The following is a 72,089-nucleotide window of genomic DNA, read 5'->3' as shown; positions in this document are numbered from 1 at the left end:
AAAAAGTTCGGCTCAATGTAGTCTATTTATGTGTGTCTTGTTGCACGAATTTGATGTACTAGTAGGTTTTGATTACTATGATGTGAGTTATCTTGTGAATGAATATTAATACTTGTCATGCTTGTATAGGTGAAGTGTGCCAATACAAATGATGTTAACTGATGTGCACATCTATGCTTTATACAATTTACTGCAATAACATTGTCTTTACATAGATCGGGATTGTTTTTCCTTTTGTAGGAAATACATGCAACATGTGGTGAAACCGGTGGTTCACGTCAATGATATTTCTGTAATGGGAGAGTCGTTGGATACATCCTTTACCCATTGTTTTGTAAACCTATACCGAGTATTGGCACTGAACAATACTTTTTCCTATATGCCTTTGGTTTATGAGAAAATGGATGGTGATTATGTTGATAAGAGATGAACTATTTGTATGTGAGAATTAATTGTTTTGTTTTGGCATTGGGTTTAATATTTTTGGAGGGCATGCACGTTACTCTTATGAAATATGTATTTGTCTTGGATATTGCTGAGTACTAAATTTGGGACCTGATTGATATTGCATTGATAAAGCACAATGCCAAATATGCGAGTGTATTAAATGTTGGTCGGCAAAACCACTGCTATCAGATTGTTGGTCGGGGAAGTTGAATGGCAGGGGCAACAGAATGTCGGTCGGCAAGAAATAGACCAACCAACTGTTGGTCGGTAAAGAAATGTTGGTCGGGATAGAATTGTCGGTTGGCAAAGAGTACGTCGGTCGGCAAAATACCACATAGCTGACTAACTGTTGGTCGGCAATGGAATGTTGGTCGGGAAAGGTCTTTGCCGACCGGACTTACAGTGACCGACATTTTCGGTCGGTAAAACCCTTTCCCGACCGACTTTCTGACGGTGAAAGCTGCTTTCCCGACCAACTTGTTTGTTGGGGATCAAATGCTGTGGTATAGTCTCCCCTGTATACATCACGGTCTCTCTAGAGATCACAAAGGTTACCGGTGCTTTGATCCATCCTATGGTCGTGTTCTCACCTCCCATCACGTCATCTTCGATGAAAATACTTTTCCTTATACCATTGCTAATGCTGCCAAACAAAACCCTACACCATCTCCTAACCCAGCACCGCGCCCTACCCATCACATCATCGTTGCCGCGCGTTCTGCCGCGACAGAGAATGCAGCGTCTTCTCCTGCCGCAGCAGAGTTCCAGCACGTTTCTCCTGCCGCGGCAGCGGTTTCTCCTGCCACGGCAGGGATTCTGCCTGTTTTTCCTGCCGCGACAGCGGTCTCTCCTGCCTCGACCGACCCTTCTCCCGCTCCCTCTGCCACGACAGCCAGCCCCATCCACGCTTCTTCCACGTCATCTCCATCACCTACACCCCCCACAATTCCTTCCAATGCCGTTGCAACTTCTATTCCTGTAAATGATCATGTCATGTGTACTAGGGGCAAACGTGGGTTTTCATATCCCACATCGTCTACTAAATCTCTCTGTCACTCCAAATATTTCACCCATTCCAATTTCTTACAAACGTGCTCTTCTAGATCCTCTCTAACACTCAGCTATGCGTGACGAATTTGATGCTCTTCTCCACAACAACACATGGACTCTTGTTCCTAAACTATCTGATGCCAACGTAATCTGTGGCAAATGGGTCTTTCATCATAAATATAACTCCGATGGTACTCTCACTCGTAATAAAGCTTGTTGGGTGTGTTGAGGTTTTTCCCTACAACATGGGATTGATTTCGATGAGACTTTTTCCCCTGTTGTCAAACCCAGCACCATTCGTATTGTCCTTAGTCTCGTTGTTTCATCTTCCTGGCCAATTCACCAACTTGATGTCAAAAGTGCTTTCCTTCATGGCAGCCTCAATGAAACCGTCTACTGTCAACAACCTTCAGGCTTCGAAAACTCCTCTTCCCCTGATTTTGTATGTCTCCTCCATAAATCTCTCTGCGGTCTCAAACAAGCTCCTCCTGGTTTCATCGTTTTGCCACTTTTATTCAACCATTGGTTTTACTCCATCCAAATCCGACTCCTCTCTTTTTATTTTTCACACCACTGAACACACGGCCTATCTTCTTCTCTATGTTGATGACATCATTCTCACCACCTCCTCCAATTCCTTCTTACAACATATCATCTTGCCTCTCAACAATGAATTTTCTATGACAGATCTAGGACCTCTCCATCATTTTCTTGGTGGCACTGCCTCTAGCATGTCCACCACATTATTTCTCTCTCACCGTCAGTACATTCTTGATTTACTCTCTCATGTTGGGATGACCGATTGCCAGCCCGTACCCCAGTTGATGTTGGCACTAAGCTTTCTGTTGACGGTGGTCCTGTCTCCGATCCTACCTTTTATCGTAGTCTCACAGGTGCTCTTCAATACGCTACATTAAACGTCCAGAAATCTCGTACTCCGTCCAACACGCATGTCTATACATGCATGATCCTCGTGTTCCCCATCTTTCTCATGTCAAACGCATTCTTCGTTACCTTAAAGGGACTCTTGACCACGGTCTTCTTGTCAATAATTCCTCTCCCACAAGTCTGACAGTTTATTACGATGCAGACTGAGCAGGTTGTCCAGATACTCGACAATCCACATCCGGCTTTTGTGTTTATTTGGGGATAATCTTGTTTCTTGGTCACCTAAAAGGCATGTCACTGTCTCCAGGTCTTCTACAGAAGCCGAGTAGTTGCCCACTCCGTCGCCGAAGCTGTATGGATACGTCAACTTCTCGCTGAGCTCCATCGACCGCTCGCACGCGCCACCATTATCTATTGTGACAATATATTGAGATCGATATTGGTACATGGCCAGCAACCCCCGTTTAGCATCGTCGCACCAAGCATATTGAGATTGATATTCATTTTGTTCATGAAAAGGTGGCTCTCGGCGAGGTTCGAGTTCTCCATGTTCCGACCAGTGCACAGTTTGCTGACATCTTCACCAAGGGTCTCCCTACTGCCTCCTTCTCCGACATACGCTCCAGTCTCAACGTCGCCGAGCCTGACGTTGCCACTGTGGGGGTATTAGAGTTATATTCGGTTTGCACTTGTATAGGTCGGTTGGCCTAAACCCTAGATTGGTTTTGGCTCATATATAAACTCTGTAATCCCTCACATATCAATACAAGTTATTATTCTCTCCAAATATCAGTGCAGACACATCTATCAGTGTAAAATGAAGCTGAGCAGCTCTGTTCTGCAGCTGAAGCTTCGCTCGTTGTTTTGCCAAATAGTTAAATCAATCACTTGAGAACATATAGCTAGATAAAGTGAGTATAGATCACATTGTGATGGAGTCATCTCCTTAATGTACAGCTTCTCCAAGGATGGAAAGAAGGTCAGCAACTCAATAACTGTATCCAGACAGAGTTTTCATTCAGAGAGCTAGAATCTTGACGGTGTGCACCACCATTGCCAGACTATCGATGTGCAGTCCCTTTGTGAAGCATGAAAGACGACAATAGACCATGTACAAGTTTTTTTTTAACAGGACCTGGAGCATGCATTATATCGTCGGTGGGATTACAAGTACATGGAGGACCCCAAAGAAAAGGGAAATTACAACCAAGTGCCTATATTTTGTAACAAGCACCCCACAAAGATGCGCAGAAACGCGATCGAGTCCAAGGCCGTCGTCGACGATTGTTGACTTGCCGGCGCAACCACCGCTTCCTCCACCGGGGACAAAACCACTTGGGGAAGAAGCAGCGCTCACCGCCACGCTGGAGTCGGAGAAGAACCTCCATCGAAGGAGGAGAAAGCTCGAATAAACGAGCGCAGCAGGACCACCCCTGTGGCCGAAGATAGCGGTGGCCGGAGATAGCCGTCGCTTGGAGACCGCTGCCGAGGTTGCACGCTCCAGAAACCTCGAGAACCAGCTCTGCAGGGTCGTCGCAGCCGCACAGATCCACCCCTCTCCCTCGCCACCGAGGCCGGCCAAGAGGGGAAGAAGACGAACTAGGCCACCGAAGCAGTGATGCCTAGGACGCTTATTGAAGCAGGAGCTCGCCGAGGAAGCAGATCTCACTGTCTCCCACCTCGGAAGCACGGTGAAGTCGCTCACCGGCGAAAGCCTGACGCGGCGTCGGCACACCAGGCTAGATGAAGACCCCCGCCTACCTCGAGATTCGCAGGTGCTGGCTCCATCCTTCCTCTTTTCCTCGCCTCCATGGCCAGCCAGAGGAGGAAGAGATAGCCGCACAGCATCCAAGATCCAGGGGTAGCAGAGCCGGATCTTATACACGGAGATCCCTGGGGTGACGAATCTTGCCGTCTCCGACTACCGGAGCTCGAGAAGACGCCGCCACGAGCACAGGATGCTCAAGATCTGATCCAGACGACCTTGAGCCCTACTTCAAACTACCGGCATATAGCCGAAACCTAGCAAACTAACCCTAGCATCTACTCCGGCACCCCTCCTTCGCCATCTCCGGCCGGCAGAGCCGCCGGAGAAGGCTCGGGAGCGGCCCGGCCTCTCTCTAGAGACTTTCAAGGGGAGGGGAGGAGAGAGAGAGGAAGGGGGAAAGTGAGCGGCTCTTCCATGTACAAGTTCTCGGTGTTCTGCATTTTTTTCTACACAGAGAAATTAAATGCAATCAAGAAGCCTGACGGATTGATATTGTACCTGAATGGCCGTGGATCCAAACACGAGTCAGAGGTGATCGTTGCACTCCTAACACCCATCAGAAAGGAAGCCTATGGTCTCCAAGCCGCAGCAACGCATACATGGAGACAGATTTCCAAATCAAGGATGATTAACCTTTCAAGACAAGGGGCATTGTCAATGATGAGTTCAGGTGTCCAGGTTGCGTTTCTCCGAACATCATACGGAGTAGCTATCAACAGTCCGCAATGCTCCTAATGGCGAGGGAGACAATGCGGACGCGACGGAAGCCGAAGCATTGATGGATTAGCAAGGACTCTATGGCGCCCGTCAATGAGGCTCTGCAGCGAGCACTCGGAGATCCCGACTTCTTCGAGCCCGAGCTGCTTAAGCAGGGGAAAGTGGAGCCCACGAAGGGCTTGTTTGGCTGTTGGAACAAAAATTCCCCGGGAAAGTATTCCCGGCCGGGAATAGACTGAAACAGGAGCAAAACTCCGGGATTATATTCCCAACCTCCGGACTAGGGGAAAAATCTCCCCGGGAAAAGGCCGGGAACCCGCCGGTATTCGAGTAACCAAACGAGCCCGAAGAGTGCCGTCCGGGACCTGCGGTTTCCGAGCGTGACAGCAATGGAAGTTCTTGTGTCGATTGGAAGTGCTACATTTGTGGGGTTGATCAGTGTGTGAACCTGTATTCCCATCCTCCTCTTCTTACGACCTCCATAACATACTCATATCCGAATGAAACAGGGAACACTCTGTTTACGCAAAACAACACAATTTATTGAACGGCCAGTAGCAAAGTGTAAGTTTAATTAAGCTAAAAGAATGGAGAATTACTGCAAAATAGTATGCCATGTCAAATACATATGTTCCGACCAAAAAGAAAGAGCACAGAAACCTGTACAATTTAAATTCTCGGTCAGGCAGATAGCTGTAGTCCACGGCAATATCCGGCATTGCTCGGCAGGAGGAGCAGCCAGCAGGCAACACGAACACAAAACCTCAGGCCTCAGGGGCGCAGGCAGCCAGCAGGCTTGATTCTTCAGCAGGCCATTTGCACCCGGAATTCATTGATTCCTATGAACACCTACACTGAAGGGAACTGATCCATCCACAGTCTATACAGTTCATGTACATTCTACCAAAATCTGAACCAGGAAAAGGGCACCGCCTTCTCTCCAAATTCCCATAGATTTCTGACCCATTCTCGAAACATGTTGCCACCCGGATCTCTTTACAACCTGGGGAATTTTATGGCTAAAGCAGATCCTGTAGCTAAACATCATCCCAAAATCTCAACTACAAAATGAACTGGAAAATAGAAGATACTGTAGGATTTAAATGGATTGAACACTTGCACCGAAAATTATTTTACAACAACGGGTATGCTCATTGACATAGATGACGACATGTGTAAGAATATCCAGTTACGATGCTCAACCTGATAAGGCAGTCAATATCAAAGTTGGTGGAACCATTTCAGATCCAAATTTGCAGTCTAACATGCATCTGCTACTGGATTATTTCCATCCACCACTTGTTGCAATTTGAAATAACTTGTCAGTTTGGTTTAAAGCACGACAAACTTGAACCATAATATAAATTTTTTTAGCCCCAATGATGTTACACCGGAAATCAAGATGAGCACCTCAAGAAAAAAATTTATTGTTTTACCTACCATTGTTAATTAGTCAAAAAAATGGAGTGAGGTTGCTCTACGCATTATACATTCTAGGTTGCCACATGGTAGTACAGTATATCATAAGATCGATAACACAAATAGCTTGTTTAAATATCATGGATCCAGATAATAAATTTTAAAAAACTGCAAACACATACAATAATCAAGTTTGGACAGAATACCAACTGAGTTTGGTAAATAGGGAAGAATAATTCCAAAAACAACTAATGCCGGTTTCAAAACCAACATACAAATGAATTGATTAAATCCAAATCACAGACATGACGCATATCACTAACAATATGGACACATAGACCAGTTGTAAAATGAAACTAAGCGTCTTTCGAAGCCCGCCCTCTTCTCTAGCAGAAGCTTCGTACTCCCTCCGTTGTCTTTTAGTCTACAGCTTAGATTTAAATTTTGTTCCATATTACTCTAAATTATAGCTTTGTAATCAACCCAACACAGATGACGAAGGAATCCTACTTTCTCTATTGGATATCATTAATTTTAATGTAGCTTGGATTGGATATTCACGTATCAAAGTAATAGTATCAAATGACTTACTAATTAGTCTTAAAGTTTGTAGAATGTAGACTAAATGAGAATGGAGGGAGTACGTAGCTTTGCCAAGAACTTGTCATTGTAATACCTTGGTTCAAGCTGAAAGGCCATTAACTCTAGCACTCTAGCTTTCAGTACAAAGAATGAGGCAGTTAATATCAGACTTGACTTAGAGCATGTCTAACAGACCCCTTAAAAGGGGCAAACCCGTATAATAACCGCCAGAATACGGGTTTCGGCTCTACCCGGCCGTCTAGCACGCCCCGTAAAAATGGCCCCCGCTCCGATTTTTCCTGTTTTCGATTACGGGGCAGGTCTTCGCCCCCTACTTGTGCGGGGTGGGAGCGGGGATAGTGGGCGAAACCGGTATCGTCCACTCCACTGCGCGCGAAGGGTTTCGCTGAAGCCAACCGCCGCCGCCGCCGCCCGATCTCCTCCGCCCCGCCCTTCCCGGCCGGATCCCGCCGCCATGGACCGTCCGCAAGAGCCGCCGGCGGTACACCTCCTTCGGCCGCGGTGGTTGATGTCCCCGTCGGAGGTCCGCCGAACACCGGCGTCGTCTCGGCCATGATCTCCGCCACCAACCCGTCGAAGAGGAAGAGGATTCCGAAGCAATTCTTCGAAGCACCTGCGGCGGCCGCAGCTTCGCCGGCTGCCAAGAAGGGGGGCAGGATGAAGACCAAGGCGGTCGGGCCGAGGGGCGCCGCGCCGGCCAAGGTGCGGACAAAGGCAATCAGCCGCATCGGCCTCGCGCCTCCACCGCCCTCCAAGGTCACGACCCCTCCTCCCTCCGTTCCGGCCGATGCGCCGCCCGCGCCGCCGCCACCCACCATCGACATAGACAAGGTGTTCGATGTTGAGTCCACAACATCCTACATGGACATGCTCAACGAATCCGCGGTGAATTTGGACACCGGTATCGATGCATTCGATGGGGAGTGCAACGTTGAAGACCTTGATGACGAGGAGGAGGATGAGGGTGACGAGGAGGAGGTGGTTGAGGTTGATCCGGCTGCCGCCGGTTCTTCGTCGACGCCGAAGCCATGCACGGCGAACTACAGCGAGATCGAAGACGCCATCTTGGTTCGTACTTGGAGCAAGGTGGGGATGGATGCGTGCACCGGAGTGGACCAAGGCGGCAAGCGCTATTGGCAGCGCATTGAGGATTTGTACCACCAGCTGAAGCCTCGCACCAAGAGCATGGCCGACAGATCCTACCGCTCCCTTGAAGGCCGATGGAACATAATCAAACCAGCTTGTTCTCGTTGGAGTGCTGCCATGGATCAAGTGGCCGACAACCCCCCTAGTGGATGTGTGTCGGAGGACTATGTGAGTTTTCCTTGTTTGTTGCTCTCAATATTATGTTTTGATGATGTGAAAACATCACATACTATTGTTGTGCAGCCCAAGTATGCTCAAGCACGGTACAAGGACATGGCCGGCTCCAAGAACAAGGAATTTCAATTTCATCATTGCTTTTCCATTCTTCAACATCTTCCTAAGTGGAAGTTGAGGGACAACGAGCCAAAGTGCAAGAAGGAGGCACTGCTCACCATGGATGATGAAGCGGAGGACATGAGTGGGAGAAACGCCGGCAAACCCGAGGGCAACAAGAAGGCCAAGGAGAGGGTCAAGGTAGAAGGCGAAGAAGCTAGCTTCCGGGAGAAGTTGGATCAACTCATGAAGTCCAAGGAGGCATTGACGATGAAGACATTGGAGACCAAGCTCATCATCACCGAGAAGAAGGAGGTGAAGCTTGCCAAGGTGCAAGCAAGGCGGGAAGATGCCAAGCTGAAGGCCGAGCTTGACATGAAGATGATCGCACTCAAAGAAGCCAAGACCATGAAGGAGCTCTTGGCCGAGGAGAGGGATATCATGATGATGTGCACCGACGGCATGGACGAGGATCACCTGGCGTGGTGGAACGAGACGAAGGCGGACATCATGGCAAGGAAGAAGGCTGCGCGTGAAGCTCGTGAGGCAAGTGCTCGAGGTGAGTCTCCGGCGAGTGGTGGCGCCGCTCGTTGATGGTTGATCACATTTGGGAAATTCCGTGGCTTGAACATTGCCTATGATCTCGTTGTGATGTTAAAAACTATGAATTATGCATCATATATTTTGGATGTGCTATGTTTGATCTAAAATTGTTGTGCAAATTGCTGTCTAAAACCCTGTTTCGAGGGGCCGAAAACTCGGACGAGCTAGCAGAACCCGTATCGCCACCCCGTAAAGCAGAATATTCTGCTTTACGGGGTGGCGATACGGGTTCTGCTAGCTCGTCCGAGTTTTCCGCCGGCGAAAAGTGAATACAGGGCCCTCTACTCGCGTTTTAAGGGGCGAAAAAATACGGGGCCTGTTAGACATGCTCTTAGTGCCTAGGTACGGATCAAGCACTATTGTCTTGGTGTTCCTGACAAAGACTAATCAAGTTTGAACAGAATACCAACTGAGTTAGGTCAATAGGGAAGAATAAACCAATGCCGGTTTCAACATCAACAACATACAAATGGATCAATTAAATCTAAATCACGGACATGATGCATATCGCTAACACGACGGACAGATCTATCAGTTGTAAAGTGAAACTGGGCACCTCGTGAAGCCCTCTTCTCTAACTGAAGCTTCCTACGTTGTTCCGCCAAGAACTTGCCATTGTAATCCCTGGGTTCAAGCATAAAGGTCATTAACTCTAGCACTCTAGCTTTCATTACAAATAACGAGGCGAAGTTAATGTTAGACTTGGTGCCTAGATATGGATCAAGTACTATTTCCTTCAGGCGGATGTCAAGACATGTGATGAGACTCCAGTGTTTCCGACGCCACTCATTATTCTCCTTTCTTGTGTATGGCTGAAAAAGAATGGAAAACCAACCACTTCAGGCTACTACCTCCATACCGGATTAATGGGCAATTACGCATTTCGAGAAACAAGTTTAACTATAAATTTGGTCAACAAAATATGAGATATATGCCACAAAAATTATACCGTTGGATTCGTATTCAAAAAATGTTTTCAATAATATAATTTTTGTGATATATATCTTATATTTTATTGACCAAATTAGTAGTCAAACTTGTTTCTCGAAGTGCGTAATTGCCCATTAATCCGGTATGGAGTAGTAGTAATAAGTAGTAGATCAAATGAGCAGTTGTAGACAATGAATTAACAATGAAATCGTCACCTCAATGTACACCTTCTCCAAGGACGGAAAGCATCTCATCAACCCAATAACTGAATCCAGACTAAGTGTCTTCATAGTAACAAATAATATCTTGACAGTGTGCACCACCGTTGTCAGTTTATCAACACGCAATCCCTGTGTCAAGCATGATAGACAAGATTTAGGCCAACGCAAGTGCATATGATATTTATATAATTTCTACATACAGAGATGCAACTGAGAAGCCTCCTAAAGGAAAGTAGGCAACAAGTAGGAAGGCCAAAGGTACCTGAATAACAGTGGAGCCAAACACAATTCTGGAGAGGTCATCCTGTCCGGAGATGTAAAACCCATCAGAGAGGCAGCCTAAGGTCTCCAGTTTAGGCGCGGAGACTACCGATACATGCAGACCATAGTCGAAATCATCATGGAGCAGCCTCTGAAGACAAGGGGCATTCTCGACAATGAGTTCCTGCAACTGGTCATTGCACAACCGATAGTTTTTGACACAGACGCTTCTGAGGGTAAGGGAGTTGATCTTGAGGCAGCGAAAGCCGAATCCGTGGCTAATCAGCAAGCACTCCAGAGCGGGGCAAGCGTTGATCAGGCCATGCAGCGTGCACTCTGAGATGCTGACAAGCTCAAGCCCGAGATGCTTAAGCAGGGGGAACTGAAGCTCTTGCACGGTGCTGCCCGGGAGGTTGCAATTTCCGACGGTGAGAACACGGAGAGTGGCTGGGAAGCGGAACGTGGACGACGGCGGCGGCTGCTGCAGCGGCTGCGGCCTGTAGTACGACTTGAACCAGAACTCAAGCTCCTGGAGGCTGTCCAGGGCGGGGGACCGGAGCCAGGCGTCGACCGCGGCCGCTCGGTCGCGGAGGAAGCAGGAGGGAACGCAGAAGCGGCGGCCGGGGCCCGGGTGGACGGAAACGATGTTGGAAACAAGGCCGGCGAGGACGTCCTCGTCGGCGTCGGCGGGGAGGAGACCCTCGCAGTCGAGGTTGAGAGGCGCGGAGCTCCAGATGTGGCGCCACCGCGGTGAGAGGATCTGGGTGCGCACGGCTTGCTTGGTGGGGAGGAGCGAGACGATCTCGCCGAGTATCGCGTCGGCGAGGTCGCTGATGCGGTCGGCGGCGTCTCCGGGCGGCGGTTGCTGATCGTGGGCGGGGGGATGCGGCTCGGAACCGGGCGCCCCCGTAGCCTCCGGTGCCGGCGGCACTCCGTGGCTCTTGGGCGCCGCTAGCTTCCTCTTCTTGAGACTCGGACAGCGCGCCTCAGTCTCCATCGCCGGCGGCTTGCCTGGGCGCCGCCGCACTCGTGGTCTGGGGGGAGGCTTTGGGGAAGGAGGCGATGGCCGGGCCTTCTTCTGCTACTGCTTTCAGCCGGCTGTACTGCGTTGATAATTTTGCTTTACAAAAACAAATCTAGACAACATTTTCTATTACGAAGAAAACGTAGTACAGTACAGTACAAAACATTTTCATCTCGTCACCAATAAAAGATAAGAAAACTTTTTTATTTTTTGTTGCTAGTTCCTATATTTTCCTCATTTCTTTATATTTTTATAATAGTTTCTCTTAATATGTTGTACTACTACATATTTAGTATTTTTTCATGGGTTAAAAGAAATACAATTATCCATCCCAAAATTTGAAAAGTGCAGTTGTGCTCGTCCAGCGAGTCGTCTGCACCCTTCTCTGAGCCGAGCGATCCAACACAAATAGCTCGAATGCGTCGATGAGTGATCATCTTCAACCTCCAGCAGGTTAAGAACCCATCAGACTCGTTAGAGGCAGCAACGTCGCAACCCACCACGACAGAGGCGGAGGTGGTGAGCACTAATCTTAGGGTTAGGGTTGGGGTTCAAGTCTTAGGGTTGGAGTGTGGTTTCCTGACATTGAGAAAGAAAGGGTTGTGGACTTGTGGTGAGGATATTAAGAGCGATGTCGGGGTGGCAGCGAAGGCGGCCATTTGAGCAGGTGGTGCAGTAAGGCAGGATAGGAGCGCCAACGCCTTATCAAAGTTTTAAAAATTATCTGAAGAGGCACAATTCATGCACCAACTATTTTATTAGGTAAAGACGGTTGATATCCGCCATCCAAATAGATAGAAAGGAGTGACCTAGTTTGTAAGGAAAAATGGGGTCTAAAACCATACAAACTATACATTGTCCGGTTTATGAGGAAAAATGGGATGAAAAAACACACATGTGAGGAGAATCATCGTCCACACAAGCACACTACGAAAAAATCGTTATCTACCACGGCACCAAAAAAGCGTTGGCATATGGATATTTTTCGTGGTTAATGAGTCATACGGGACGAAATGGCCTATGTGGTGCATATCGTATCGGCAAAAGATTTACCAGAGATTTTTCGGTCTGTGATGGATGAGGGATGTTTAACCATGAAAAATCGTACCGTGCAAGATGAGTTTGAGAAGGTCGTTGAATGTTGACGCCATGCCAACTGGCATATAACAAACATCGTTAACTGGCCACTAAGAGCATCTCCCGCAGTAGCCGTAAACTGGAGCGCCGTATTTCACATTTAGGGTGCGCACTATCACCGTTTATGACGTGGATGCACCTGTTGCCGATCAATGCCCAAAAAAGCTTCTGCCATAAGTCATGAATTCACGACACCCGTAGACGCTGGTATTGCTACTGCTGTATTTGTAACGAATCCATGCTAGCTTCTGTGTTGTAATACAAAGGACGATTGCAAAGGAAATTGTAAAACAACATTTTATTCAGGGCCTGCAGACGGTCCTCCTTTTGCCTCCCGTGAGATCTAATTATATTATATCCATTTAAAATACTGTACTATATAGATATGTTATTAGAATTGAGAAAAGTCTAAATGATGCACGGGTAAACAATCAATGTTGAATAAGAGGCACTATTATAGTTATTGCAGTATATAAGCAACAATTATTAACTTACTCTCTCTGTTTATTAATATAAGATCTTTTAACTTTGTGCAGATTTATTTAGACTTTTAGTATGTATCTAGTCTACTTTTAGTGTGTAGATTCACTCATTATGGTGTGTATCTACTTTTAGGGAGTCATGGAGTATTATTTTTCGAAATGGGGGAGCCCCTGCCTCTGCATCAAAGCGATGCATGCGACTTTTATTTATATCTTATTCAACAAAAAAATCAAGATCATACGTCACAAAACCCGAAGCCACCGTTCAACACCTAAAAACCCGACAATGGGTGAAGTAACATGTCGTCAGGGTCTATGCCTAAAAACAGAAACAAACGCCCCACCAGCTAAAAACCAAGGGCATCCCTGAGTCGCCCTATGGCAAAAAATAGGAGCACACAACCGGCATAGCAGACCCTTGGTGAGCACCTTTGATCTCGCTTCAGAAGTCATCACCACCATCGAACCGCATGTCCATCTTCAGGGTGTAGAGATCCGCATAGCCCTTGCCAGTCCTGTTGACGACGCCACCATGGAAGATCTGTCGTGCGTACCTGCCGAACATGCATGACTCAACGTAGCACCTATCAGCTAGCTAGGCATGACTTGACATCTCCTCCTCCAGCCTCAGTCCACCGGCACTGCTCCACAAACGATGCTCTCAAGAGAGAAAATGACACCACAGTGCCGCCATCGTCCCGTCTGGTTGACCAGACTAGGGTATGACCCGGAGCAATGTTGACACTGATTTTGGCTTACAGTTATAGAATAATCCAATAATTGTAAGTATGATAAAATAGATAAATGTGTCCTTATAAAATCTGAGTTCTAATAATCTAAAAGCAATTATAGTCTACATGGCATTTCGTGTGCATGCATTGTCGCTGGCAATGGCGCTCTAATATTGACCAAAATCATCACCGTCACCGGTAACACTAAATTTCCAAAGTATTTGACCGCCAGATAAATGTTGGCTTCGTCCCGACAACCCTATAAAATACAGTCATCTTGTATTAAAATAAGAAGCAAAATATGTACGAATATACCATAAGAAAAATAGAAATTAATAATGTCTTATATTGAGGTGCATGCATACGGTGCATATGGCTATAGGCTGAAGGCTTGCACACTAGATTGGACCCCACATCTTAATTAGCATATAAGTGGATCAGTGACCAAATCCATACAATCGTTTAATTTACAACCAGAGCTAATTAGCCCAAGCCTAAAACGAGACATGCATGATCGGCCTGCATGCATTAGCTAACCTTGAATAATCAGCCATACTCGGTGATTAAAATGGTTGGAGTTGGCCACACGGAAAACTTGCCCGGTCAGATATCTTCAGCATACCCACGATGGCACGACGCCCACGTATCAGCCGATTACTCCCACGATATGCAGAACGTGCGCGATATGCACGTCTCTGAAAACTTCCCTCGTCAGCTGCCTATAAAACGACCAGCAAATAACGTTCCCGGGCGGCGCACGCCCCTCTCCCGTCCATCGCTAGAGCCCACAGCGCGCTCCATCGCAGTCCATCGCTGCCGCCATACGTACACATTGCTAATCACCATTCACCAATCGCACCGACGGAGAGACTGCCGCTCTAGTTCCAACCATAGCTGCCCAGATCATCACCTCGCTAGCAATTAGCCAAGCCAAACGCTGCTAAAAATCAGCTTGCCCAAGCTCATCCTGCTGCCGATATACGCCTACATACGCGTTGCCGGCCGATCGTCGCCGACGCTGCCGTACGGACACGCCGGCGCTTCTACATCTCCACGCAAAGGTAATAAAAAAGAGAAGGATCATACTCTCCTGCTCCTATGGTGCTCCCATGGTGATTGTTGCTCCATACAACACATATATTTTCTAGATTCAAATCCCTACACAATTCAAAGTTCATATCTTGTTTGGTCTCATGATGATCTTTGATCTCATGTGATACACTTCAAGAATAGAACCAAGTTCATATCTTGTTTGGTCTCATGATGATCTTTGATCTCATGTGATACACTTCAAGAATAGAACCAAGTTCATATCTTGTTTGGTCTCATGATGATCTTTGGTCTCATGTGATACAATTCAAGAATAGAACTAAAATAGATATTGATTAGATTGCACATATTGCTCTAACTTGCCCAAATTAATATATCCCTTGTTTTGGTCTCATGGTGAAATCCCATGAAGATACAAATCGGGATAATCAACCAAATCCTACTTTGGTCTCATAGTGGCCATTGGTCCTATGAGGATACAAATTAGGTGCACATGATAAAATTATGTTTGATGGCAGTTCCGATCCCATGATGATACTTACTGTGCTGTAAAAATCCTAGATTATTCTCCATATAAGATGATAGTCTAGTGTCATAAATATATACATGAGTTGTTGCTTTTTGATGCTGGCCCATCGGCATATATTAACTAAAATAAATTATGTATTCCCTCATATGGATGTAAGTATGAATTCCGATAAATTGTTTGATGGGTAAATTCACTCATATTGGTTTTGCACTAGATACGGAGTAGTGTATGTGAAATATTTTGTATTCCATTCCACGTTAGGAGTTACAAAGAAAACTAGTACACCATGTGGTTAGTACTAGAACTAAATATAATGATTAAAGTGCTTGTTCATGATATTTACTCCATGCATAGTTTAGTCCCATATAGCTAAACTGAACCAAGAAGTTGCCATAGGTTTTATCATGCTCCATCAAATATAAAATCAATATATACTTCGAGTTTGGTTACACTACGTGCATACGTGCTATGCTATGTTGGTGATAATACAAATGAGAAGAAATCACAAAACTCCACTTGGTTATGCTACACGTGGGCGTATTGTCACACGGCGCTAGTAATAATACAAGTGAAGTGAAACTTAATGAAATATGTTCATATAGAAACACTAGTCTCTCATACAAAACTAGTGCATTAACATAGGTGTTGAAACCATATTGCACCACCAAGTTGCATGCATATATTCAATGGAAAGTCCTCATACTCACAAATCAACATATACTCTTACTTGGTCACACTACATGCTATGCTATGCTATGCTATGCTATGCTAGTGATGATACAACTAAGAAGAAATAATCATACTTCTCTCGGTTATGCTACACGTGGGCATATTGCTACACGGCGCTAGTTATAACACAAGTGAAGCCAAATTTAATCAAATTCTCATGTGGCATACCTATCCAAGAAATATAGGGTAAAGTCATACCTAGCCAAATCAACTTGCATTTTATACTATCCATCATGCTAGTAATATAGATGAAGCTGAGTAGAAACCAAGTTGGCCGTGCATTGAAAATATAGCATGAGCCGAATGTCGTCAAATAGTGGGTTGGTGGAAATATTAAACTACTATTATCAAAGATTAGTACAATTAAATATGTACGCCAAAGTCTAGCTAGACGAGTCTCCAAAATAGACAGATCTAGTCTCCGATGCGATATAAAATAAACTAGCAAGCGAAGGCGCGGCGGCACGCCGCGCCGGATTGTATTAATTATCTAGTTAATCTTGTTGTTTAGTAAGGTTTGCCTTTTTTTTTTCTTTCTTTGTGTGGAGGTAGCATTTGAGGTGTTGGCTTTAGCGCCGCTGTTGGGTCATCTTGGCTTTCTGCGATTGTTGTCACGTGCATGCGATTTGGGATGCTCTGTCTGTTTGAGGGGTGGTGTTAAAGCGGTGGTTAGTAGTGCATGTGTGGATAGAACTGGGTCAATGACTGCTGAAGTATTGATGTGTCTCAGGCTTAGTGGTATGCGCTTGGTTTTTGGCTGTGGTTGGTTCAGCAGAGGGAGAGGCAGTCTCTTCTTTTCATGGATTGGCGGCAACGCCGGGCGCCCTTGAGACCCTTGAGATGATTCTAACCTTCGTAAGAATGTGATACGTAGTAAGCTGACTAATTGACAGATTGAGTTCTCTTAAACCTTTGAATTAAGCGTGCCAACCGTAATATTACAAACATGATTGAATGGAAAGAAACATATAAGCAGGAACGGGCAGAGTGCATTATGAGTACACAAGCTGAATTTTATTCCACAGCTGAGTTTGCACGTACACAAACTGAAAACCAAAACCAAATACTCAACCTAGCTCAATGTTGGTACTATGTACAATGCCACAGGAATACTTCAGGACCACCGGGTAAGAGAGATAGCAAGATTGCAAGAGTAGAGTGGTGAAAGAAATGTGACCGAAAATAGAAGCGCATATTCCAATTCGGCGTAAAGCTCGGATTTGTTGCACCTTTGAACTTGCCGTATAGCCTGAAGAATATAATGGTATACTGTTATAGCATGGCATACTAAAACTGCAACGAACCTCAGGTTCAGTTCTCTTAAAACATAAATATCAGATAATTGGTGGCATGGAAATGACATGATCTTACAAACCTCTAGTTCACCACTCTTATGTACACGTGTAAATATCTGGAAGTATTAATAGAAGATACTGATGGTGTGCGCCAAACGAAACCAAAATCTTTGCTAAACCAGTAGGTTGGGTTATCTTTGCAGTGGGGGATTTTTTTCTGTAATACAAATCGACTGATAGTGTATAGCTTTCAAAGGTAAGGAAAACAGTGATATTTTAAATCTACACGTTCACTCAATAGAAGAGTACTACAAGTTGAGCTCATCCATATCCCTCATGTGTGTATAACCACTCTACTCTTTTAACAGGTTCAGCATTGTAAACCTGGACAGTGAATTCTTTGTTGCATTAATTCACAATTTATTACCAGTGTGACGTCCTATTTTCCATTTAAAATCATTTGACTATAGGAGCTCACAATCGGAGTGAGACACAGTACAGAATTTAAAAAAAAACAGACCTACTACTAACCTCTCCAATGTCGCAGGTAGCTGTTTAGCTGATTCTTTAGCTCTGATGCTACACTCACAAGTAAAGAACCTCAAAATATCGCTCATTTTATATGTCAAGGGCTAAGTGATTGGAACCTGTTAGAAGAGTAACAACATTATTGAATAAATCAAACTTCTGGATTCTGGATGAAATTTAAATTTGAGACCTACCAAAGCTCACAATCGGAGGACATACTACAGAAACATGTTTGAGAGGACCTACTACTGACCTCTTCTATGTCTCTGGCAGCTGTTCGGCAGTTAGGCAACCAACTTTGCTGATCCTTTGGCTGACTTTAGTTTCCTTACTGATGTTGGCACTCACAAGTAAAGAAGCCCAAAATACCGCTCATTCGACATGTCACGGGCCAAGTGATTGGCAAGTTGAACCTGTTAGAAGAGTAACAAACATGATTGAATAAATCATGTATCTGAATTTCATAGCAGATTTAAATCTGAGACCCAATGAATAACAAATAAATTGCCTAATTTTTGTAATCATACAAATGAAGTTCAAATGCGAACACCAGCTGACTTTTTTTATCTTCTGAAGCCATGCACTAAAGGAAGTGATGAAGAACAGCTTATTTCACCATATATTTAATATATAGCTAGAAAATAAGAGGTTTTGGAATATGACCTCCACTCAGCTTTTCGACAGCTGACATGAATCATTGATACATATCATTAGTCGTAATACATGAGATAATATTTATGTTTCCCATGCCTGAATCTTCAAATAGACAGTAGAAACTTTCCTTCATTGGTACATATCATTAGTCGTAATACATGAGATAATATTTATGTTCCCCATGTCTGAATCTTCAAACAGACAGTAGAAACTTTCCTTCATCTATTTGGATTGCCAGAGCAATCAAAATACAAATAACTACAGATATAGGAAGCAGTTTTTTGATCTATCTAAGCATCATGGTAGAAAGTGTACAAAACAGTAGAGGATCACATTACAACTTTAAGTACTGCAAGCTATAAAGAAAGGCGTGAGATTGTCGGTCAAGGGAACAACAATCACAACATATGTGCAGTTTGGTCTCTTGATCTAGTATTTTTCTGAAATAAAATCATAGCATCAGAAAATGCTCATAGTGCTAAAAAGAACCGCGCTATATTAAGTAAAATGATTAGTAACTTTCTCAAATCATGTGGAAACACAAAAGAGTATGGAATTCATGTGATTGTACATACTAAGGGCCAAGACATATCTCATGATAAATAAATTAGACTTTTTCAAAATTATAATGACACAAAACGAAGTGTGCAAAGAACCCAACAGCCATTAATTTCTGAACATCAAAGGAGAATACGTATTATGTGCCTGCAAGTCTGAAGCATATAACAAAACCTGGAGCAAACAATCATCATAATTCTACTGTTGTGCACTAAAAGTATGAGTCTTTATAAATATATTATCTAGCATACAAAATATTCATAGCACACATCGATGTGGGAAGAAGAGAGATTACAAACGTGTGTGTTAGATCCATTATTCCAAATGAAAAAAAATCTGCTCTCGAGAATGAAAAGTCATGACTGAACACATCCCTGAAATAATTAAACTGGTAGATGCAAATCAAAAGTATAACGAAACTACTCTGCAGTAGACACTTCGTGTCCGATGGCTGTCCGGGAAAAAATGCATCCGTTTGCTTGACTTCTGTCGCATGTATGTTTGGATGGTTCACATAGTACGCAAATCGGACAAAGAGCATCGTGCGCATAGCAGCTCAAAATGGCAGTATTATTTATATATATAGCTATTCAGATGCTTGCTTTTTGAAATTTAAATAACCCATTAAGCCTAATTTAATAATTTAATTTAATGGATGGACCCCTATTAATAATAAGACATTAAAAATTACCTCCTTAGATAAAACTGTGTTTGCTAATGTATTTTCTAATCGAAAGCTAAGCAATCAGACAAAAACCTCTATGCTTAACCGGCGAATGAAAAAATAAAGCGATTAGTATGCTGCTTACATTCATCTTAATTAGGACGTGAAACAAAGGGCACATGTGGGGCAGGAGTATAGCTTCTAGATTCACCGTGGGGATACGAATATACTTGCCTGGTGAATGAGCGTATGAAGCTGGACGACATCCAGGAACTGAAGAGCTACATCGCGCGTCCGACGCAGATTTTAGGCGCACACCTAATCTCCTTCAGATAGCAGATGAGCGAGAGCCGGACACCGTGTATCCCTCGGGAAGCTCGAACACAAACCCCAGATCAATTCAACCGCATAGCTCTTGGCGTATGATGAGGGGAAGGTACAGAGGGACCCGAGGACGGGTGTAGGCGTCCTCCTCTGGTGGCCCGTGCTCTCTTGCTGAGCTCAAGGAGAGGGTCTTCGCTGACGTCTCATCCCGCTCGACGGAGCCGGAGCCGGAGGGGATCTGTAGGCCAAACCGCCATTGCTACAAAAAAAAAAAAAGGGAATAAATTAGGCAGCAAGAAAGGGGGAATTACGACGCTGGACGGGAGATAACCTCACCTGGTGCACATGACCATTGGCTATGAAATATGAATCCTCCACGATGGAGTTCGGCAGCTAGCTCGGGATCGCCCCTTTCTCGGAAGCACAGCATCGTTGACCACGATAATGATGCTCAGCGCATGTTGCATAAGCGGAGTTCGCGGCCGCCACACCGATATCCTCGAAGATTAAGGACAAGGGACAAACACACTGCAAAGGGAGACATCGGATTGAGAAACAAATTTCGAGCCCACAAAATTGCAACACACAGGCTGCGAGCATTGACATCGAACCATCTTTCTTCTCCGCCCGCTCGATTCAGTCCGCAAGCCCTGCCAAGACCCATGAACGCAAGTGACCCATGTCGCTCCTGTGTCAACCGCCCCGCCATGCCAAGGGCCCAACGGTCGGCAGCGCGTGGCGCCGCCCACCTAGTTCTTCTCGCCGGAGCCGGAGAGCTGCCACATCAATTCTCGGATCCACATCTTGGAAGAGAGTGAAGAACGGGGAGAGGCAGCACACTGGCTCGATGACGGAAGGGGAGGGGGTGGACTGCCCACTGGATTTAGCTGGCGCCTTCGCCGTGGAGCACGCGCGGTGGCCACCAGGGAAAGCAACAGCTGGGCGGCGGCCGTGCGTCTCCGGCGACCCCAAACCATAGCCGCGCGGGTGGCGGCGAGCAGGTACAACATGATGGAGCCGCTGCGCAAGGGAGCTCGTCGGGTGGCGGCGAGCAGGTACAACATGATGCAGCCGCTGCGCAAGGGAGCTCGTCAACCCGCAGAAAAAAAAAGCATGGGAAATTGGTGGAGAAGATGATGGACGGGAAGAGAGGAGAGGGGTGAAATCAAAAGGCTGCTCTATCGAGACATGAGACAGATAGTCAAAGCGGTTCTATCAGAACCACGTGTAAGATATGTAGGATCGAAGCAATCTCACACATAACAACGCAGCTAACGCGTGGCGGCACATCGAAACCAAGAACATGAGCCCACCTCACGTCACAGCTAAAGCCACGCGATCGATGCACCTACATAATCCACCAGCTCAGCACTAAGAAGGAGAAAAGAAACATGTTACCGTCGCACGAATATTGAGACTCATAGAAACTGCTACAAAGCACCGATATTGTACTGAGGGAAAACATAACGGGAATGAAACATCTAAACTGCAAACGTGTCTGCTTCAGATTAACACAAAAAATAATTCAAAACTCTAACAAAAAAGATGTTGGTTCCCAAATAATATAGTAGTTATTTCCCATATGAGCTTCCATGCTCTAAAATTCAAATATAAAAGCCGGCATCTGTATGCTAATATAAATGCTTCCGAACATGAATTAGCACCGCATCGCAGTATCTACTTGTCGTATGCATCAGTATGTATGCAAGACCTAGATTAAGGAAAAAGTGCATTGCTGATACTGGAAGATGTTAGGAACCAAACTAGGCATACCCCTAACTTGTAAAATGAGTTGGTATTATATCCCTAGTACTAAAAGAAACGTGAAAGGCTAATTGTTTTGAGCCATCGCTTCATGCATATAGAAGTGCCATACATGTTCTAGTCCAAAACTGCATGCATTATTGTTGGATGCTACTCTGGTCGGCTAATAAAATGACTTCACAAAAAATGCTTGACCAATGTGCCGATTAGAAAATGTTATATCCAATGCATGCATTCTGCTTGTACTAGTGCAGGTAAAAATATGACGTTTTATACTAATACAAATGACGTCAAAAATATGATAACTTAAAGAAGATTAAATGCTCCCGAAAGCACGACGGCGTCGACGACAGCGAGGAGGACTTTAGCTTCTACAATTTGTAGTCTTCTTTATTTCTACAATTTGTAGTACTCATATGTTGTAGTGCCATGTAATAGCTAGTGTTGGAATTCTTAATCAGGGGTGTTCTCTCCAGAGATGTAATTAACAGTTCTTTTATGTAAATGTAAGAGTTCTGGAAATAAAGTACCTGCAATGTTTGATATCTTTTATCTATCTTATGCACTGCGCATCTAAAATTACTATCTGTCTCTATGACGTGGACGCGTACATTAGCCATTTTTGTCGCTGCCATTTTCCCGTCATCAGATTCTGGCACGCTCGGTGGGACATATTTCTCCCCTCATCTTTGAAATTCCAACACAACAACATATTGATCATGAAAATATATGTTCTAAATATATCAAATTTGAAGGGACTCATATATGTTTCCTTCATTTTCAAAGCATGGAGGGACAAGTGCACAAGTTTGTGACTCTCCATACTGGATCGCTTTGGTTTTATGTACCAATCGGTTCTCTCATGAAATTAATAGGCCAAAGTTATATTTGGAGAACTAGGGCATCCAACTAAACAATACCAAGAAAAAGTGATCAATTTGCATCGTTGGAAGTATTCACCCATGTGGCCATGTCTTTCCAAAGTTAGCCATGCAGAATATGAGGTTGGCTAAAAAAGTATCTGCTCGCGGTGTTCTGACTCCAACTACAGGGCCATATATGAAAGGAAAGAAGTGAAAGTGGGGCAATCATCCTACCAACAGTACAAAAATGAGGGAAAAGTAGCGGCATTCAACAAATATGAATTTCCACCGCTTCCCTGCAAAGGAAAAGAAATGAAGGTGCATAAACAACTAATTCAATAGACCTAGTAAGATAGATGATGGTGTGGCCATATTGTCTCATGTATTGTCTTTGATAGGAAAACCCATCCTACCCGGTTGTAGTGGCCGCAAAGGAAATATCAGTGCCACATCTTGGTCTGACCATGAAAGGTCGTGACATGCCGAATTCAGTCTGTCCCCCCTACTCTGATATGTTGGCGTCAAAGCTATATATTACACTGACAAAAAAATTGTAGCCAAGAAGCAGATGCAATCTTCCAAACAAGCTGCTTCTCTTGTAGAAAGGATGCAACCATCCTACAACCAGTCAAAGAACAAAGCCAATGTGCAGGCATTTAACAAAACTAAATTGCAGCCGCTTATTTGCAAAGGAAAACAAAATCTGGTGCATAAACACCACTGCAAGAAAAATGCGAAAAGAGGTGATACCATGGCCACACGGCCATGCGTATCACCTTCAATAATAAGAACCACCGATAATTAGAATAAATTGGTACACGATACTTTGGAGTTTTTTACTTCTATGGCACGTAAAACTAGTGAAAAATGTTTGGAGGGGACTTGATATCCGCGTCACCATCATATATGGTGCAAGAATCCTTTGAGGGTTCGTACAATCGAGGGCCACCCATCGACAGAGAAACACCGCTCCAGTACATCGCTGCTTCCCAAAGCCAAAATAATTGATCACCAAATCAATCGCTAATCAAGTCCATCGCTCATCACATACTCCTGCTGCTAGCGTTAATCACAGCTGCACGCCGGCCACCTAGCTGCTCGCCATACACGAGCTACCGCTCGCTGCTGCCTCTGCAAACGAGACGACAAGAAGACCCGGGGGACATCTGCAAAAGGTGAGAATATATTCTTCCCTTGCTCGTTGGTTTGGTCATATTGACACATACCAAGGAGCTCCTCCTCTCCATCCACTAGCTTGGTCACATTGACACAAGCTAGGGGAATTTCTGTCCCAAATAGATAGATGTGTATTTGTTCTTGGTTTCATCATGTTGATATATGCTTAATTGTCTTCACCTCATGATCATGATAAATTTGGTCACATTGACACAAGACAAGTTGTTTCAAACCCATATAGTCACCAAAATCATGCTCTTGTCTTGGTCATATTGACACAAGCCAAGTTGCTTCAAATATGTATATTTAGGAAAAGATTAGCTTTTGCCTTGGTCATATGGACACAAGCCAAGTTGCCTCAAGTACACACATATTCATTGACTCCATATAACACATGTTACATGTAGACGTGTGTGAGTCATAAACCACCAACAAACTTTATGCATATAGACAAGATTGCAATACCATGCGATGAGCATGTGAACAATAAGTTAAGTACTACATCAGTAGGTGACGCCTCTAAATAATACTTGGCCTTTTCCTTCATCTAACAATGAAATCATGTATCTCCTTCATAATGTGTACATGGCGAGAACTAAATTACCCATGTTGCATATAGAAACGGTGGAGTAAAATAGACAGAAATATCATACTTGGTTCATGAAATCAAAGATCCTGGTCTATCTTCAAAAGCAATTGCATTAGGAATAATATAAGACACATGTATGTTCTAATGACATCCTTGATTAAACCATGCATCGCCCGCGCGTCCGGATGGGTCCAGCCGGACAAAAACCCGGCCCAGCGCGCGGACCCATCCCTAAAACGGATGCCCGCGGCGTCCGGAACGACGCAAACCCGGCCCAAATCTTGGCCGGGTTTGCGTGGCCGCGGACGCGAAAGGCTGGTCGCTCGCGTCCGCCCGCTGTCCGCCCCTGGCCCGCGTGTCATAGGCATAAATAATATGTTTCATTAAATAGAACTCATTACAATTTTTTTTAGCTACTACTTCTATCCTATACGTACGGGGCCGGCGGCCTCGCCGGCGACTCCTCGCCGGCTCGCCGTCGGGGCCGTGGATTTCACTCGACGCGGGCGGCCTGTACGCGTGAGGATTCCACTCCAGCTTCCTACGGGCTGGGTGGCGCGTCGGCGGCGGCGCGGGCGTCGGCGGCGGCGCGGGCGGCTTCGCGGGCCTCGGCAGCTTGGACGGAGGGCATCATCCTCCTCCTTTCCGCCGGCGCAGCTCGGGCGCGCTCGCGCTCCGCCTCCCGAGGCGGAACCATCCGCTTCCCGCATAGCTCAAGCTCCTGCAGGCGGCGCGTTCCACAGCGGTGCGCGCCTCCAGGCGGACGCGGCCGGCTTTCTGGGCCTCGTGGTTGCCCTGCCGCCGGCGCATGCGCTCTTGCCGGCCGCGCTCCGCCGACGCAGCTTCCTCCCGGGCGCGCCGCTCGGGCGACGGCATCTGGATGAGGTCACGGGCTGCTCGCATAGCGAGCAGCTCGTTCTTCTGGCCGAGGAGGTCGCCTAGCGGCGGCGGCCGGCCCGCCGGATGCCCTCGTGCTCCTTCGTCACGCGCGTGAGGTCGGCGAGACGCTCCTCGATGGCGGCGTTGATGTTCGCCGGCGCGAGGTCCTCCGCGGCGACGGGCTCCTCCGCGGCGTCCGCCCCCTCCTCCACGGCCGCGTACCGGCCGTCCGGGGTCTCGTGCCAGCCCTCCGCGGCCGCTTCCCCCATCTCCGCGTCACCGGCCTTCTTTGCCGCCGCCTCGGCAGCGACGCGGAGCGCCTCGTCGTCGGCGACCCACCGCGAGTCCGCGCGCTCCTCCTCGTCCGTCCGCGGGAACCCGGCCCGGGCGGCGAGGGAGAGCTTGGCCCATGTGGACCGAAGGGTGCGCGGCATGGCGCCGGAGAAGGTGGAGGGGAAGAGAACGGTGATGCGGTCCGGGTGAGACCGCCGCCGTCTTTATAGCCGGCGGTCCGGCGGGAAACTTGGGCGCGAGCGCGCGCCAATGGCGTTGCGCGCGCGGGAACCTTGTTGCGCGCGGGATCTTTCCCGCGCGTTCCACCGCCCACCATGGCTGTCCCGTCGAGGCCTGCCATGGCGCAGCGCCGCGCAGCGAAGACGAACCACGTGGCGTCTCTTTGGGTCGCCGCGTTGGGCGCCGCGTGCGACCCAAACGGACACGCGGACGCGGGGCGCTGTCCGCGTGTCCGGGCGGGCACGCAAACGGCCCAAAACGGACGGCCCAGCGCGTCCGTTTGGGTCGCCCGGTTGGAGATGCCCTAACACGGCCACATGCATCGGGCAGTAATTAACCATGCAAAAGGCCAAACTTCATATAGTGTGTATTAGCTAGGATGCCCTTAGTCGGCCAGTGATCAATATATTTGCCGATTAAATAAATTAGTATCCATCGCAGGCACACTCCTTGTACTGATTTATAAAGCTAGTACAAATGCAGACTTCAACATATGTGCATATATATTCCTACACTAAGAAACGTAGGGTAAAATCATGCCTAGTCAAGTCAACTTGAATTTTGTACTACCATCATGGGAGTATAGATTAAGTTGAGTAGAAATTAAATTTGTTGCATGTTCAAAATACAACATGCGCCCCCATAATGTCAAATAGTTGGTAGGCCTAAATATTAAACTACCAAATATTAAATCATAGTACAATATAAAATGTACAACAAAGTCTAGCTAGGAAAGTCTCCGAAATAGATGGAGCTAGTCTAAAATATAAAATGAAGTAAACTCCTTATATGAGTTGTCATACTCTAAAAACTCAAATTTGGAAATTCATGCGCTGCTATCAACTGTCTGAAAGCAGATTAGTGGCACATAATGGACATCTCCTTCTGGATGTCTCAACATGTACGTAGGGCAACGTCAACATCGCCAAACAGATCTCGCAAAATCATCTGTCGCCGTGTTATAGTCGGCAAAGTTATGTGTCCAGTTCTCCAAGAGTATGGAAAACGATCTCTTGGACTGCCATCTCAATATCAGGAAGGGTGGCCCGAGGATCTGGATAATGTTAGAAACCCTTCAACGGTTGCTGCCTTTATTAGGTCCATTTGAAAAGAAAGAAAAAATCTAAAACACTCCAAGGATCCGTGTCATGGGTTTCCACAATGAGTATACTTCATATATCCACATACAAAAAAAAGAGTAGTGAAAACTTAGCAGGGTATCAAAGGAAACAAATGTATTTTGATATCTCCACTGGGCCATCATAATGAGATGGAAGTGGATGTGCATATAAAAAATGTGTTGATATAATGATATTTTCGTGAACTTAAAGCATCCAGGATCATGAAAATAAACTTAGTACGAATGCCATGGGCAAAATGACTTTAAATATGGTTTCAATAAAATGTGCAGTTTGGGTTTCTTGTGACAACGAAAGAGTTTAGTGTCATAATTACAAGACATGACATCTATATTGAGCCAAAAAGTTTAGCAGCAATTACTAACGTCGTGACATGTGGAACCTTGAATGTATAAAGAGGTTCTAGTGTCACTCGGCACATATGAGAACATTCATCCAAATTTTTTTTAAGATATGTAACTTTCTCATGTGTTATAAAAGGTACCCTGAATTGATGAAATCAGTCCAATGTCACATGACTATAAACTGTTGACATCAGACAACCTATATTGTACGAAATAAATACTCCAGGGTTGAGCGAGTATAAACCACCGCATGTAAACAAAAAATATATGAGATAAAATTACTCCATATCCTTATGAGTATAAACTATGGTACCAAATATACTAAATTCTCATAATTTATTTTGAAAAGCAACAAGGATGCCAACTTAATCTTGCATGCATAAGATCCACTAACACTCCAAGGCTATAAGACTGTAAACTGCGAGCCTCATGTATAAGAAATAAATGTGTGAAATTACTCCAATGCCACATGAGTATAAACTGTTGGCAGCATGTTAACACATTCTCTAAAACCTACTCCAAAGTCACATGAGTATAAACTGTTGGCCGCGTGTAAATGTATCATATAAAATCTTCTCCAATGTTGTAGAAGTATGATTGGCTCACCACATAAAATAAAAAATATATGATTCAACAACGTCATAAAAAATGGTGGTTGTAATACCACCAAATTAAAGGGCTATAGGAGTATAAACTATAGGCCTCAATGTAATGAAAATAATTAATTACTCCAACATCTTACGAGTATAAACTGTGACAATATTGCTACTACAAATCCTTATGAGTATAAACTGTGTCAAATTTAAAAAAAAATTACTCCAAATCTTTATGAGTATAAACTGTGCCATATTAAAAAAAACTCCAAATCCTTATGAGTATAAACTATACCATATTACAAAATACTCTATAATCTTAATTATGAGGGTAAACTGTGTGATATAATAAAAAAAACTCCAACCTTTTGTGAGTATAAACTGCGATGATATTAAAAGTACTCCAACAACTTATATAAACTATGATGATATTAATTAAACAATACTCCAAAACCTTACGAGTATAAAATGTGGTGTTATGGAAAATACTCCAACATCTTATGAGTATAAATTGTGATGATATTAAAGATTACTCCAACATCTTACGAGTATAAACTGTGACAATATTGCTACTACAAATCCTTATGAGTATAAACTGTGTCAAATTTATAAAAATTACTCCAAATCTTTATGAGTATTAACTGTGCCATATTAAAAAAACTCCAAATCCTTATGAGTATAAACTATACCATATTACAAAATACTCTATAATCTTAATTATGAGGGTAAACTGTGTGATATAACAAAAAAAAAACTCCAACCTTTTATGAGTATAAACTGCGATGATATTAAAAGTACTCCAACAACTTATATAAACTATGATGATATTAATTAAACAATACTCCAAAACCTTACGAGTATAAAATGTGGTGTTATGGAAAATACTCCAACATCTTATGAGTATAAATTGTGATGATATTAAAGATTACTCGAACATCCTACGAGTATAAACTGTGACAATATTAAAAAGTACTTCAAATCTTATGAGTATATACTGATATGATATGAAAATTACTCCAAAATCTGATGAGTATGAACTGCGACGATATGAAAATTACTCAACAATCCTATGAGTATAAATCGTGATCATATTTAAACAACCGCAAAATCTTATATGTATAAACTCTGAGATGATATTAAAAGTACACAGTCACAAAATCACTCCTAGCGTTCACGAGTCTAAACTGATTGCAAATTTTTTTTAAAAAAAAATAAACGAAAATTACTCCACGCCATCACGAGTATAAACTGGGGCGAATATAAAATAGAATTACTCCACGCCATCACGAGTATAAACTGCGGCGAATATAAAATAGAATTACCCTACATCATCACTAGTATAAACTGGGGTGAATATAAAATAGAATTACTCCACGCCATCACGAGTATAAACTGGGGCAAATATAACTGAAAATTACTCCACGCCATCACGAGTATAAACTGGGGCAAATATAAGGAAAATTACTCCACGCCATCACGAGTATAAACTGGGGCAAATATATATAAAAAAAAAACCACTCCACGTCATCACGAGTATAAACTGGGGCAAATATAAAGGAAAAAAAAACTCCAAACCATTGTGAGTATAAACTGGGGCAAATATATATAAAAAAAAACCACTCCACGCCAACACGAGTATAAACTGGGGCAAATATAAAGGAAAATTACTCCACGCCATCACGAGTATAAACTTAGGCAAATATAAAGGAAAAAAAATATACTCCAAACCATCGTGAGTATAAACTGGAGCAAATATATATTAAAAAAAAACCACTCCACACCATTATGAGTATAAACTAGGGCAAATGTAAAAGAAAAATCGCTCCACACTATCACGAGTATGAACTAAGTAATAAAAGAATGGATAAAAAATTGTCAAAATGCCCCACGTAAAATATGAAAGCGAACATGCGTGTGTTGCCATTTCTAAAAGGAAAGGTAGCCGATGACTTGACTCATGTCTCTCGCCATGGCATAAACATGCAAGAATTATGTTTGGAAGGCTCAATTGTTCTGGTCGTCATGAGCATATACTCTAGTACAACATGTCAAGATATTTCACACAAAAGGAGCCTTACTATATATTAAGCCAATTGATTTAGACTCTACCAGATCATGCACTCGCATGGTATGGCAAATATCCACTCTGTTCGATCAGGACATGGGAAGGAATGGAAGAGATGCCTCTCTCCTAAACAGTTCCAAGGAACTCGGAGGATTATAGGTATCACCCAGTCAGCTCAAATAGAACAATAAACAAAGGAAATGGTTGCAAAATTTATATCAAGGTGGATAAGCCTCCCGTTTTCCCTTGACAAAAATTAGAAGCCTTCCGTTACCCACACCTTTCCACATGAGTTGAAATTGTAGGGATGGATCTGAAATATCTTTCTGGTACATAACTAAAAAAAAAAAAAAAACTGAAGTTTCCGTGGCTGCAAGTAGTCGAAGTGTCACCTGAGCAATGTGAAAATAATATCCAAATTAAATGACTCCATTGTTATATGAAGTATAGGCTGCTAGGTCTATGGTCAAATTTACATATGAAATAAATTGGTCCAAAATCATTAGCCTATAAACTAGGTACCACATCCAAGCCAGCATGTGTAAAATAATTAGCCTCGTGTAAAAAAAAAAGTGAGACTCCAACATACACCTTATGAACAGAAAATAATGATAAATGCAGTACAAAACATATCGGAATTCCACGGATATAGGAGCATAAACTATTAGCCTCATGTGAAGAAACACACATTATGTACCAAATGTTGTACGAACATATGAGCTTTTTTCCTCATGCAAAAAACATGCATCGTTCCAAAATCTCTGGAGTATATATAAGCTGCGAGCCTGCAATGAAGGAAAATATGGGAAGTAAACTAAACTACTCCTGTGTCACACAAGTATAGCTTATACACAATTGACATTGTAAAAAAAATGTTTACACCATGTAAAAGAAAATTCTTCTAAAATACTCCAAACTCTTGCTTATGCAAAGGTACGATGCCTGCATATGCCTCTAGTGCCCCATGTGTAAATGTTGACACCACGTAAATCATGTTCAAAATGAATTCTAGAGCTGCTGGAGTATAAATTATCAGCACCATACCAAATAAATATGTGAACAAGACGGCCGATAATTCATCTCGCCCAGATCTCCTGCAGGTTCTCAAAAAAAAATGTGAACCAAAATAACTCAAAATATTTGTAGAGCAAGGGTTGCCATACCATACTGCAAAGAAAAAAATCATTTATTTATGCACCAATATTTGAAATTATAACATGCTATGTAACTGACCATCTTCAGCAAGAAGAGTAAAATATATGTTTGATGAAAAGTTAAAATATGCTCCAATGCCATACGAGCCTAAACTATTGGCACTGAAATTCAATACATGCTCCAATGCTTTATGAGCCTAAACTATAAGCATAAAAAAATCTAAATTGCTCCAATGCCATAAGAGCCTAAACTATTGGCATTAAAATACGAAAATTGCTCCAATTCTATATGAGCCAAAACTATTGGCATAAAACAAATCAAATATGCTCCAGTGCTATAAGAGCCTAAAGTATAAGAATCATACGAAGATTGCTCCAATACTATATGAGCCAAAGCTATTAGCATAAAACAAATCAAATATGCTCCAATGCTATAAGAGCCTAAACTATAAGCATCATACGAAACTAGCTCCAATACTATATGAGCCAAAACTATTGGGGTACAAGAAATCAAATATACTCCAATGCTATACGAGCCTAAATATGCAAAGTCAAATTACTCCAATGCTATATGAGCCTAAACCATAAGCATCATATGCAAATTTAAATGCTCCAATGCTATATGAGCCTAAACTATAATACGCAAATTTAAGATGCTCCAATGCTATACGAGCCTAAATTATAAGCGTCATATGAAAATTTAAATTTCTCCAATTCTATAAGAGCCAAAACTATAAGAGTCATATGCAAAAAAAAAAAAAATTGATCCAATGCTATATGATCCTAAACTATTAGCATAGAAAATCAAAGTATGCTCCCATGCTATACGAGCCTAAACTATAAGCATAAAAATATGCAATCTTATACAAAGATTTAAACAAAGCGTCTTGTGCAAATTTAAAATGCTCCAATGCTATATGAGCCTAAACTATTAGTATTAAAAATAAAAATATGTCCCACTTCAATATTAACCAAACTGTAAGCGTCATATGAAAATCAAGACTTCTCCAATAATGCTATGCTAGCCCAAACTATAAGGCTCATATGCAAAATTAAATTTCCCCAAAGCTTCATGTGCCCAAGATGTAGGCAAAAATCTTTTCGGCTTCCCCTCTCAAAATGAGATGAAAGATCGGAGATTAAGCTTCACAAGTCAAAATGTGATGCACGTATACGAAAAAGACAAAGATAAGATGTGCATGTTGGGCCAAACCTATCAACGACAATATCAGCTTGATAGCTAGGAAATTCTCCAGTCGTACATAAAAAGATATCTAGTCCGTATCAAAACATTCTAGACATCTACAAAAATCATCCAAATAAATATAAAAAAATGCACTGATATATTTTCGAGCTCCGGATCCGACATGAAAATATAATTCGCATCCAGACCTCGAGGGGCATCTGTTGACACTGATTTTGGCTTACAGTTATAGAATAATCCAATAATTGTAAGTATGATAAAATAGATAAATGTGTCCTTATAAAATCTGAGTTCTAATAATCTAAAAGCAATTATAGTCTACATGGCATTTCGTGTGCATGCATTGTCGCTGGCAATGGCGCTCTAATATTGACCAAAATCATCACCGTCACCGGTAACACTAAATTTCCAAAGTATTTGACCGCCAGATAAATGTTGGCTTCGTCCCGACAACCCTATAAAATACAGTCATCTTGTATTAAAATAAGAAGCAAAATATGTACGAATATACCATAAGAAAAATAGAAATTAATAATGTCTTATATTGAGGTGCATGCATACGGTGCATATGGCTATAGGCTGAAGGCTTGCACACTAGATTGGACCCCACATCTTAATTAGCATATAAGTGGATCAGTGACCAAATCCATACAATCGTTTAATTTACAACCAGAGCTAATTAGCCCAAGCCTAAAACGAGACATGCATGATCGGCCTGCATGCATTAGCTAACCTTGAATAATCAGCCATACTCGGTGATTAAAATGGTTGGAGTTGGCCACACGGAAAACTTGCCCGGTCAGATATCTTCAGCATACCCACGATGGCACGACGCCCACGTATCAGCCGATTACTCCCACGATATGCAGAACGTGCGCGATATGCACGTCTCTGAAAACTTCCCTCGTCAGCTGCCTATAAAACGACCAGCAAATAACGTTCCCGGGCGGCGCACGCTCCTCTCCCGTCCATCGCTAGAGCCCACAGCGCGCTCCATCGCAGTCCATCGCTGCCGCCATACGTACACATTGCTAATCACCATTCACCAATCGCACCGACGGAGAGACTGCCGCTCTAGTTCCAACCATAGCTGCCCAGATCATCACCTCGCTAGCAATTAGCCAAGCCAAACGCTGCTAAAAATCAGCTTGCCCAAGCTCATCCTGCTGCCGATATACGCCTACATACGCGTTGCCGGCCGATCGTCGCCGACGCTGCCGTACGGACACGCCGGCGCTTCTACATCTCCACGCAAAGGTAATAAAAAGAGAAGGATCATACTCTCCTGCTCCTATGGTGCTCCCATGGTGATTGTTGCTCCATACAACACATATATTTTCTAGATTCAAATCCCTACACAATTCAAAGTTCATATCTTGTTTGGTCTCATGATGATCTTTGATCTCATGTGATACACTTCAAGAATAGAACCAAGTTCATATCTTGTTTGGTCTCATGATGATCTTTGATCTCATGTGATACACTTCAAGAATAGAACCAAGTTCATATCTTGTTTGGTCTCATGATGATCTTTGGTCTCATGTGATACAATTCAAGAATAGAACTAAAATAGATATTGATTAGATTGCACATATTGCTCTAACTTGCCCAAATTAATATATCCCTTGTTTTGGTCTCATGGTGAAATCCCATGAAGATACAAATCGGGATAATCAACCAAATCCTACTTTGGTCTCATAGTGGCCATTGGTCCTATGAGGATACAAATTAGGTGCACATGATAAAATTATGTTTGATGGCAGTTCCGATCCCATGATGATACTTACTGTGCTGTAAAAATCCTAGATTATTCTCCATATAAGATGATAGTCTAGTGTCATAAATATATACATGAGTTGTTGCTTTTTGATGCTGGCCCATCGGCATATATTAACTAAAATAAATTATGTATTCCCTCATATGGATGTAAGTATGAATTCCGATAAATTGTTTGATGGGTAAATTCACTCATATTGGTTTTGCACTAGATACGGAGTAGTGTATGTGAAATATTCTGTATTCCATTCCACGTTAGGAGTTACAAAGAAAACTAGTACACCATGTGGTTAGTACTAGAACTAAATATAATGATTAAAGTGCTTGTTCATGATATTTACTCCATGCATAGTTTAGTCTCATATAGCTAAACTGAACCAAGAAGTTGCCATAGGTTTTATCATGCTCCATCAAATATAAAATCAATATATACTTCGAGTTTGGTTACACTACGTGCATACGTGCTATGCTATGTTGGTGATAATACAAATGGGAAGAAATCACAAAACTCCACTTGGTTATGCTACACGTGGGCGTATTGTCACACGGCGCTAGTAATAATACAAGTGAAGTGAAACTTAATGAAATATGTTCATATAGAAACACTAGTCTCTCATACAAAACTAGTGCATTAACATAGGTGTTGAAACCATATTGCACCACCAAGTTGCATGCATATATTCAATGGAAAGTCCTCATACTCACAAATCAACATATACTCTTACTTGGTCACACTACATGCTATGCTATGCTATGCTATGCTAGTGATGATACAACTAAGAAGAAATAATCATACTTCTCTCGGTTATGCTACACGTGGGCATATTGCTACACGGCGCTAGTTATAACACAAGTGAAGCTAAATTTAATCAAATTCTCATGTGGCATACCTATCCAAGAAATATAGGGTAAAGTCATACCTAGCCAAATCAACTTGCATTTTATACTATCCATCATGCTAGTAATATAGATGAAGCTGAGTAGAAACCAAGTTGGCCGTGCATTGAAAATATAGCATGAGCCGAATGTCGTCAAATAGTGGGTTGGTGGAAATATTAAACTACTATTATCAAAGATTAGTACAATTAAATATGTACGCCAAAGTCTAGCTAGACGAGTCTCCAAAATAGACAGATCTAGTCTCTGATGCGATATAAAATAAATTTCCCATATGAGCTTCCATGCTCTAAAATTCAAATATAAAAGCCGGCATCTGTATGCTAATATAAATGCTTCCGAACATGAATTAGCACCGCATCGCAATATCTACTTGTCGTATGCATCAGTATGTATGCAAGACCTAGATTAAGGAAAAAGTGCATTGCTGATACTGGAAGATGTTAGGAACCAAACTAGGCATACCCCTAACTTGTAAAATGAGTTGGTATTATATCCCTAGTACTAAAAGAAACGTGAAAGGCTAATTGTTTTGAGCCATCGCTTCATGCATATAGAAGTGCCATACATGTTCTAGTCCAAAACTGCATGCATTATTGTTGGATGCTACTCTGGTCGGCTAATAAAATGACTTCACAAAAAATGCTTGACCAATGTGCCGATTAGAAAATGTTATATCCAATGCATGCATTCTGCTTGTACTAGTGCAGGTAAAAATATGACGTTTTATACTAATACAAATGACGTCAAAAATATGATAACTTAAAGAAGATTAAATGCTCCCGAAAGCACGACGGCGTCGACGACAGCGAGGAGGACTTTAGCTTCTACAATTTGTAGTCTTCTTTATTTCTACAATTTGTAGTACTCATATGTTGTAGTGCCATGTAATAGCTAGTGTTGGAATTCTTAATCAGGGGTGTTCTCTCCAGAGATGTAATTAACAGTTCTTTTATGTAAATGTAAGAGTTCGGAAATAAAGTACCTGCAATGTTTGATATCTTTTATCTATCTTATGCACTGCGCATCTAAAATTACTATCTGTCTCTATGACGTGGACGCGTACATTAGCCATTTTTGTCGCTGCCATTTTCCCGTCATCAAGCAACACAAGTAGTTCGACAGTAGTTACTTGGTGATGCCTACATCAAGGTAACGACGCAGAACGCCGCTATCGCCCGCCGATCGGCTCGGTTTTCACCGACAACAATGTTGTGGTGACCCAACATACCACTGCATGGTGTAGTATGCAAGTCGTTGACATAACACCAGTGAAACATTGTTCCACTAGTATTACATCCCTCAGAGTGGTACAACAGAAACATTTACGGCTCCAAGGCATGTCTATAGAATTACACACAACCTCTTTACCGAAGATAGCACAGCCTCCTACTTTACAGTGACGTAAAACTGCAAATAAATTCCAGAAAAATAACTCGTAGTCTAACTTACCACTAACTCTATCTATAGAGGTACTTGACTGGCTAGAGAGACTAGATTGGATTCTACCTACTTAGGTGCTAGGATTAGGGAGCTAGCTTTCTTCTACTCCTAGTTAATTTGTTCTACTCCTAGTTAATTTGTATGACTATCTCATATTGACGATAATATTTTGTATTCACACAAAATACTATATAATATGGTCCTGTAGATCCATTTACTATGTGTCACATGCTAAAAATTTGTCTTAAGATTCCAACTTGGCACACTATGTCCACTTTCTAGTTCACCCTTCTTTGTCGGTGCTTATACAAACATCGTCTAGAAAAATAGTGCCAGCTCGTTGATGCGTGTAGTTGACACGTCCGTTGGGAACCCCAAGAGGAAGGTGTGATGCGCACAGTAGCAAGTTTCCCTCAGTAAGAAACCAAGGTTTAATCGAACCAGTAGGAGTCAAGAAGCACGTTGAAGGTTGATGGCGGCGAGATGTAGTGCGGCGCAACACCAGGGATTCCGACGCCAACGTGGAACTTGCACAACACAACCAAAGTACTTTGCCCCAACGAAACAGTGAGGTTGTCAATCTCACCGGCTTGCTGTAACAAAGGATTAGATGTATAGTGTGGATGATGATTGTTTGCGAGAAAACAGTAGAACAAGTATTGCAGCAGATTGTATTCGATGTAAAAGAATGGACCGGGGTCCACAATTCACTAGAGGTGTCTCTCCCATAAGATAAATAGCATGTTGGGTGAACAAATTACAGTCGAGCAATTGACAAATAGAGAGGGCATGACCATGCACATACATGATATGATGAGTATTGTGAGATTTAATTGGGCATTACGACAAAGTACATAGACCGCTATCCAGCATGCATCTATGCCTAAAAAGTCCACCTTTAGGTTATCATCCGAACCCCTTCCAGTATTAAGTTGTAAACAACAGACAATTGCATTAAGTATGGTGCGTAATGTAATCAATAACTACATCCTTAGACATAGCATCAATGTTTTATCCCTAGTGGCAACGAGCACATCCACAACCTTAGAACTTTCTCGTCACTGTCCCAGATTTAATGGAGGCATGAACCCACTATCGAGCATAAATACTCCCTCTTGGAGTTAAGAGCAAAAACTTGGCCAGAGCCTCTACTAATAACGGAGAGCATGCAAGATCATAAACAACACATAGGTAATAGATTGACAATCAACATAACATAGTATTCTCTATCCATCGGATCCCGACAAACACAACATATAGCATTACAGATAGATGATCTTGATCATGTTAGGCAGCTCACAAGATCCGACAATGAAGCACAATGAGGAGAAGACAACCATCTAGCTACTGCTATGGACCCATAGTCCAGGGGTGAACTACTCACTCATCACTCCGGAGGCGACCATGGCGGTGAAGAGTCCTCCGGGAGATGATTCCCCTCTCCGGCAGGGTGCCGGAGGCGATCTCCTGAATCCCCCGAGATGGGATTGGCGGCGGCGGCGTCTCTGGAAGGTTTTCCGTATCGTGGCTCTCGGTACTAGGGGTTTCGCGACGAAGGCTTTAAGTAGGCGGAAGGGCAACGCGGGGGGCCACACGAGGGCCCCACACACCAGGGCCGCGTGGCCAAGGGCCATGCCGCGCCGCCCTGTTGTGTCGGCGCCTCGTGGCCCCACTTCCTTTCCCCCTCGGTCTTTTGGAAGCTTCGTGCAAAAATAGGACCCTGGGCGTTGATTTCGTCCAATTCCGAGAATATTTCCTTACTAGGATTTCTGAAACCAAAAACAGCTAGAACAACAGAATCGGCTCTTCGGCATCTCGTTAATAGGTTAGTGCCGGAAAATGCATAAATACGACATATAATGTGTATAAAACATGTAGATATCATCAATAATGTGGCATGGAACATAAGAAATTATCGATACGTCGGAGACGTATCAGCATCCCCAAGCTTAGTTCTCGCTCGTCCCGAGCAGGTAAACGATAACAAAGATAATTTCTGGAGTGACATGCCATCATAACCTTGATCATACTATTGTAAGCATATGTAATGAATGCAGCGATCAAAACAATGGTAATGACATGAGTAAACAAATGAATCATAAAGCAAAGACTTTTCATGAATAGTACTTCAAGACAAGCATCAATAAGTCTTGCATAAGAGTTAACTCATAAAGCAATAAATCAAAGTAAAGGTATTGAAGCAACACAAAGGAAGATTAAGTTTCAGCGGTTGCTTTTAACTTATAACATGTATATCTCATGGATATTGTCAATGTAAAGTAATATAACAAGTGCAATATGCAAGTATGTAGGAATCAATGCACAGTTCACACAAGTGTTTGCTTCTTGAGGTGGAGAGAAATAGGTGAACTGACTCAACATAAAAGTAAAAGAATGGTCCTTCAAAGAGGAAATCATCGATTGCTATATTTGTGCTAGAGCTTTGGTTTTGAAAACATGAAACAATTTTGTCAACGGTAGTAATAAAGCATATGTGTTATGTAAATTATATCTTACAAGTTGCAAGCCTCATGCATAGTATACTAATAGTGCCCGCACCTTGTCCTAATTAGCTCGGATTACCGGGATTATCATTGCAATACACATGTTTTAACCAAGTGTCACAAAGGGGTACCTCTATGCCGCCTTGTACAAAGGTCTAAGGAGAAAGCTCGCATTTGGATTTCTCGCTTTTGATTATTCTCAACTTAGACATCCATACCGGGACAACATAGACAACAGATAATGGACTCCTCTTTAATGCATAAGCATGTAGCAACAATTAATGTTCTCATATGAGATTGAGGATGTATGTCCAAAATTGAAACTTCCACCATGATTCATGGCTTTAGTTAGCGGCCCAATGTTCTTCTCTAACAATATGCATGCTCTAACCATTAAATGAGTGGTAAATCTCCCTTACTTCAGACAAGACGGACATGCATAGCAACTCACATGATATTCAACAAAGAGTAGTTGATGGCGTCCCCAGGAACATGGTTATCGCACAGCAAGCAACTTAATAAGAGATAAAGTGCATAAGTACATATTCAATACCACAATAGTTTGTAAGGCTATTTTGTCCCATGAGCTATATATTGCAAAGGCGAATGATGGAAATTTTAAAGATAGCACTCAAGCAATTTACTTTGGAATGGCGGAGAAATACCATGTAGTGGGTAGGTATGGTGGACACAAATGGCATAGTGGTTGGCTCAAGGATTTTGGATGCATGAGAAGTATTCCCTCTCGATACAAGGTTTAGGCTAGCAAGGTTATTTGAAACAAACACAAGGATGAACCGGTGCAGAAAAACTCACATAAAAGACATATTGTAAACATTATAAGACTCTACACCGTCTTCCTTGTTGTTCAAAACTCAATACTAGAAATTATCTAGACTTTAGAGAGACCAAATATGCAAACCAAATTTTAGCAAGCTCTATGTATTTCTTCATTAATAGGTGCAAAGTATATGATGCAAGAGCTTAAACATGAGCACAACAATTGCCAAGTATCAAATTATTCAAGACATTTTAGAATTACTAAATGTAGCATTTCCCGATTCCAACCATATAACAATTTAACGAAGAAGATTCAACCTTCGCCATGAATACTATGAGTAAAGCCTAAGGACATATTTGTCCATATGCAACAGCGGAGCGTGTCTCTCTCCCACACAATGAATTCTAGGATCCATTTTATTCAAACAAAAACAAAAACAAACCGACGCTCCAAGCAAAGCACATAAGATGTGATGGAATAAAAATATAGTTTCAGGGGAGGAACTCGATAATGTTGTCGATGAAGAAGGGGATGCCTTGGGAATCCCCAAGCTTAGACGCTTGAGTCTTCTTAATATATGCAGGGGTGAACCACCGGGGCATCCCCAAGCTTAGAGCTTTCACTCTCCTTGATCATATTGTATCATCCTCCTCTCTTGATCCTTGAAAACTTCCTCCACATCAAACTCGAAACAACTCATTAGAGGGTTAGTGCACAATAAAAATTTATATGTTCAGAGGTGACATAATCATTCTTAACACTTCTGAACATTGCATAAAGCTACTGGACATTAATGGATCAAAGAAATTCATCCAACATAGCAAAAGAGGCAATGCGAAATAAAAGGTAGAATCTGTCAAAACAGAACAGTTTGTAAAGACGAATTTTAAAATGGCACCAGACTTGATCAAATGAAAATTCCCAAATTTAATAAAAGTTGCGTACATATCTGAGGATCACGCACGTAAATTGGCATATTTTTCTGAGCTACCTACAGAGAGGCAGGTCAAAATTCGTGACAGCAAAGAAATCTGTTTCTGCGCAGTAATCCAAATCTAGTATGAACCTTACTATCAAAGACTTTACTTGGCACAACAATGCATAAAACTAAGATAAGGAGAGGTTGCTACAGTAGTAAACAACTTCCAAGACTCAAATATAAAATAAAAGTACTGTAGTAAAAACATGGGTTGTCTCCCATAAGCGCTTTTCTTTAACGCCTTTCAGCTAGGCGCAGAAAGTGTGTATCAAGTATTATCAAGAGATGAAGCATCAACATCATAACTTGTTCTAATAATAGAATCAAAAGGTAACTTCATTCTCTTTCTAGGGAAGTGTTCCATACCTTTCTTGAGAGGAAATTGATATTTAATATTACCTTCCTTCATATCAATGATAGCTCCAACGGTTCGAAGAAAAGGTCTTCCCAATATAATGGGACAAGATGCATTGCATTCAATATCCAAGACAACAAAATCAACGGGGACAAGGTTATTGTTAACGGTAATGCGAACATTATCAACTCTCCCCAAAGGTTTCTTTGTAGAATGATCAGCAAGATTAACATCCAAATAACAATTTTTCAATGGTGGCAAGTCAAGCATATTATAAATCTTCTTAGGCATAACGGAAATACTTGCACCAAGATCACATAAAGCATTACAATCAAAGTCATTGACCTTCATCTTAATGATGGGCTACCAACCATCCTCTAGCTTTCTAAGAATAGAAGTTTCAAGTTTTAGTTTCTCTTCTCTAGCTTTTATGAGAGCATTTGTAATATGTTTTGTGAAAGCCAAGTTTATAGCACTAGCATTAGGACTCTTAGCAAGTTTTTGCAAGAACTTTATAACTTAAGAGATATGGCAATCATCAAAATCCAAACCATTATAATCTAAAGCAATGGGATCATCATCCCCAATGTTGGAAAAAATTTCAGCAGTTTTATCACAGGCAGTTTCAGCAGTTTTAGCAGTTTTTTGCAGTTTTGTAGGCTTTGCATTTGGAGTAGAAACTTTGCCAACACCAATTATTTTACCATTGATAGTAGGAGGTGCAGCAACATGTGAATCATTAACATTACTAGTGGTGGTAATAGTCCAAACTTTAGCTACATTATTCTCTTTAGCTAGTTTTTCATTTTCCTCTCTTTCCCACCTAGCATGCAATTCAGCCATTAATCTTATATTCTCATTAATTCTAACTTGGATGGCATTTGCTGTAGTAACAATTTTATTTTCAATATCCTTATTAGGCATAACTTTCGATTTCAAAAGATCAACATCAGAGGCAAGACTATCAACCTTAGAAGCGAGAATATCAATTTTATTGAGCTTTTCCTCAACAGATTTGTTAAAAGCAGTTTGTGTACTAATAAATTCTTTAAGCATAGCTTCAAGTCCATGGGGTGTGTTCTTATTATTGTTGTAATAATTCCCATAAGAATTACCATAACCGTTACCATTATTATAAGGATATGGCCTATAGTTATTACTAGAATTGTTCCGATAAGCATTGTTGTTGAAATTATTATTTTTAATGAAGTTTACATCAACATGTTCTTCTTGGGCAACCAATGAAGCTAACGGAACATTATTAGGATCAACATTAGTCCTACCATTCACAAGCATGGACATAATAGCATCAATCTTATCACTCAAGGAGGAGGTTTCTTCGACAGAATTTACCTTCTTACCTTGTGGAGCTCTTTCCGTGTGCCATTCAGAGTAATTAATCATCATATTATCAAGAAGCTTTGTTGCTTCACCAAGAGTGATGGACATAAAGGTACCTCCAGCAGCTGAATCCAATAGGTTCCGCGAAGAAAAGTTCGATCCTGCATAAAAGGTTTGGATGATCATCCAAGTAGTCAGTCCATGGGTTGGGCAATTTTTAACCAAAGATTTCATTCTTTCCCAAGCTTGTGCAACATGCTCATTATCCAATTGTTTAAAATTCATTATACTACTCCTCAAAGATATAATTTTAGCAGCGGGATAATATCTACCAATAAAAGCATCCTTGCATTTAGTCCATGAATCAATACTATTCTTAGGCAGAGATAGCAACCAATCTTTAGCTCTTCCTCTTAATGAGAAAGGGAACGATTTTAATTTTATAATGTCACCATCTACATCTTTATACTTTTGCATTTCACACTATTGAACAAAATTATTGAGATGGGCAGCATCATCATCAGAACTAACACCAGAAAATTGCTCTCGCATAACAAGATTCAGTAAAGCAGGTTTAATTTCAAAGAATTCTGCTGTAGTAGCAGGTGGAGCAATAGGTGTGCATAAGAAATCATTATTATTTGTGGTTGTGAAGTCACACAACTTAGTATTTTCAGGAGTGGCCATTTTAGCAGTAGTAAATAAAGCAAACTAGATAAAGTAAATGCAAGTAACTAATTTTTTTGTGTGTTTTTGATATAGAGTGCAAGACAGTAAATAAATTAAAACTAGCAACTAATTTTTTTGTGTTTTGATATAATGCAGCAAACAAAGTAGTAAATAAAATAAAGCAAGACAAAAACAAAGTAAAGAGATTGGATTGTGGAGACTCCCCTTGCAGCGTGTCTTGATCTCCCGGCAACGGCGCCAGAAATTTGCTTGATGCGTGTAGTTGACACATCCGTTGGGAACCCCAAGAGGAAGGTGTGATGCGCACAGTAGCAAGTTTCCCTCAGTAAGAAACCAAGGTTTAATCGAACCAGTAGGAGTCAAGAAGCACGTTGAAGGTTGATGGCGGCGAGATGTAGTGCGGCGCAACACCAGGGATTCCGGCGCCAACGTGGAACCTGCACAACACAACCAAAGTACTTTGCCCCAACGAAACAGATGAGGTTGTCAATCTCACCGGCTTGCTGTAACAAAGGATTAGATGTATAGTATGGATGATGATTGTTTGCGAGAAAACGAGTAGAACAAGTATTGCAACGAGATTGTATTCGATGTAAAAGAATGGACCGGGATCCACGAGTTCACTAGAGGTGTCTCTCCCATAAGATAAATAGCATGTTGGGTGAACAAATTACAGTCGAGCAATTGACAAATAGAGAGGGCATGACCATGCACATACATGATATGATGAGTATTGTGAGATTTAATTGGGCATTACGACAAAGTACATAGACCGCTATCCAGCATGCATCTATGCCTAAAAAGTCCACCTTTAGGTTATCATCCGAACCCCTTCCAGTATTAAGTTGTAAACAACAGACAATTGCATTAAGTATGGTGCGTAATGTAATCAATAACTACATCCTTAGACATAGCATCAATGTTTTATCCCTAGTGGCAACAACACATCCACAACCTTAGAACTTTACGTCACTCGTCCCGGATTTAATGGAGGCATGAACCCACTATCGAGCATAAATACTCCCTCTTGGAGTTAAGAGCAAAAACTTGGCCGAGCCTCTACTAATAACGGAGAGCATGCAAGATCATAAACAACACATAGGTAATAGATTGACAATCAACATAACATAGTATTCTCTATCCATCGGATCCCGACAAACACAACATATAGCATTACAGATAGATGATCTTGATCATGTTAGGCAGCTCATAAGATCCGACAATGAAGCACAATTAGGAGAAGACAACCATCTAGCTACTGCTATGGACCCATAGTCCAGGGGTGAACTACTCACTCATCACTCCGGAGGCGACCATGGCGGTGAAGAGTCCTCCGGGAGATGATTCCCCTCTCCGGCGAGGTGCCGGAGGCGATCTCCTGAATCCCCCGAGATGGGATTGGCGGCGGCGGCGTCTCTGGAAGGTTTTCCGTATCGTGGCTCTCGGTACTGGGGGTTTCACGATGAAGGCTTTAAGTAGGCGGAAGGGCAACGCGGGGGGCCACACGAGGGCCCCACACACCAGGGCCGCGCGGCCAAGGGCCAGGCCGCGCCGCCCTGTTGTGTCGGCACCTCGTGGCCCCACTTCCTTTCCCCCTCGGTCTTCTGAAAGCTTCGTGCAAAAATAGGACCCTGGGCGTTGATTTCGTCCAATTCCGAGAATATTTCCTTACTAGGATTTCTGAAACCAAAAACAGCAGCAGCAACTGGCTCTTCGGCATCTCGTTAATAGGTTAGTGCCGGAAAATGCATAAATATGACATATAATGTGTATAAAACATGTAGATATCATCAATAATGTGGCATGGAACATAAGAAATTATCGATACGTCGGAGACGTATCACTCGTCGTTGATTACAATTCAGTGTATATGGGCAGAGCTATGTGGGTACATGGTTGTACAAATGTACACCCATTAATTTTGGCAAAAGGCTTAGATTACATGTGTCTAGAGCATTGTAGACTAAATCAATAAGGAAATCCAAGTATAATACGATGTTCAGGGTGCTATGTACACCCATTGATTGGATGCTGGCTCCGACGTTGACCCAGTGTGTGAGCTTAGAAGGTGGTATTTTTTAGTTGGACAACATACTTTCATATACTCCCTTCGGCTCCACTTAACCGCCGTGAGGGTTCTTTTGCGAGAAGACCTTCCATATTTATCTGAACTTCACGTCCTCTGTCTCACCACACTCGTTCTGCCACCTTCTCCTTCCCCCGCATTCTACCACCACTGCTCCGCCAATGTCGTGCAGCTCCCTCCTCCTGCTCCACTCCCACGTATAGCTCCCCTGCTCCACTTCCATGTGCATCCATCCACTCCCAGATCGCGCCTGAAAAATCCATTATTGGCGATGTTGCGCACGTGCAACAGTTCTATCCTAAAGATGAACCCGAGTGAACAGAGAGATTATGCAAAGTTAGTGGGCCGTGTGTATTCCTATATGATTCATTCTTCTAGGTGGCATGTTAAAACCGATCAGCATGTATTTCTTCCCGATCCACTTGTATTATGGATTCTAAGTTTTCCAATGACATCGATGGAGAATGGAGAATACCAGAATACCAATCAGTAGCCCAAAACTCACGCCAGTCTTAGAAAATTGTAATAGGAAAAGGGAAACTGAACTGGGGAACTACGAGAATGGTCACAATCTTGGTGCCACTTGTACTATGGATTCTAGATTTCTAGATGATGTTGATATGCAATAGAGAATATCAAACCATGCGATGCTCACAATTGTCCTAAAAAGTTGTAATGGCAAAAGGAAATGAAATGAAATTAAGCATTCTTGTTTGCTAAAAGTGAACGTTTTAGATAAGGTAAACTTATAGAGATCAAATGGTTAATTACTAAACCTAGCACAATAAACTCAGACAACTCAGTCAATTATATTATACTTATATTTTAGTTCTTTGAACCCGTAACCCATCTATTTTTGGTACTCACAATCCAAAGGCAGGGGAACCCAAAGAGGACTTAGTTGGGTTCTAGGCCTCACTCAAATTTAATAAACCATTTTAGATTTCGAAGAAAATCATCAGTTTTTTCTATTTAAAAAAACTACCAAGCAAGGGGCCCCGCTCACATTTTACATTTGTTTTTCTAAAAGAATCTGCCAACCTGTCCAAAAGTGGTACTATCTCCATTCCATTAAGATATTTGACTTTCTAATTCACCCGATCAAAATATTTGGTAGTTTAGACATGAGGGAGTATATTATTCAGTAGACACTCAAAGTTACTAATTGCACCATGCTGAGTTTCGCATGTTGCAAAGGTCTTGACCATGAAAAGGAGAATTGGAGTCGTGATGTCCTGGTCGAATTTAGATTTACATTTTCGTGATTGTACGTAACAAGGAGTATAATTTCCTCTCCCTTTCCTTCCGTCGACTCGACGGCGAGAGCGGCCGCGCCGCCGCCGCGCCGCCACGTCCACAGGAAAGCCGCGGCCGCCGCTGCCAGGCGGGCCCCACATTCTATCCTGCGAGCTCCGTCCGAGGCCTCCGAGTCCGCACCACCACCACTCCAATCGCTCTCCCTCCCGAATCCCCAATCGATAAACCACCACCGTCGCACGCTCCACTCTCACCTCACACTCCGCACCGCAGCCATGGGCACGTCGGGGTCCAAGGGCATGGACGGCGTCGGGGGCGTCGGCGGGGCCGCGCTCCCCGGCGACGGCGGAGTGGACGGGGACGAGGGCAGCGGCGGCGCGGTCACGGGGTCGTGGCACGGCGGCGCGCAGCTCTACGTCTCGCTCAAGATGGAGAAGGCGCGGATCATCGGCGACCTCGTGCCGCACGTCTACGGCTCCGAGCCCATCATCGGATCATGGGACCCCGCCCACGCCGTACGGACCCGCCACCCTGCTCCTGCTCCCACGCTTGCCGGTTTTGGTTTACATTGTGACCGAGGATTTGGTTTCGGTTTTTGCAGCTCCCGATGGAGAGGGAGCTGGCGTCCATGTGGGAGCTCAGCTTCGTCGTGCCGCCAGACCATGGTATGCACGCTACCTACCTACCTACCTGCCCTTTCTGTACTTTTGAGTACTGTTTATTTGGTAACGACATGGCTTTGGTGATCCCGTCTGATGGATTAAAACTTGGGGAAGCTGAACTGACCTCCCAGCTGTAGCAATTTAACCAAAAACCTTCAGGAGTAGAATAGTTAACTGTCCCAGTTAACAGCAAGTGTTCAGTTCAACTTCTGCGGACTCTGCTGCAAATCGCTGAACCCCACTGTTCCTGATGATCACAACCCGTGCAATTTGATGCAGAAACGCTCGACTTCAAATTCCTGCTCAAGCCCAAGGACGCGGCCACCCCGTGCATCATCGAGGAAGGGCCCACACGGCTTCTCACCGGGGGCATGCTCGAGGGTGACGTCAGGCTTGCAAACTTCAGGATTAATGGAGACGATGAGCCGCATGAGTTCAGGGTGTTCAACAAGGCCGACATCGTGTCTCCGCTTGAGCTTGCCGCGAGCTGGAGGGTGTACAAGGAGAACTTCCAGCCTTCCATGGTCCGGGGAATCCCTGACGTCAGTATAAATGAAGCACCCGCTCATGCGACCGAGGTGAGAACTGTAGTCAAAATGAGCGCCTGGCTTTGGTTTTTTGCCATGCTCATATGCTTGCGTTTGGTTGTACTGTTACTGTAATCACTGGTTCATTTGGTGTCCAAAGTTTCTAAGAAGTCAACAAGTACACAAAAATTATGATGACATGAATGATTTTGACTTCTTCATTTAAAGTTCAATCTTAGGCATGAGAAAAAAATTAACAGTCCAAACGATCACATGAGAGCTGTTTTTTCGCATTTTCTTGCCTTTTGATAGCCTTCTTTGTTCTATCTTATAATTGTAATTGCTTAAGATAATCTGCACACTAAAACAATAATACGTTATTAACATTTCCTCTTATTTTACTAATTAGTTTAATACTTGCATGATTTTCAATGCTAATAGCAGCTAGATGGTCTTGTGGTCACCTTTTTTCTGTCGTGCCTGCAGGATGGATCTGGTTCTAGTCTGGAGCTTGACTTAGAACATTATGTTGTTCCAACACCAACTGCGCCACCAACTGAATATGCAGCAAACCTTGCTGCAACCCCAGCATCCTTAACTCAACCCAGCATATGGACAACTGATATACCTCTTAGCGATGGTATTCAGAGTCCAAGTGCTTCTGCAGATTTTCAAGATCATAGTGACCACAATAAAGTAAGCTGTAATCTAGAAAAGTTGGTATGCTAAAATGTTGGTTGTACTATTCCCTCCGATCCAAATTACTTATCGCGGATTTAGGCAAAATGTTGTCTAAAATCTGTCTAGGTTCATTCAATCTGCGACAAGTAATTTGGACCTGAGGAAGTATAATTATTTAATTGTGTTGTACTTAAAAGAAAAGGGTCTGACCAGGGTCTGATGCATCAGTTTCTGGTTGATATATAACTGCTCCATATCCATTTTTCTCACTTCTATAATGAACTTAATGTTCCCTGAATTGATCCTCCAACCAATAATGAACTAGTATGGTTTAGTTTTTTTTATCATTTTATATAATGAATCATGATTTTTGTTAAGTTACATCTACTTGATATCCATTACTTTCTTTTGAAGTGCAAGTGTTTTTGTTTCATAATATCGTATTGCAGAGTTATGCACAATCAAGTATATGATTCATGTATTTATGCGAACCAAAGTTAGTGTTCTAAAAGAGCCATGCCACATTATTTTGGTCCTTTTGTAGGATACTGAGGCCCCAGTAGCAGATTCTTCTAAGAAGTTACAAGTTTCTGGAATGGTAGAGTCAAAATCAGTTGGTACCTTAATACAATTGCAAAACCAGGACAGGCAAAAGGGACTTTATGTTGACAGGGGTGTTGTCTCTCCTAAGCTTGGCAAATCATTTAGTGCATGTTCCCTGGCATCTGGCCTTAATTTTGGATCAACAAAGGTCAGTATTGTCCGTATCCTCAACTAGTAGGAGGTAACAAAAGAAAACTGAAATAATTAGGAACACAGTTGTGTATGGGTTGATCCTATACACTAAGTACATGGTGTATTATAAACTTCTAGAGACTTGGTTGAAATTGTGGAACAGGTGTCTGTAAGCTAGTATAAACTATAACCCATTTATTCATTATTCTTTGATGTTGTTAAATAAATATTCGAACAGGTTACCTGATTCTTTCTTATTGTTGACATATTTGAAGGCCATGCCAGAAGCAGCCGGAGCTGTTGCAGCTGCAGCTGTAGCTGATAGGTTGCATGGATCAAAGGAGGATAGGAAACTGGCTATTGTTTTGGTAAACTAATATACTTCTGTTACAGCTGTTAATTGTTTTTCATCTCTTATATGAATATTGAAAGCTAATGTGATAGTATGAGTTTATCATCACCGCATACCATGACAAAATATTTTATTTGCATTGTTGTTACATAATACCTAGTAGCTACTATATCCTTCTATCATTCTTCATTGTTTATTAACAAAGAAGCGAATCAATGGATATGCACTTTAATGTTTATAGTGTAATCAGGGAGAGGAATAACCAGCCATTAGGATATCTTTTATTAAGATTCATTACTATTTGTGCTTGAGCATATTCATATATTGTTGGTAATTGCTTCTTCTGAAAGGTCAGCTATCCATCTGAAAATGTCTACTCATAATTAGGTTGGCCTACCAGCTCGTGGTAAAACCTTCACTGCTGTTAAGCTTACTAGGTACCTTCGTTGGCTTGGTCATGAAACAAAACACTTCAACGTTGGAAAGGTGAGAGGGTATTATCTTGCACAAACAGTACATATTCTTGGATTACTGTAAAATGAACTGAACTCTGTTGGTTGAAACTTGATGTGTAGTACCGCCGTCTGAAGCATGGAGCAAATCAGGTACTAAGAACTGTCATTTGCTACAATTATCTTCGCATGTTTTTGTTGAAGTATATCTGTATATGCCATTTTTTTAACATTGCACGATATTTTATTTTCAAGTTGCTTTATATCTATATTTGCTTTTATGCATCACCATTATATTAATATCAGTAATCGTTATCACGGCTATCTTATGCTTGGGTTATTCATCATTCATGACATGCTTGGTGAGCCATATAAAGGAAATGATTTTTAATATCAGTAATAGTTTTTTTTTTGAGAAAACGCAAAAGGCTTTTGCGTTTCATTTCATTGAAAAGATAGATAGTTTTACAATCCTCCTAGGAGGCGGGGTACAGATATGGTAGCGTCTCAGTGCACATCCCAGGTCGTCGGTAACACTACCCTAAGGCCCTTCGCACCGGCTCTGGCCCAAAGAGCAGCCTCTTCGAAGATTTCGTTCACCAGGTCATGCACCGAGGGTCGGGCTCTGTCGAAGACACACGAGTTGCGATGCTTCCAGACCAGCCATGGCGTGAGCAGGGTGAAGGAGTCCAGTCCTTTGCGCATGGGCTTCGGGGCGAGCTGCCTCGCCTTGCGCCACCATTCATCTAGGGAGGCCGGAGGCGTCATCGTCGTTGGGTGGCCTGCAGGTCATGCCTAGACGAGCCAGCACCTCATGCCAAACCTGCCGTGAGAAGGGGCAGGCGAGGATGAGGTGATGCATGGTCTCAGGCATCTGGCCGCAGAGGAGGCATCGAGGATGGTGCTGCAGGCCTCGTCTAGCCAGGCACTGAGCAGTCCAGCACCGATCCATGCCGCGAGCCAGCTGAAGAATTTGACCGTCGGCGGCGCCCACGTCTTCCATGTTAGCTTCCAGGAGCTGGAAGTGGTTGAGCCATGGAATTGCGCCTGGTAGCAAGACTTGGCGGTGTAAGTGCCGCTGTCGGTCCACTTCCAGATCAGCCTGTCAGGCCCCATGCCAAGCGTCGTGCGCGATATGGCCGTCCAAAGCGCCAGGTATTGCCCAATCTCATGCACGCCAAGAAGCCCGTGGATGTCCTGAGCCCAGCCGTTCCCCAGAAACCCTTGGGCGACAGTTCTGACCTTGCGCCGGTGCTTGGGGATGCAGTCATATAGCCTGGGTGCGATCTCCCGAACAGCGCGGCCGTCGATCCACCTGTCCTCCCAGAATAGTGTGTTTTGGCCGTTCCCAACCACCATGGTGGTGGAGGCAAAGAACAGCGCTCGCTCCTCGGCCGTGAACTGCAGGTCCAGGTCGCTCCACGCCCGCCGATCGTCAGTGCGGGAGAGCCAGAGCCAGCGCGATATCAGTAATAGTTATCACTGCCATCTTATGCTTGGGTTACTCTTACTCAATATTCAGCTTTTTTTTTAAGCTCGTGACCGTAGGGGAAGCCCCTATGGTGTGTATTTTCCTTTATATATTTCCAAACAAGAAGGTTCAGTATTCACCATTCACTACATGCTAGGCAAGCCATATAAAGGAAATGACTTTTAACATTCTTATAGTGCTGTATATGTAGGGGTAGAGGTCATCCACCAATTTTCGCAGTAAACATTGAATCTCACCAACTAGCTGCTTACTGAATATGTTTGCTCATTGGTTGCGCAAGTCAATGCATAGACTCTTTTTTTCTCCATACTTCTATCTGCACTGTTACTGTACCCATGACATGGTTGGCCCTGATTATTTTCATAATACTGCTTGTTCACATGATATCTTGTATATCTGGATTTCCGCAATGTAGTTTCTTTAGCAAATGTCAGCAAAACCACATTCCTTCACTTAACAATTTTGTAGTTTCATTTGTTCAGTCTGCAGACTTTTTCCGTCCTGATAACCAAGAAGGGATTGAGGCACGTAATGAGGTTAGCATGCTTTGTTCTACAGTTTGTTGCAAAATACACTCTAAATTGTATAGACTCTTCATGTTCACAAATATATGCCGTTCAACGTTTTTAAAATGAGTGCCTCACAACCAGCCCCGTGAGACGAATATTAGCATTAAAGTGATAGCTGTGGTTCAAACAAATTTATCCATTTTTTATTCTGTCCGACATGTTTCCAGGTGGCTGCTTTAGCAATGGAAGACATGATAGACTGGATGCACGGAGGTGGTCAGGTAAGCTGATGTTATGTTACATAGCCTGCTAACAATGTAATATTCCTTCTGACCAGTTTCATTTTTGTTTAGGTTGGTATATTTGATGCAACAAACAGCACAAGCAAAAGAAGATATATGCTAATGAAGATGGCTGAAGGGAACTGTAAGGTAAGTCACACATCCACAAAAATAGTGTCATACTATTGACAGTTTGTGGGTTAGTTTAATTGTCCTTTTGTGCATTTGATACATTTCTATTACGTATTGCTTGCTAACTGAATTCATTCTCTTCAGATAATATTTCTGGAGACAATATGTAACGATCGGAACATAATCGAAAGGAACGTACGCCTGAAAATTCAGCAAAGTCCTGACTATGCTGATCAGTTAGGAACTGACAACACCTCAATTTTCCCTCGCTAGAAAGATAATATCATTGAACTTATTCCCATGCAATTTTGTAGGCCAGACTATGAAGCTGGATTGCAGGATTTCCTTGAGCGTCTGACAAACTATGAGAAGGTCTCATACTCTCAATGCTAAACAAGTTATATTCTGTTGTAGTGTTGCATGAGAAATGAAAATTTTGAGCTCTGTAAACTATATAATGTTGAATCAAGTAGGATTCATATTGCAGGTTTATGAGCCAGTGGAGGAGGGTTCTTATATCAAAATGATTGATATGGTAAAAGGGGAGGGTGGTCAGTTACAGGTAACAAACATGATCTTCCTGGTTATTCTGCTGTCCTGTAAAAGGGGTATTCAGTTACTAAGTCTTATATTTACAAGGCACATAGGTTCTGACCTTTCATATCTCAAACTGTACTAGGGTTCATTCATTACACCAAACCGAGCATTTTCGTTGAGTTATGTTCTCGTGGGCTTCTAGCTTTTGAAACTCTTCATGCCAGATTTGTTTAGTACTTCTATGAATTTCTTAACTTCTTGTCACCTTGTTCCAGGTGAACAATATCAGCGGCTATCTCCCTGGTCGTATTGTCTTTTTCTTGGTACGTACTTAAATGCTTAGTTGGTAAATTTGATATATGATTGCAGTTTCCGAGAAAACATAATATCAGCCTAATACTGGAATGCACATAGAAGTGTTTCACAATAAATTGGGTTAACGCTAGAGCATTATTATTTGTGAATTTTAATTGGTGACATGTCTTTTCTCAATATGCGACTACAGGTGAACTCCCATCTTGCGCCTCGGCCTATTTTGCTTACCAGGCATGGTGAGAGTTTGCATAATGTTAGAGGAAGAGTTGGTGGTGACACGGTCCTGAGGTTTGCTTCTACGAACTTTAATATGATACCTTTAGATGATACTTTTATATGCTTAAGTTACCATGTTGAGTTATGTAAGTAACAGGCAAATGGTACTCCCTCCGTTCGTTTATATAAGCCATATAGTTTCTTGAGAAAATTTCCAAAATATAGAGCGTATTAGGACTGTAGGCAAATTTAGCCCTCTCTAACTCGCGCATGCAATTCATAAAATTGAGGAGTAGCTAACTCCCTGCATGCAATCCCCTTTCTTTTTAAATGACCCGCATGCAATCCCTGGAAATTAGGCGATTGTTGTGCCCCATGTAAGCTGTATGTACCATTCAATTGGGAGTCCTTTTTCTTTCTCTCTCATGTAGCGGTAGCACTCGCGATTAGGCATCCTTTTAACGCGCAGCCTGACTTTCCTATTTTCCTCTAGTTTTGAAGTCCTTTTTCTTTCTCTCTCACATAGAGTCAATGAGAGAGAGATTTGTGGAATTTGTTGCCATACTAGAGGAAGATATCTGATCGGGAGAGAGAGAGGATCTTGACTTTCCTATTTTTCCACTAGTTTCACGTCTTTCTCCTGGGGGGCTATTACATCCAAAACCAACAAAAATTGCAGTCCTAGACCATGCGTCAATTTCCGTGCAAAAAACTATATGGCTTATATCAAGGAAGGGAGGGAGTAATATATAAGGAAATTTTAATTATTTTACTTGACAAGAAAGTATCATGCAGAATCATTTACCTTCTGGAAATTAGCCTACGTAATCACTTATCAAATTCCACTTCAATGTGGCTGATAATTTTGCAGCGAAGACGGGGAGCTTTATGCTAAGAAGCTAGCCAACTTTATTGAGAAGCGCCTAAAATCTGAGAAAACCGCAACTGTAAGTAATTCCATTAAATTGAGTTACACTTACAGGGGCAACATTGGTATCAGTATTTACTTTAAAATAGATAATGTCTTTGATCCTATGAAGTGAGCTAACAGAGCCTCTTGCTTTCATTTGTGTTTTTGTTTTATGCTGTTCAGATTTGGACCAGCACTCTCCAGAGAACAATTTTGACAGCAACTCCAATTGTTGGATTTCCAAAGGTAGTTCCTTGAATATTTATGATTTATTTTACAAACATCTTGCTATCTACAAGTATGTATCCTGATGAACGTTAACCCTCGTTGTTGACAGATACAATGGCGTGCTCTTGATGAGATCAATTCTGGTGTGTGTGATGGGATGACTTATGAAGAGATAAAGAAAATTATGCCTGAGGAGTATGAGTATGTACTCCTCTCTTATTTCCGCAACAATTGTTCCGTAATATCTTATTGGATTTATATACAATGCAGTGCCATTTTGTTAATTATCATGCTGCAAATCTATGTTATTTTCTACATTAATCATAGCATGCTAGAAACTAGAAGTTACACTGACATTTCAACATGTATGATTTGCAAAACTGAGCTGACGATATGCACATTGCATAATTTCTTCAGCAAAACATTAGATTTAACCTTTTCAGATTTATTATATATTTGCATCTGAACACGCTGTTGTGATGTTTTGTACAACTTGCAACCAGGTCACGTAAGAAGGACAAGCTGAGATATCGCTACCCCCGTGGGGAATCTTACCTTGATGTGATTCAGAGGTTAAAAAATCTCACTGAATTGTTCAGAAATGCTGTTTACTTTTACTAGAATTTGAACACAGAAAACTATGGAAAAAGAACATGTTCTGTTATTACCTCCATGTCTCCACCCTAACTCATGTGCCGAATTATTACGTATCCTCAGGTTGGAACCTGTCATCATTGAGCTCGAGCGCCAGCGAGCACCAGTGGTTGTTATATCCCACCAGGTAAATTCCTACAGTTGATGAAACTCTCCTGCTTAGGAACACTGATCTTGAACTCCTTGTCCTTTTTGTAGGCCGTACTGCGAGCGTTGTACTCGTATTTTGCCGACAGGCCTTTGAGGGAAGTTCCAGACATGGAGGTAACATGGCATTTTTTTATATCTCTTATAAGCAGTGCTGTATTGAAACTCTCAGAAACATTGCTGAACCAAATCAATCCCTTTCTAATGTAACCTAGATGCCACTCCATACCATAATCGAGATACAAATGGGGGTCACCGGTGTCGAGGAGAAGAGGTACAAGCTCATGGATTGAGAAGTTGAGATACAGCTAGGCTCGGCAGAACAGCAAGTTTCAGATTCGCTGTTCCAGGTACAACAGTACATATATGATACGGTTAACTCAGTATAGTTATCAACTTCTCATCCTTCTCCGGATGGTGTAAAACTAACCCCTCCGGTGTAAAATATTCGACCAAAAATACCTACTGGTCATTGTAAAATATCATATACTGTTAATAATAATATGAGTATACTGTACAAAAACACTTGAAGATATACTGTTGGTGATAAGCAAGGAATGCAGACTCATCCTAGAGCTGGAAGTAACAAGTCCAAGAATTTATTCACTGTACTCCTTTATTTCCCTGTGGCTGATGTCATTGAAGAAATGAACCATCATCACTTCACTGCTCATGAGTTGGACTATGGAGCCACGAGACCTACTACCAAACTTCGAACCGTCTTGTCCTGCTGTGCTGTTCCCATATCCCATGTGAGGACACAGAGACATTTCAGTTTCTTGCTCCAAGAAACTCGGCTCGCCATGGCGCGGTGCTCCGCAGTGTGCCAAAACCTCCCATGATTTCGTGCGGCATCTGCGAACCTTGTAGGGGGTAGACGGACGTATGCCTGCCTGGCTGGTCGCCACAAGTTGCCAATAGTTTTTGTTACCAAAAGGCGACGTTTGACGAAGTTGGTGAGCTTCGACCAAGTTGATAAGTGAGTGACATGTGGGGTATGTGGGAAGATCGAAGGGCGGCAACGAGTTCTTTAAAGATCGATATACTGAAGAGAATCGAATTTGCAACTTGTGACTACCTTCGGATATATAGTCCAGTCACTAGACTGCCACCACTGTGTACGTACGTAGGCATTATCGCACATTGCGTAGCGTGCGCCAGGCAGCATTCAGCAGCAGCCATGACACCGTTTGCTCCTCCTTACAACACCAACGTCCTCCTGGCCGCGGTCACCGCGCTCTCGGCGGCCATCGCCTTCGTCGCCGCGCTCCACCTCTACGCCCGCTGCTTCCTGCAGCAACGTTCCGCCGCCACCTCCACGACCAACCCTCACGCGCTGGCGCTGCAGCGGCCGCCGGACGGCTACGGCTACGAGCTCCACGCGATCAGCGTCGTCGTCGACGCCGCGGTGTGCGCTCCGGACGAGGCGGCGGGGCTGGGCGCCAAGGAGCTGGGCGCTCTGCAGGTGCTCGTCTGGGAGTCTTCGTCGTCCGCCAAGGAGAAGGAGGCCACCTTCGACGAGCATTGCGCGGTGTGCCTCGGCGAGATGGAGGACGGCGAGCTGGGGAGGCTGCTCCCGGCGTGCCGCCACGTGTTCCACGTCGGCTGCATCGACGCCTGGCTCCGCCTCAGCTCCACGTGCCCGGTCTGCAGGTCCGCCGTGAGGACGGAGCTGGATGCGGCGGCTCCAGCGGCCGCCGTGGAGCCGTTGAGCTACTGTTGAGCTGCCCAGTGCCGGAATGCCAATGGGTATGTATATGGGCCGGTAAATATTGTAGAAGAATAGAGAGGGAGAGAGATATGCGGAATATGATGGATGTTGTATTGCACCTCATGGGCGAGTATATATAGAGTACAAGACTTGAAAGCTAAGAAACCTTCTAGGGAGAATATGGAAACAATCCTAATACAATCCCGTGTAATCTATAACTACCAAATATACTCTAACACTCCCCCGCAGTCGTAGCGGTAGCGACGTGAACAACGATAGCGTCGCGGACGGTCGGACTGGAGAGAAGCCGAAGGTAGGAACCAACGGGCTGACACTCCCCCGCAGTCATAGCGGGAGCGTCGTGGACGGAGTTGCGTCGCGGATGCTTGGACTGTAGAGGAAGCTGGTGAGGCGCAGGCGAGGTGGTAGCCCTTGTGCCGATGTCGAGGGAGCCGAGAGCGTTGGGTGGTGCAACCTTGGTCAGGGTAGCCGCGCGAGGGGATGTCGTGGTCGATGTCGTCGTCGGGTGCCGGTGTCGAGGTAGCCGCACATGAAGCCGCAAGCGCATAGTGCGCGAGGAGAGTGACGGAGACGCGTCGAGGCAGTCGTGGAGATGGTCGATGCCAAAGTCGATGCAGTCTGAGCCGTCGAGGACGAGGTGCGGCCCTAGTTTTGCCGGAACCGGGCGCACGTCGGGGACGAAGGCATACTTCGGTTTTGCCGGAACCGAGTACACATAGAAGAAGTCGGTGACGCGGTCGAGGCGAGTCGTAGAGGCGATGCCGAAGAAGACGTTGTCGAAGCCGATGAAGACGAGACGTCCGACGCGAGTTTGCCGGACTCGGGAACGTGTCGGGGACGAAGGCACTTCCGGTGTTGCCGGTACCGGGCATGCGAGGGTAGGGAACATTACAAAGTGCGCGCCATGTCGGAGTAGACTAGTAGAGGAGGTCTCGACGACGGGTGTCGGAGAAGAGGAGCAGGTGGTGTAGTCGGGGAAGAGGCGAGTCTCGACGACGGGTGTCGGAGTAGAGTAGCGAGTGACGTAGTCGGGGAAGAGGCGAGGACGCCGGCGGCGAAGGCTGTAGTGTACGAAGACGTAGAAGGCGGCGAACCCAGCGGTGACCAGGGGTGGTCAAGCTGGACGCCTAGACGGGCGTTGCGGTGGTCGGCGAGCCCAGCGCGACCTGAAGAGGTTGGCGAGCCCAGCGGCGACCTGGGGTGGGGGCGCGGCGGCGGTACACGAAGTAGGCGAGGAAGACCCGGCGGCGTGACGAAGACCATGCGCGGATGGAGGCGACCCGCGCCGAAGGGGCGGCGCTGTGGTGGCCTCGGACATCGACGCGGGGGACGGCGAAGGCGACCGCGTGCGGCGACGCCACGGCCTGAGGGGCTGGCGTAGCTGCAGGGCGCGAGTCGGTGCAGCGGCGGGACGCCACCAGCGATGTACGCGCCTCAGAAGGCGCGTCGTTGGCTAGCAGCATGGACCAAAGGCGGCGGCGCTGCGACCCGAAGGGGCGACGCAGCGGCAGCCCGTAGCTCGATCGGTGGTAGGCGCGTGCTCGGGGACGTGCTTGGCGGAGACGTGCGCGCGGTCGGTTGATCAGACCGACGGCGGCGCTGTACGCGCCATGGCGTGGATGACGTGCCGCAGATTGGAGTCGTTGGCGACGTTGTCGGTGATGTCCCGGCGATGACGGCGAAGACGGACCGGCGATGGAGACCGCGCGGGCGAGACAGCCTGCTGCGTCGCACGTAGGCGTCCCGTGTGTGACGCGTGCGGCCGTGCCGCGCGGTTGATGAAGATGGCCGGTATAGATCGATGCCGTTGTCGGAGTAGATGCGCGGTGACGGCGGCGGTGGGCGACTCAATCCGATCTATGATCGGTAAACCAAAAAAGAAAACGCCGATCGAGCGACCGGCGGAGCAAAAAGAAAACCAATCTACGGATTGGAAAAAAAAGACTCGAGGGCAGCGGATCAACGGATCGGCGGACGAACCCTCATACGGGTTGCGCGGCCCCCGGAGTAGATCATGGAGATCGACCTCCCCGGGGGCGGCGCGGCGCGGAAGCTTTGCGGCGGCTAGGTCAAGGAGCGTGCCGCTCTGATACCATGTAGAAGAATAGAGAGGGAGAGAGATATGCGGAATATGATGGATGTTGTATTGCACCTCATGGGCGAGTATATATAGAGTACAAGACTTGAAAGCTAAGAAACCTTCTAGGGAGAATATGGAAACAATCCTAATACAATCCCGTGTAATCTATAACTACCAAATATACTCTAACAAATATATATGTCATGGACCCTTCTCTTCGTTGGATAAAAAGAAAGTATGTGTAGTTCCTAGTAGTATGATTTTAGTTCTAGTTAAGGTTACTTAATTCCATCTACGCTCCAAAATTTCTAGGCTAGTTATACAGGAATAAGGTCAAGCTCAAATAACCTCCCATGAAAAGCTGAAAACACGTGTTGCACACAAATGCAGTATTCCTGGTTCGTTCCTGAACAAATCACATATTTTTCGACCCGTAAACATATGGTAAATTCATGATGAAATGTTAAGATCCGAAACGTCCCTAGACTGAAAACCTTTGCTGCATCGAGACTTGCATCTAGCAGCATCTCAGTCACATGCTCCAAAGAACACTCTAAAGGTCTATTGGAAGTGTTAGATAGAAATTTGCATCCAACTGCGTATTCCAAATTGGGTCCCGGCATGGCCCAATAGCATGTCCGGCATCCCCAGGCCGTCATCAACCCAAAGGATGTCCTGTGGCGTCCCGAAGACGAGCCACTACCGAAGCCACGGAGGATCTGGTACTATCCTAGCATATATATAAGACGATTGATATTTGTGAAGACAATCAGTGAAAGAAGTCTCACTTTGCTTTGTGACAGGAGAGTTTTAGAAAGGACGTCGACCGGGTATTTGGTGTGCTACAATCTCGATTTGATATTGTCAGGTACCTTCTCTTATTTGATGCCAACACGAGATGTGGAAAGTGATAAATACTTGTGTGAGCATGCACAGTATAATTATCGAAAGTGGTTGTAAGTCTCTAGCTTTTAATAATCATTTGTATGATCACTATGGTTCTCTTGTCACTATTGATTACAAGTTACCAGTAGATTTTGCTGACTTTCTCGAAATATGTGTAGAAATTTATAACGCATATGTTTAAATTAATCTTGTAGAACATTTACGGAACCTCAAAGAAGAGACCGCTTGATGAACTTGAGCATCGGGGGTAGGATGGACCAGGATGCTGCGGCTCTGGTGGCCCGTGCTGCCTCTTGGGCCTTGATCTTAGAGCTGCCGAGTGCCGGACTGCCGAAATATACTCCCTCCATCCTCAAATAAGTGTACATCTAGCTCTAAAATTTATTCACAAAAGAGTGTACTCATATCTTTTCAATGCGCTTTAATTGCTTCTCAAACCCAATAATATTGACCATATGTTCTTCTTGTTTTCTACATGCATTTAGCTTATTGGAGGTGAAAAAATTAAAGAGGAGAGATGTATGCTTTTCATAATTTATTTTAAAAAACCCATATATACACTTATTTGTGGACAGAGGGAGTATGTACAGATACAAGGCACGTGCACACATTATGAAAAACCCAAAAAATACTATTTTAAAGTTTTAGAAAAAAATTAGAAAAAATGGAACACGTGTATATATTATGTTGACACTTACTTGTGCAGATTTTGGAATAAAAAACAACCATATGTGACCTACACATAAATGTGAAAATGGAACATCCTATTTCCGTGAACAACCAATCATTTTGTAATTTGGACATTATGTCATTTTTGTGTAGGTCAAGTCACGTACAATCGTATTTTTCCTGAAAACTTACGCAAGTAAGTTTCAACATAATATATAGATAAAAATAAATTCAATTTTCTAAAGATTTTAAAATAGTGTTTTTTCAATATTGAAGAAAACGGGTGCACGTGCACCCAGGTCCATCATGGTATTTTCCATATGTGTAGTGCCTATATTTTGCTTCTAGTTTCGGTTACTTAATTCCGTCTACGCTCCGAAATTTCCAGGCTGGATGTACATGAACAAGTTCAAGTCCAAAAAAATAAACTCCATGCATGGAAAGTTGAAAACACGTGTTACAGAGAAATGCAGTGTTCCTGGTTCATTCCTGAACAGACCACATATTATTTGGGCTGCATTTTTCTATTTCTTCTATGTTAACCGAGTTAAGAGCAATTGAATTGGATACTGCTAGCTAGCGCAGCTTCAAGACTATATCAATCAGGAATATAACAGGACAAAAATTAACTATGCGTGCTACTGAAAATTATAGCAGATTTTGTCAATTTGAGTGCTTCATAACCCTGCAAGTTGACCTAATCAGGTTGAACGTCACCAGTATGTTCATACTATTAAGCAAGCTGTTTCCTTATGCTTCCGGGACTATCATTTGTACCCCCTTTTCCTCTGGAAATCTCTCTTTTTTCCTTTGTAATATTGATTGGTTGACATCTCTTCAATTCTTCAGTTTCTCTGTCAAAAAAAAATCTTCAGTTTCAACAATTCTAGTATTTGACATTTTGCCTGAAAAAACAAATACAACAAAGGCTTTAGGATATTATTCCTGAGCAGTTTCTACTTTCTAAACTGACCGGCTGTTTGCGGGACGAGCCGCCCCTTTTCTCTTTGATGTTAGCATTTTCCTAAGTGCCCTGTATCTGTATAGAGCCTTTTTATCGATCATGACCCAAACTGCCTTTCCTCACACGAGGTCACAAAGCAGTAGCATAAAGAGGTTGCACTTACTTACAAGAGGAGCTCCTATGCAAACATGTTCTATATATGAATGCCTTAACTGAAACATATCTGAAAAATTCGAAAATCCATGCATTAACTTAAACAATGGATTGGTTATGTTCAGTTCTACTACTGCTACCAGCTAGTATGGCTAAATGGTTACCACTTGCCAATATTGATCATGACCTAAGCTTTAGTTCCGCTGTCCCATGTCTCCCGCCCTCAACCTCACCCATCTCAACCTCTCCAATGCCAACTTCATCGACCAATTCCACATTCACATTGTGAACCTCGAAAATGATCTCTCACCTAAATGGCCATTTCTCATCGCGGGCTGGTAGTTCTTGTGTTACGACTTAACCAATAACATGGGTCGCTAATGGATCTCCAAGGCAGCACAAACGGAGATGACATTTCAGGTTGGAAAAAATTGACCTATTTTGAATAATTTACCAGGTAATCTGAATTCCGACTGGTTTGGGAAATTAAATCAGTATCTGCAAGATCAAAGAGTGTCGTACATGAAACAAAGTTACAGAGAGATAATCTGGATGTTGTAATGATAAAGTATAAAGTGCATCATAACGGCCAAGCTAAAGAAAGCATCCACCACCTTGTCCAGAACCTCTGCCACAATCAATGGTCAATATCACCTTGGCTGCAGATGACATCATGAGAATGCAGTACTACGAGAACTGTTAGCATTCTTTTCTTAAAGATAAATGCAGAAAAAAATAGACAATCATGAGGGTATACTTACTGGTGGCAAAATGCCAACCTGTAGAAAAGGGAGCAATTCTTGAGCAGAGACTACATAATGAACATTCCTAATTAAGTGTAGCACAGTTTGCAAGCTGTAACTTTACAAGGAACTTACTAACTCAGTGTACAAGGATGAGCATTCCTTCCGAACATGAACTACAAATTTGACAGCAAATATAAGCAGCATAGTTGGTTTCGTCTCTAAGAAAAGTTCAGTATTGCAGCATCCGGTATCAGCAATTGAAAGGTACATCAGTTTAGGTGCTGGTTATCCAAAATAGTGCACAGGAGGTATGATAAATAGGCTGCAAAGTAGAACGCTGTGGATTTCAAGTTCCCCATAATGTGTCATTTCAAATTTACATGAAGGGAGTACGAGTCCACAGATATGCATTCCTCGGAACTGCAATACACCATATTGGAATCTGAGAATGGTTCCTCTACACATTTCACTATGACCTATGCCCAGAGAGCTAAAATAGACATAGAAGCAGATCCGAGCACCAATGCAATGTAAGAGGCCTTCTTCAGTTTTAGAGATGATGTCATCATCTTGTTATGGAAGAAATCGAGAGAAATAAGATCAACCAGTGCCATGTAAACAAGGATTCCAGCAGAAAGTGAACCAAGAAGGCCTTCAATTATCAGGGCGTTTGGACTGCTATCATCATAGCCAGTCATATGGAAGACTGCCATTCCAAGAAGTATTCCCAGTGGTGTTGTCACTGAGAACATTAAGCACATGTAACCCACTGTTGCCACCCCGAAACCTGCCTGTGAGAAATGGGCAAGTATACATTCAGTCATCAATGAACATCACAAAAATCCCTAGCTGATTCCAGAGAAAAACTTCTAAAGGAGGCCATGATATGTAAAGTATGGATGATTATATACAAAAAGTGTTACAATATACAACTGGAAAGTGGAAACTGGTCAGTAGTGCCGTATAAAGTTATGTCTATTTGGCACATACGTACAAAATGGGTGTTGCTGGCGGTGGCCAAGTTTGATACATAATGCCCTTGCTTTGTCTGACTCCGGAAAGAGACAAGCATAACACTTGTATTACACTAGTGGCCTTGCTAAAACTGGAGATTTCAGTTATGAATCGATTGGCTGTTCTACCATATGTGCACATTTTGAAACCTCTCCCCTTTACTTTGTTGTTAGCATGTCAGACTGCATTATGGAATTGCTCTCCAGCAAGATACCACCAAGCAAAAAAGAACTTTAAAGACCTAGCTAGTGCTATTCTTCTTTCTCATCCGTGCATAACACATCAACCTCATGTAATGCCAATAAGATGGATGTGGACATGGACAGAATTATATGGAAAAAGGTTGTCTACAAAGACGATTAGTCCTGCATGGCAGCATGGGTTTAGATGAGACACAAAATTAGGCCTTGAAACTATCACTGCTAGAGAAAATGTAACTGTGAGTAAAAGGGCCCGGTGTAGAACAAGGATCCTTCCATCATGAATCATTGTAAAGTTACACAGAGGATTCAGGGTGATACGAGGAGCTTACCAAATCATATTCAACAATAAAATATTTCCCGCCTGACAAAGTGGTAAGTGCCAAACTTTTCAAGTCTGATTAAAACGATCGCATGACATGCTTGAAAGTAATCAAATATGAAATATCTAAATCATGATAGGATGGAACAATCTCTTGTCTTAGCTAGGCGCAATACATTAGTTTAGTACTGTAACAGACATCAACATAGGTAGGTATCACATATTAATATATTATAATCAATCCATAAAGTATGATCACAGGTCAATGATACACTGACATGAAACATTCAAATAAGCTGCAAACTTCCTAATTCATACTACCACAAATACGCAAGACTAAACTCGCACCAAAAGTCACAATATGAACAAATTTATGAAGCATATTCAACTAGAAATCATATTGAACTAAAGCATTTCCCACATGACAAAGTGGTATATGCCACTTAACTAAAAAATGGGATGGCATGCTTACCCTGGGAGATAGATAGAGAAATCAAACATCTGAATCAACATATGGGGGAGACATCATTTGTCTTTTCTAGATGGAAAGCATTGCTTTGACAAAAGATATTAAGGTACGTAGTCACATATCTATTCATAAAGTATGATGATAGGTCCATCAGACTGTATTTTTGTAAGAAAACAAATCAATATGAAACACAACACTGACATCAAACATTCTCATGAGGTGCCAGCCGCCTAATTCATGCTAAATTAAGGAACTAAATCTTGTCCCATTGCTCCTATAGATCACCAATTTTACTATACTTAACCACCACAAACCAACATCGCGAGCAAGAATCATTCTCGTAATGACAGTTCAACTTATTGCATACAGAGGACAGAAAAATTGAGATACATATGTTTGATTCTCTCACCTGCGCAATGCATCCGCCGAGGCCCATCCCCTCGAAGACCTGGTGGAAGGAGAGCGCGACGACGAGCGGACGGATGGCGCAGACGTCTTGCGACATCCCCAAGGTGACCCCGATGATGACGGAGTGGAACACAATCCCAATCTCCAGCACCTTGGAGACCATCTTCTGCTTCTTCCTAGCCTCCTCCTCCTCCCCTTCCCCCACCTCCACCACCTCATGCCCGCCGCCATGGCATCCGACAGTACTAGGGACCACCACCACGGGCTCGTCGCTGCGGACCAAACGGGCGCCCTTCTTGGCCCCGAAGAGCGCCACGTCGTCCCGGTCTTCCGTACGACTGTCGGCGCGCGGTGCAGGGTCGTGGTCGTCGTCGTCGAGGAAGGCGCGTTTCCTGGGGCTCATTTCGCCGGCGAGCTCGAAGACGGGGGCCTTCTTGGTGGTGGGGATTGGGGCGTAGGGGGTGCGCTGTTCCTCCTCCTGCGGCGGGACGTGGCCGTGGGCTTCGAGGTGGGACGAGGCGGAGAGGTCGACGAGGAGGGCGAGCAGCGCGCCGACGAGGCAGAGGAGCCCCGCGAAGGGGAAGTCCCTCCAGGGCCTGCGCGACGCGACGGCGCAGTCGGCGAGCGCGGCGTAGGCGTCGGGGAGGACGTGGACGAGGGAGGTGGAGAGGATGACCCCCGCCGCGTAGCACTTGACGAGGAGGAGCCCCCGCGCGTAGCCGTCGCGGCCCTTGAAGGCCCTGGTGAGCGCGACGGGGAGGCAGACGCCGACGGCGCTGGCGATGAGGATGGCGAGCAGGGACCCCGTCTTGAGCCGCGCCGCCGCGGCCCCGTCGCGGCAGACCCTGGACAGCGCGGCGAGCTCGGCCGCCGGGAGGCACCCCGCGCCGGGCATGGCGGCGCGCGCGCGAGGTGTTCGGCGAAATTACGCGCGCGCCAGTAGACGGCGATGGCGACGGCGACGGCGAGCGATAGGAGACGGGAGCGAGGACTTCCATTTGGGATTGATGAGTGGGTTAAAACGGGCGAGGTTTCAATGCGGGGTGGGCCCGCGGAGACCGTGGGTTTTGGGGAAATCTATAATATCTAAATGGGAGCAACCCACTATGGATAATTCTCTTGACATGCAAGTTATACACATCAGCAAGTCTCTCATTGGTCCATGTCATCCGACCTAAACAAAGTAAACAATATGAATGTGTACCGTCGTTTCCCTTTACCCTTCTTATCTGCAACTGCGCGTGAGCATCTCAAGCGTTAGCACTCACTAACTCTCCTCGGGCATCAGTTTCGTAATAATCGACCTCATGAGCTCCCCGAAGGACCCAAAGGATAACTGTCCTCTATATATCTTTGTTACCGTGCATCTGTTCGTCTGAGAAATCAAACACATAAGAGAAAATAGAGGAAGGTCAAAAACGATGGGCGCCTGAGAAACCAAGCAACTACTCGCGTTCCAATGTCTTCCGCGCGGTACATTGGATATCTGGTTAGTGAAGGTGATACACTCATACATGCTAATTCCTGATTTCTGTGTAAGGATCAAATAACGATGGAAGCCTGAGAAATCTCGCGTTCCGACTTCTTCCGCACGGTAGCATATACGGTTGGTGATGGTGATACACTCACCCGACTCCCAATTTCCCTGTAACTTCCCACCATTCGTTGCCCATAGAGCATTGTTGAGATCGCTTCATGTGTCACACTCAAAGAGTGCTGGGTTTAGACAAGGCTTCGGACGTTCGACGCTCAATACAAGGTACTCTAACCTGAAACAGAAACCAGGTCCGCCTCTTTACATTATATCTCTTTTGTCTCTTCAAAATTTCTCCGATTCACCAATATTTCATTTCAGGATCGCATCAACTTTGGTGGGGTTCTACCGTCGAGTATTAAATCTTCACCAAACCTTCGTTTGTCATATGCAGGTACAGATAAAACTAATATTCGTTTTCCTTTCTCTTACTATTAGTTTTACATCTTACTCTCCAAGTCTCCATGCCTATCGCTCCACTGTATCAACCGAAGAGAATACGTACCTTTGATCGCTCAATCCTCAACAAAGAATGGGTGCATAAATAATTGAATGCTGCATTTTCCATATCTCTAAGAGGTGAGAAACACAGAGATCAAACACAAAGATCACATATTGTAGCGACTTAGTATATCTAGATAAGCGAGAGGAATGCTTTCTTCCCATCGGCGTTGGTGTTGCAATGTTTCAGTGGCCATGTATGTCGATCCAAATGAAGACCCTAAGCATGCAGCTACTCTAGGATGCCTAAGTTGGTAAGTTTAAGTGTAAAATTATTATTATTTTAATTTGACCATATCTGATGTATAATTGACATAAGGCATTGAACTTGGTCCATCGTCATCTTTTTTCCCCTCTCAATGTCATATTAGACTCTCTCATACACCCAATGGCAATAAGCAGTGCCTTTTTTCCTCAGTCACCATCGGTACAATTGTTTTTCTTTGAATGTCTCTAATTCACTGCAACTATTTATCTTTTACGCAATCAAAATTATTCAAAAAGTAAGTCACATGAAAGTGGCATCTTTTTGTCAAAAACTAATAAAGTACATGGTACCCTATTAGAATTAGGGATATAAAACCAGGAGTGTATTAATCCAACACATATTAACATTGCTACACCTATGTGCTAATCAACGATCCATGATTTTTTCCCTTTATTTAAAGCATCTACTTCCGCAGCAACGCGCGGGGTATCTTCTAGTTTATGAGAAAAGAGAAGAATGGTTTACTAGACGCTGAAAAGTCGGTGGATCTCAGAGCATCTTCAACCGGCGCTATATCCACCGTATAAAAAAAAGACTAGTTTATCATGTAAGAGTATCTCTAGCAGAGTCCGTAAAAACGCGAACCGAAAAACACGAGTTCAGTGCATCGAACTCGTGTTTACGGGCCAGAAAATGGCAGACGCAGAACAGAGCCCGTATCGAAAACTGAAAAATAGAATATTCTGTTTTCAGTTTCGGTTTACGGTCTCTATTCTGCGCCTGGGGGTTCCGAACCCATAAAGGTAGGGTTTTCATACAATTCATATGCAACACATAGAACAATATATCATAATTAATCAAATAATCATTCAAATTATTACAACACATAAATAATTGTCTGAACTAAATTATTATAACAGTTTTGGGAAAATTGTTCAAATATAAAATGTCTCAACCAAATTACAACAACTTCGGGAAAATTCGGGAAAATTGGACAAATGCACAAATGTCTCGACAATGATACATGTGACAAACAAATGAATGGAATGGTAGGATCAAAATCGACGGCCATGTCGCTGCCAGTGGTGCATCTTCAGATCATAGACGAGTTGGGCATGGGTATTGACATTCTCAATCTGCCGATGTGTATCAAGGAAAGCTTCAATGCGATCCGGATTTCCTACGTTGCTTGAAGTAATCCGCGGGGATGCCATACACAATGACCCTCATGGCAGCAGAGATCTTTTGGAAAGCGCTGAAACCCATCACCCCGGCGGTATTCCTACGTTGTTTGAAGTAATTCGAATGCAATTCGCAGGCCTTGACGGTTCGGACGAACAAGCTACGCCGCATGCGATACCTCCTACGGAACAGATGGGGAGGATAGGTACGTACCTCGGCAAAGTAGTCCTCCATCAGCTGCTCGTGGCCGAGGAGGCGATTCCGCTGGATGTGGTTCCGCCGAATACGGAGCCGCGCCTCCGATTCAGCAGCTTCGCGCGGTCCTCCAGGTCCTTGACGGAGAGAAGGAGCATGGTGGCCTCCATTTCGTCGTCCTGGAGCAGCTCGTCGAGGTTGGACTCGTCGGAGCTCGACGAATCCGACAGATCGAACTCGTCGCCCGAGCTCATCCTCGATTCGGACGGAGCGGCGGCGGCGACGGTGGGGGCAGCAGCCGGAGTTGGGCAAGGAACAGCGGACGGGGTGCGGGGCGACCGGCGCTACCTCCGGCTCGGGCTAATCGGGCAAGGCGGCGGCGGAGTGTGGTGGCGGCGCGGGGAAGGAGCGAGCGAGCGGTTGCGTCAGCTGAAATTTCAGCGCGCCCTAGATAGGGATCGAGCGTTCAGTTCACTCGATCGACCCCTACAAATACAGGCCGTTTTGAGTTTTCGGTCTCGGTCCGAAAAAAGTTTTTCGGTTTTGGCCCTTTTACGGTCACTGATCGGCGCCAAATTTCAGCCCGAACCCGTAAACTAGCGGTTATTTTTCGGTTTTGGCCCGTTTACGGGCTCTGTTAGAGATGCTCTAAGAGGCGCAAATAGATGTTCCAAAAGATGTTGTAATCGGTGCTGTAAAATGGAGCGCGCTGCAAAAGCGCTATCTGGTGCACTATATATACAGCGCCGGAAAGAGAGCGCGGTACAAATCGCGCGCATAAACAACTACTCAGTTTTACAACTCCAAAATTTATTTTGGAGCTTCTATCGGAGAAAATATGGCCTCACGCGTGAAAAACGGATGGAGCGCGTTGTAAAGTGTTTTTACAGTGCCAAAATTTACCGCGGCTGTTGGAGATGCTCTCACAACTCACACTATATCGTTGCTCATAGGACGTCAAGTGAGATCAAAATTCAAAGTTTTGCTTAGAATTTAAGGTTCGGGACAAATAGAGTCAAATTTGTACCCCTAGTTCTTTTCTTTCCGCTGGCACTTACCTCTCTAGCTGCTCGTTCTGAATTGTGTACATGAGTACATCTACCGTCCTGGCGGTTCAACAAACTTGGAAAACGCTTCCGATCCGGCGACCGATCGCTCGCCAGCGATCGATCGTCGTCCCTCGCTCCCATGATCCTATATGGACCTGGTTTTTCGGTCCAAACGGGAGTGTTGCTTTTTTTAAAGAAATGTACAGTGTTGTTTTCAGATTTGTAATAATTAGATAAAAAAATTGTTGTAAACTCACACGACATAATTTGTAAGATTTTTCTAAGTGATATGTTACGAAAATGTGTGTTTCTTGATACGTTGTAAACGGGTGACTTTTTTGTTGTAATTATTTGTGATTTTTGGTGTAATTGTTTTAGTCATGGACACTTTTTTTCGTAGAGATGTTATATATGTTCGTTAGTTTTGTAACAAATGCGTATAAAAGTTATAGAGAAAGCATGTCAGAGATGTTGTAATGTTTACCTGGACGTTTGCTATAAATTATTTTGTTGTAATCGCTAATAATTTTTGGTAAAAATAGCTGGTGATTTTTGTTGTAATTTGATATATATAAAATGTGTTATTTTCAATCAAATTTTCACAGCCACGAACACATGTTTTTTTGTTGTTATAGCTTTTGATTTTTTTATTGTAATTGTTGTCAATTTTTGTTGTAAACCAACCTATAGAAAAACAATTGTGTTTAACCATTTTTTATAATACTATTTTGTTTATATTTTTTGTTGTAATAGTACATATTTTTTGTAAGCGAAGTGAGAAATTTTGTTATAATACTTAGTATAACTTGGATCTGTTCTCGGGTGGCATATGTGTTGTAAATATAGTGAAGGTCGGGCCAAAGGGATATACCTTTCACTTTAACTTTTTTTTTTGAGATTAACCTTTCACTTTAACTGGGAGAAGAATAGGACCGCGGGTTAAGTTTCAGAAAAATAGGGGGCAAAATGCAAATCTCGCACCGCGGTAGATTTCGGACGTCGGATCATGATCGTACAGCGTGGGGAACAACCGATTTTTGGCCTTCCCATCCACCGACCGACGCGTAGCGTCCGCCAACTTATGACATCCCATAAAAGTTGTTTAAATTTATTAAATTTAGATGTATCCAGACACTATCTAATACTATCAGTATATAGATAGGTAAATCCAAACTTAAAGGAAATCTAAAGTTTTATGGTACGGAGGGAGTTTTTCACTTTGTTCGGACCAAGCGAAAAACCACGCAGAGCCATTCTAGCAGATGTAAAAATAAACTTGGTACCGCAAATTAGGTACGCGGTTTTAGGTACAAAGTATATGTGGGGGTACGTCTCGATCCAAGGCATGGCACACCGCAAAACACATTTTCAATACTTTAAGGTTTTAGGGCCAGTGCATCAGGCAATTTTCAATTTCTAAACATTAATGATTCAAATTAATAATATTATTTGGCTCAAAAGCACGGCGTAGACGAAGTTACAATCCAACTTGCACAAAAGTATGAATTAAATGCCCCAAATAAAGCCACATAGGAGGAGTCGCCACCACCCTGCTACCACTAGCCGATGCCACCAATGATTGGGGAAGCCGCTGCTCTTCTTTCTTACACGCCATCTGCCCTTCTAATCACCCACCAGTCTCTCTTTAGAGCATTCATTTCATTTGGATCCATCGTCATCACGGGATTCTCGTCGTCAAATGATGACTTCCCTCATCTTGGTCTCCTCAAGAATGATTCTTAGTTCCTCGATCTCCGTCTCTTTTCTTCTCTAATTTGAAGCCTTTTTCACCTTTAGATGCGGCTATTTGATTGTACATTTCTTGTGCTATGAGATCTTGCATTCACAAAATTGTAAGACAAAAGTGAACATATTTGTAGCGAACAATAGCACAAAAGCTTGACAGTAAATGACCAAACAAACTCACAAAGTCACCAATAATAGTGCATCTACTAGGAAGTGCATTCCCAATCACTTGCTCCAAACACCCACTCTAATGGATATAACATTGTTCGATCGCATAATACTGGCCGTGAAGGGATATCATTGTGTGGATTCATGGTTTCGATATCGGCGGCAATATGGATGAAATTTGTCCTCTATTCTATGCTAATACTTCTTTCCAGATTGATAATTCCCGATCACCGCATCTAGTGACATGCCTTCACGAACGCAATGTCTTCATTCGTGTAATTAGTGGATCTTTTTTATCTTCCATTTGTTTGAGAAGCATCAAGCATGGCCTCGTCCACATATTCAACCTCTTCGGCATCATAGACTTGATCAAATGCGCCTAATGGCACACTAGGTGTGTCGATCTCCTTTTCCTCCAACATATTCACATACGAAGTAGAAACCCAATGCAAATTCATACTAGACAATGGAAAACAAAACAAACAGAGCATTCACACCTAATTTGATAGAAACATGCGGATAGTTAGGGTAGTTCATAACTATTCATCAATTCTCCAAATAAATGCGTCGCGTTGACGTCGTTGCCGGTC

At 43.4% G+C, this 72,089-nt stretch overlaps 4 protein-coding genes and 2 long non-coding RNA genes across 6 annotated transcripts in view; 3 read left to right on the top strand and 3 right to left on the bottom strand.

The window, feature by feature from the left end:
• LOC124648890 overlaps positions 1–478 on the top strand; it is a 2,222-nt gene extending 1,744 nt beyond the window's left edge. The window contains exon 3 of the long non-coding RNA XR_006986465.1: positions 241–478. This is a non-coding gene — a long non-coding RNA (uncharacterized LOC124648890). The remainder of the gene's footprint in view (positions 1–240) is intronic.
• An 8,855-nt stretch (positions 479–9,333) lies between these two features.
• LOC124646660 (F-box/FBD/LRR-repeat protein At1g13570-like) lies at positions 9,334–11,323 on the bottom strand. Its single transcript, XM_047186749.1, has 3 exons — positions 10,328–11,323; positions 10,060–10,194; positions 9,334–9,726 (listed from the first exon to the last, which is right to left on the bottom strand). The coding sequence occupies exons 1-3, from the start codon at positions 11,321–11,323 to the stop codon at positions 9,370–9,372; spliced, it is 1,488 nt and encodes a 495-aa protein (XP_047042705.1). The 3' UTR covers positions 9,334–9,369.
• Positions 11,324–16,977: 5,654 nt separating this feature from the next.
• On the bottom strand, positions 16,978–18,559 carry LOC124649427. Its single transcript, XR_006986628.1, has 3 exons — positions 18,026–18,559; positions 17,835–17,950; positions 16,978–17,257 (listed from the first exon to the last, which is right to left on the bottom strand). It is a non-coding gene; the product is annotated as an uncharacterized LOC124649427 (long non-coding RNA).
• Positions 18,560–46,980: 28,421 nt separating this feature from the next.
• Positions 46,981–55,788, top strand: LOC124708267 (6-phosphofructo-2-kinase/fructose-2,6-bisphosphatase-like). Its single transcript, XM_047239949.1, has 22 exons — positions 46,981–47,088; positions 47,365–47,663; positions 48,099–48,308; positions 48,838–49,044; positions 49,304–49,396; positions 49,768–49,866; positions 49,956–49,985; positions 51,807–51,860; positions 52,061–52,114; positions 52,187–52,264; positions 52,391–52,482; positions 52,561–52,618; positions 52,734–52,808; positions 53,059–53,106; positions 53,289–53,386; positions 54,186–54,261; positions 54,408–54,470; positions 54,562–54,653; positions 54,956–55,024; positions 55,170–55,233; positions 55,305–55,370; positions 55,469–55,788. The coding sequence occupies exons 1-22, from the start codon at positions 47,031–47,033 to the stop codon at positions 55,544–55,546; spliced, it is 2,061 nt and encodes a 686-aa protein (XP_047095905.1). The 5' UTR covers positions 46,981–47,030; the 3' UTR covers positions 55,547–55,788.
• A 645-nt stretch (positions 55,789–56,433) lies between these two features.
• On the top strand, positions 56,434–56,976 carry LOC124646659 (RING-H2 finger protein ATL63-like). The gene has a single exon (XM_047186748.1). The coding sequence runs from the start codon at positions 56,434–56,436 to the stop codon at positions 56,974–56,976; it is 543 nt and encodes a 180-aa protein (XP_047042704.1).
• A 5,845-nt stretch (positions 56,977–62,821) lies between these two features.
• LOC124708145 (zinc transporter 6-like) lies at positions 62,822–65,820 on the bottom strand. Its single transcript, XM_047239834.1, has 2 exons — positions 64,918–65,820; positions 62,822–63,294 (listed from the first exon to the last, which is right to left on the bottom strand). Exons 1-2 carry the CDS (start codon positions 65,809–65,811, stop codon positions 62,980–62,982), a joined length of 1,209 nt encoding a protein of 402 aa, XP_047095790.1. The 5' UTR covers positions 65,812–65,820; the 3' UTR covers positions 62,822–62,979.
• Positions 65,821–72,089: the final 6,269 nt, after the last annotated feature.

Source organism: Lolium rigidum, chromosome 4 (assembly GCF_022539505.1).
Source record: "Lolium rigidum isolate FL_2022 chromosome 4, APGP_CSIRO_Lrig_0.1, whole genome shotgun sequence".
Classification (NCBI taxonomy): domain Eukaryota; kingdom Viridiplantae; phylum Streptophyta; class Magnoliopsida; order Poales; family Poaceae; genus Lolium; species Lolium rigidum.
Note: the sequence above shows the minus strand (reverse complement) of the source record. Positions and strands in the feature narration are given on the sequence as shown.

What these genes read in the sequence shown, in the direction of transcription:
- LOC124646660 (XM_047186749.1), bottom strand. Translation starts at nt 11,323, where the DNA reads ATGGAGACTGAGGCGCGCTGTCCGAGTCTCAAGAAGAGGAAGCTAGCG. An exon ending in TTGGCTCCACTGTTATTCAG is followed by an intron (nt 10,195 to 10,327) that starts GTACCTTTGGCC and finishes TGCTTGACACAG; the next exon opens with GGATTGCGTGTTGATAAACT. An exon ending in TGGAGAAGGTGTACATTGAG is followed by an intron (nt 9,727 to 10,059) that starts GTGACGATTTCA and finishes ATTCTTTTTCAG; the next exon opens with CCATACACAAGAAAGGAGAA.
- LOC124708267 (XM_047239949.1), top strand. Translation starts at nt 47,031, where the DNA reads ATGGAGAGGGAGCTGGCGTCCATGTGGGAGCTCAGCTTCGTCGTGCCG. An exon ending in GGATTGAGGCACGTAATGAG is followed by an intron (nt 51,861 to 52,060) that starts GTTAGCATGCTT and finishes ACATGTTTCCAG; the next exon opens with GTGGCTGCTTTAGCAATGGA. An exon ending in CAATTGTTGGATTTCCAAAG is followed by an intron (nt 54,471 to 54,561) that starts GTAGTTCCTTGA and finishes CGTTGTTGACAG; the next exon opens with ATACAATGGCGTGCTCTTGA.
- LOC124646659 (XM_047186748.1), top strand. Translation starts at nt 56,434, where the DNA reads ATGACACCGTTTGCTCCTCCTTACAACACCAACGTCCTCCTGGCCGCG.
- LOC124708145 (XM_047239834.1), bottom strand. Translation starts at nt 65,811, where the DNA reads ATGCCCGGCGCGGGGTGCCTCCCGGCGGCCGAGCTCGCCGCGCTGTCC. An exon ending in TCGGCGGATGCATTGCGCAG is followed by an intron (nt 63,295 to 64,917) that starts GTGAGAGAATCA and finishes CATTTCTCACAG; the next exon opens with GCAGGTTTCGGGGTGGCAAC.